This window comes from Malus sylvestris, chromosome 5, assembly GCF_916048215.2.
Source record: "Malus sylvestris chromosome 5, drMalSylv7.2, whole genome shotgun sequence".
NCBI lineage: Eukaryota > Viridiplantae > Streptophyta > Magnoliopsida > Rosales > Rosaceae > Malus > Malus sylvestris.
This window is the reverse complement of record NC_062264.1, coordinates 18,627,429-18,699,517: the sequence shown is the minus strand read 5'-3', so window position 1 is coordinate 18,699,517 and position 72,089 is coordinate 18,627,429. Positions and strand designations below refer to the sequence as shown.

The 72,089-nt window shown below is 38.0% G+C and overlaps 1 protein-coding gene, 3 long non-coding RNA genes and 1 other non-coding gene across 5 annotated transcripts; 2 read left to right on the top strand and 3 right to left on the bottom strand.

Moving 5' to 3' along the window:
* Window positions 1-12,611: 12,611 nt before the first annotated feature.
* On the bottom strand, window positions 12,612-12,716 carry LOC126624861 (small nucleolar RNA R71). Its single transcript, XR_007624246.1, has one exon. It is a non-coding gene; the product is annotated as a small nucleolar RNA R71 (small nucleolar RNA).
* A 35,580-nt stretch (window positions 12,717-48,296) lies between these two features.
* LOC126624386 (uncharacterized) lies at window positions 48,297-49,135 on the top strand. Its single transcript, XM_050293444.1, has 2 exons — window positions 48,297-48,329; window positions 48,618-49,135. Exons 1-2 carry the CDS (start codon window positions 48,312-48,314, stop codon window positions 49,044-49,046), a joined length of 447 nt encoding a protein of 148 aa, XP_050149401.1. The 5' UTR covers window positions 48,297-48,311; the 3' UTR covers window positions 49,047-49,135.
* Window positions 49,136-50,239: 1,104 nt separating this feature from the next.
* On the top strand, window positions 50,240-51,150 carry LOC126624390 (uncharacterized). The gene is made up of 2 exons (XR_007624087.1): window positions 50,240-50,491; window positions 50,631-51,150. It is a non-coding gene; the product is annotated as an uncharacterized LOC126624390 (long non-coding RNA).
* Window positions 51,151-54,886: 3,736 nt separating this feature from the next.
* LOC126624394 (uncharacterized) lies at window positions 54,887-68,544 on the bottom strand. The gene is made up of 4 exons (XR_007624094.1): window positions 68,484-68,544; window positions 67,844-67,981; window positions 57,173-57,245; window positions 54,887-55,192 (listed from the first exon to the last, which is right to left on the bottom strand). It is a non-coding gene; the product is annotated as an uncharacterized LOC126624394 (long non-coding RNA).
* A 356-nt stretch (window positions 68,545-68,900) lies between these two features.
* Window positions 68,901-70,279, bottom strand: LOC126624392 (uncharacterized). Its single transcript, XR_007624090.1, has 3 exons — window positions 69,926-70,279; window positions 69,122-69,837; window positions 68,901-68,999 (listed from the first exon to the last, which is right to left on the bottom strand). It is a non-coding gene; the product is annotated as an uncharacterized LOC126624392 (long non-coding RNA).
* Window positions 70,280-72,089: the final 1,810 nt, after the last annotated feature.

The window sequence follows — 72,089 nt, the reverse complement described above, 5'->3', positions numbered from 1 at the left end:
GAGGCGAGACGCAAGAGTGGTTTCACACCTTACCGCCACGATCCATCTGGATTTTTGATGATCATTCCTTGATTTTCACCAAAGAATACTCGTCTTACCGCTTGATCAAGAAGAAGTCCAATCATTTGTTCAATGTGAAGAAAAATTTGAAAGAGTCGCTCCGCGACTACGTGAATAGGTTCAAAGTAGAGAAAGCTAAGATAATCGGATGCAATGACTTGATAGCAAGTGCAACCTTCCAAAAAGGACTTCTCGTAGACTATCTGTTGTTTGGGAAATTGATCATGAAAAAAGATGTAACCTTGGTAGACTTTTTCGCTATGGGAGAGAAGCATGCACTTTGGGATGAGGCTTGGCGAGCAGACAAAGCACCAGAGTAGCCTTGAAAAGAATGGTAGTGGCTAAAAAAAAAAGGACAAAAATGGCCAAACGTAGGGACCGATCCTGACTAAAGGAGGCCCAACAACCAAGAACTACTCAAAGTTCACAATCCCGATCCACCAAATCCTTCGCGACATCAAGAACGAGTCATGGTTCAAGTTGTTGATGTAAGAATATGATCATGACTATAATTCCTAAGGCATGCTATTTGTTTCAGATCTGTATAGAAAAGTCCCAATGTAAAAAGGTATACTTAATCCTTATTTGTGAAGGATTGAATGAAAGTATGAAAACTGGTTTTAACATTTTGTATACAATAAGGTAAACATATTCAGTGTTGAATAAGGATTCTAATAGGAGAATTACATGGATTGATTGTGTATAAATAGTAGCCTTTGCTTTCACAAAACATACGCTCATTATTGAACTAAGGCCTATTGTTAGTTCGAGTATTATTGGTTTTGACAGAGAGGAGAATGTCTACTACTTGTTTGATCATAGCTTCATCTATTACTGTTGCAGGTTGGTTTATATTTCATACTTGTAGTATATTAATTGTTTTGGTTATTCGTGGTTTATTTAACTTGACTAAGATCTCTAGGAGGCTTTATTGGTTCTTACAGTTGAAACAATCGAAGGGAGATACTTCCAAGTTGGATCACACCAAGTACTGCGCATTATAACGAGGTCCCGGTCACACAACTAACGACTGCTACACTTGGAAGAATTACTTAGAGAAGCTTGTGAAGGAAGGCAAGGTCGACAGATACTTGGACAAGCCAACTGCGCAGCCTAGAAGGAAAGCGGACGTTGATGAAGAGCCACCCAACAAGGCGATTTAGATTAATGGCATCTTCGCCGAGTCTGAGCACTTAGGGGCCACCAATAATTCAAAGAAGAGGAAGATCCAGCATGCATTACTAGTTCCTAGGTCCAGGCAGTCGACACCCAACCTGGACCCATTGTGGGCTTCATCGAGCAAGATGTCGAAGGTGTCGATTTCCTGCTTGACAATGCACTAGTGGTATCTGTCCAACTGGCCCATTCCATAGTCAATAGAATGATGGTTGACAATGCAAGTGCAGTCAACCTACTTCAGCTCTCAGTAATTCAGAAAATGAGCCTTGAAAGGACAATTATACACCTAGCAGAAGTACTCACCGGATTTAATGGACACACATCGACTGCCATCGGCCACATTATACTTGACATGAAAACACTGCCAGTTGTCTCAAAGCCGACGTTCACAATAGTAAGCGACCTGTTTCCCTGCAATGGGATTCTAGGGAGACATTGGCTAATAAAGCTGGACACTGTCACTTTTGTCATGTATCAAAAAATCCAATTCCACATCTCGGGAGGAAGAGTCTGAGAAATCAAGTCTGACCGGGCCGCATCTCGATGATGTACTGCGCAAGTATTGAAGAAATCAAAGAAGAAGACATTTACCCTTGTAAAGGCTATCGAGGTCTAAAGAGATGATGAAGTTACCATATAGAAATTACAGCAAGCGGACTAAGAAAATGGTGTTCAAACTAACGCGCCAGCAGACAAGATTGGATGGAAACCTAAAAAGGACGCCGAGCACATCATTCTTGATCCCTAATAGCTGGAGAAGACTGCTAGAATCGGTTTACATCTGTGCCAAAAGGAAAAAGAAGAACTCATGGTTTTCCTTCAGGAAAATCACGACATATTAGCATGGTCACCTTCTGATATGCCCAACATTGACCCCGAGATAGCTTGCCACAAGTTGCATGTCAACCCCACTGCTAAACCAGTGATCCACAAAAAGAAGGCATTTCGCACCTAAGCGAGTAGCGATCATCGAAGCGGAGATTGACAAACTACTGAAGGTCAAATTTATAGAAAAGGTAGCACAATCAGCAGGGGTTGCCAATGTCGTGCTAGTGAAAAAGAAAGAGAAAGGCAAATGGAAGGTTTGCGTAGACTACACTGACCTCAACAAAGCATGCCCGAAGGATCCTTATCCACTTCCCCAAATTGATCTATTAGTAGATTCAACTTTTGGAAACCAGCTGCTCAGTTTCTTGGATGCATACTCTGGATACAACTAAATACCCATGTACTAGCCCAACAATGAGAAAACCGCGTTCATGATTGAGCAAGGCGCCTACTGCTATAAGGTCATGACCTTTGGCCTTAAGAATGCGGGAGCCATTTACCAAAGGTTAGTAAACATGATGTTCAAGAAGAAAATTGGAGTAACCATGGAGGTCTATGTCGAAGACATCATGGTGAAAGGCAAGCAGCGATCAGACCACATCGACAATTTGGCAGAAACTTTCAACATCCTTAGAAGATACAAGATGAAGTTCAATCTCGCCAAATGCACATTGGGAGTATCTTCAGGCAGATTCTTAGGGTACCTGGTAACCTAACGAGGAATCGAAGCACATCTCAATCCAATCCGAGCGATCCTAGAGATGAAATCTCCAACTACCTTGAAGAAGATCTACAGCTTGACCGGACAAGCAACTGCCCTAAATCACTTTCTTTCGCGGTCCACCGATCAATGTAAGCTCTTTTTCAAGGTCATCAAGAGGGCACAACGAGACAAATGGGATGATGAGTGTGAAAGAGCTTTCCAAGACCTGAAGAAGTATTTCACATCACCTCCCTTATTATCCAAGCCGGAAGCAGCAAAGGTCTTATACATCTACATAACAGTCTCCGAAGTAGCAATGAGCTTTGCCCTCATACAGTCATCGACATGACTCAATATCCTCTATGATCAATCCTACATGGTTTAGACACTTCTCAATGAATGATGAAATGGGCGTTGGACCTTGACCAGTACGATTTAGTTTTCCAACCCTGCACGGCGATAAAGGCCCAAGCTTTGGCAGACTTCATAGCAGAATTCACGCCTAGCCTAGGCAACATAATAGAGCAACCCAAGGATGCCCCGGAGGTAGCCGAGCATACCTTAACCATGCATGCTCCATTCGACAGAGACATCTGGCATTTGCATGTTGACGGCGCATCCAACTACAAAGGTTTGGGAGCAGACATAGTTCTTGTCACCCCAGACGGTTAGATGCTCGAGTAGGCGATCACTCTAGGCTTTAAAACATCCAACAATGAAGTAGAGTACGAGGCCCTATTAGCAAGCCTCTGAGTGGCAAAAGACTTATCGGTGATAAAGCTTGCAATTCATTTTGATTCCCAGCTAATCACTAGCCAGACTACTGGGGAGTACACAACAAAACATCCAAGGATAGCGCACTACATGAAGAAGGTACGAAAGCAACTTGAGGTGTTTCAGATTTACACCCTTACTCAAGTTCTGTGGGTAGACAATGCACATGCAGATGCGCTAGCTGGCTTAGGCTCTGTCCTCGACCACCAACTCAAACACTCTATTTCAGTGTGGTATCTAGACAAGCCAAGCATAGAGGCGGAGCCAGCAGCCGAGGTGTCAGATGTTAGCACAACTCCAAACTAGCAAGATTTTATTAGACTACTTGGTTAATTGCACACTCCCCAAAGAAAGATTGGAGTCTAGAAAGCTCAAAATAAGTATGGCACATTATTACATGTGGAATGGCATTATCGTTCGAAGATCCTACACTGGACCACATCTTCCCTGCCTAGCGCCTCTCGACAACCTAAAGGTTCTAAGTTTAATCCATGAAGGCATTTGTGGAAATCACTCTGGAGGCCGATCCTTAGCATAAAAGGCTCTCAACGCAGGCTACTATTGGCTTACTATGCATTAAGACACTAAGAAATTAGTATAAAAGTGCGACCACTACCAATGCTACAAGCCAATACCAATATTGCCTGCGAGCAAACTACACCAGCAGACGAGTCTTTGGCTGTTCATGCAGTGGGCAATCGACTTGGTAAGGCCAATGCCACCTGTTACTAGGGGTAGAGGCATGATGATCGTGGAAACTGATTACTTCACCAAATGGGTAGAAGTAGAGCCTATGACAACCAAGACTCAGATGGACATAGAGCGCTTCATATAGAGGAACATCATTTGTCGATTCAGCATCCGTCATTCCACATCATTTGTCGATTCAGCATCCCTCAATCCATTGTCACAAACAACGGCCTGCAATTTATAGGCAAAGATTTGGCAAAGTTCTTCTAAAAATATGGCATCAAGCAGCACATGTCCAAGCCAAGTTATTTTCAAGGCAATGGGCAAGCCGAGGCATCTAACAAGACGATTCTCGACTGCCTCAAGAAGCCTCTATTTGACAAGAAGGGAAAATGGCCAGATGAACTCCCTGGATGTTTATATGTGTATCGCACCACCAAACGACAAGAAACTAGTGAGACTCATTTCTCTTTGGCATTCAGTTCATAAGCAATCATTGCTCCCAATGTCATCGTGCTAAGTATCAATACTCTACAGCCAAACTTCGAGCAAAATGAAAAGGAGATGGCCACAAATCTAAATATGGCAGAGAAGAAACGCAAGAAAGTCATGACCTGCATCTTAGCCTACCAGCAACAGCTCATCTCTAGCTACAACAAAAGGGCTAAGATCCGGCAGTTCCAGCTTGAAGATTTAATCCTAAGAAAAGCCTTCATCACGACCCGAAGAGAAAGCTCCAAAAAGATGGATCCTATTTAAGAAGGTCCGTACAAGATCAGCAAAGTAGGCGGCAAGGGCAGTTACACCTTCGCCACCATGAACGACAAAGAAATCAAAAAGCAGTGGAACGCCTACAATCTAAGGAAGTACTATGCATGACCTCCCAATACATCAAAGCTCGAAGACTCAAGTAGCTTGACGGGCACCACTTTGCAAGTTGATGACTATCCAGTTGTTATACAGTTCCTACCTTACAACTAAGTTTTCATTTGTTTCACTCATTTTTCAATGATGAATTCAGAAGTAATTTACAACTTGGCTCTAGTGCATGCTTACAACAACTGATCACTCATGCACTTCAAAATAAGACGACGTTTTTCTTAGGGTCTCATCCCAGGAATTGCACCCCCCGAAGGACCAACCATGCCCTCCAGTGCGAGAGGGTAAACCAATTCCCCGACACCCACATGAGTTCGCTTTCCAATCCAGGAGGATAAACTCTACACTCCGAATATCCAGAAGTGGCTGAGTTGCACGATGGCTTGCATCGGAATTCCTAGAAGTAGCCACAATGGTCTTTCTCAAGGCTTAGCTAACTAAAGGATTTTGGGTTTCTTTGCTTAATCTGCGAGGAATTGGGCCTCAAAGACTGTACACCTATGGATGGCTGCCCTGGAACCCTAAAGCTTCTATCGAGTGTATTATCGTAGCTTATGATTTCCAGAAGACTGCCTACAGTTTGCCTTTGGAGCAGTAAGCCACGTTAAACTTATACAATTTCACTTTTTTATGAAAGGTTAAACATGTTAGCGTGTACATACTAAGCTTCATCCATTGCCGACATGCTACGCAATCGATGATCTTCACTTCTGCCAAAGCGCAGAATGATCTACACTAATTCCTAAAGTGTTGTGATACTTGCTACGCAACCCATAAAATTGGAGACATAAAGTATGTTATGATGTAGGCCACACACCTCAAAAGATTGAAAAAAGCCAAAGTTAACAGCCAAGTGGTCATGCAGACTTGTCTGATTCTGTAAGTAAGGCGTCTGGTTGCCGATCCTATGGCTAACAACTTTGTAAAGTTCTACATCAACACCCACGGCTGCATAGGCTACATGGGCTTGTCTGTTTATAAAAAGTGGCACGTTTGCCATTGGTCTAGAAGTCAAAGGTTGGGTATGAACAAAAGATGCGAAGGAAGCAAGTTTATTAAAATTTTTTGCAAAATTGATAAATAATTGGCAAAGGTTGAAGGAGTTCAAGCAAAGCAAAAGGCAACAAGGAAAACAAAGAAAATCTTAAAGACTACTTAGAAGACTATTCTTCAGCAGCTTGGACACTGCATGACTCATCGACCGCCACACCTTCAGCAACTGCGACATTCTTAATAGCGGCACCATCTGGCGCTTCACCTTTAGCTACTCCAGCTTGGGTACCAACTTTTCCGACTACTTTACCAATAGAAGCCTCAAAGGTATAAGCAAGCAAGTCTTCTGGAGAAATAGAGAAGGTCTCAAAGTATTTCCTAGCAAACTCAGAGCTAGACAGTCTACCAAAAAGATGATCTACATAACCCAACATGTAGAAATCAGCTTAATTGTAAGTAAGTGAAGCCTCGAACTGCTCGTTCTCCTCGAGCAGACTAACACGGATGTGCTGCAGCTCTTCCACTTCATTCTTCAGACTTTCGTTAATCTTTAAAGCACCTTGGAGTTCCAATACTTGAGGTTCAAACCTATCAACGACTTTCTTGAAGTGGATCACTTGATTATAAGTAGTAATCAGTTCTTCATCATTCGCGTAAGGAGCAGAGCGAAGCTCAGAAACGGCACGTTCAAGGTCTTGGATATAAGGTATGTAAATCCAATCTCATTCTTTGCATTTCATACTTAACTTCGATCGTATCAAGCCTAGTCTTTAAATCTGTGATCTCTTGGTGAGGGGTTTCAAGTTGCAGAGAAGTGGGGGCAGAGATATTAGACCCCTTCAAAGCGACAAACTCAGATTCCAACATCTTGATCTTCTCGGCCGAGGAATAAGCTTCGACTACCATAGTCTTTGCCACACCTTTTTTAGCCTTGGTATCCTCTTAGTCAAGAAGCATAGATTCGGCTACCAAAATCTCCATTTTTTGCATCATGGCAAGCAAAGTAGTCCTCCTATACTCGGTTGTATGCTTTGCAAAGGAACTTAGGTAGGCAACCCCTTTAACACCATCAACAAATTTGGCACATGCATCCATGTCTTTAAGCAGATTTGGTTTTCAAAAGCGCACAAATCTCGGTAGCTTCCTTGGAAATAAGCTTGGTGGATTTCTCACAACTGTTCACATGAGCAGTCTCATTCTTCTTAGCAGGCGAATCAGTTTTAGCAGTAGTGGGAGTGGATTTTGGCTCCATTTTAGCAGTAAAGTCCACCTTATTACTCTATAGACATGTAAATTTCGTTGCATACAAATGATGCATCACAAAGCTCCACGTGGGATATGATTCATCACAAATGGACAAGTCATCAATGACATGTGGCATGAATCAAGCAAAGCAAATATAAAATCTTCCTAAAAATTGGCACAAGGGACAAAATTCCCTTAAATTCGGCAAAAGGGTCTAGATTGGTCCTAACATCGGATAGGAAGTTAAGACATCTTCATAAAACAAGCAAGAATTGAAGATTGCTCACAAAATAGGCAACAAGGCCTCATAATTTTGGCCAAGGGAGTAAAGTGGCTGAAATTAAGATACAAAACATGCCTAAATTCTCCCATGGACAAATTACGACATAAATCAAAGCCAAATCCACCCAAAGGCAAGCTTTGAGAAGCCTATAAATATAAAGTCCTCCCACAAGTATAAAGGTCGAAAAATCTTTACACCGAAGAACCTTTGCCAAACCTTTCAAGATAATACGCTGCCAAAGCTCTCTTCGAAGAACATTAACCAAAGCTGAAGCTTTCTCTTGACCAAAGCTGAAACATTCCCTTAAAGAATCAACAAGCGCTCGTGCCGATTCCTTCAAGACTTTGTTGCAACCTTATAAACTTGTAGAAATGTTTGTTTCAAGATCAAGTTGCCAAGACCCTTGAAGCAACGAAATCCCACATCAAACACTAACTTTGCCGCACCCTTGAGGTCAAGACCATGTGTTGTTTCAAGCTCAAAACTTAAAGCAATCGTTCAACCGTTCGTCCGAGATCAAGTCATCGCGACCCTTGGATCAATAATCACTCATCTACATCAAATTTGAAGATTGAATCAGAGGAAAAGTTGTAAACAGAGATTGTAACCTACAAATTCAAATCATTACAAATCTACTTTGTACACGTGTTCTCGTTTCATTCGATACAGAATTTTCGTGTTTACAAATTTGGCACTCCCAGTGGGACATCTCTGCCTCTTACCTCTATCTTCAAACCCGCAAAAAACACAAATGGCATCAAGAAATGATCAAGCTATTCCTCTACTAACTCAAAAAACAAGGGCATTATTACCGCAAGTGGTGGCACTTTGGGTGTCACAACCCAAAATAAGGTAAGAACTCTCTCTGCTGTGCCTTCCACCTCTTTATCAACTTTGTCGAAGGAGCAAAAGCACTTGAGGAATGAACCTATGAAAACCCTGGCCTCACTAAAGGCTCAAATGGAAGAAAGTCCGAAGAAGTACTCTGAATCTTTGACTTCTGACACGGATTCAAGCAGCTCATGTCCCGCAGCCATGCAAGTCATGACTACTGGTGCGACTTCTATTAAGGAGTAGCTAGCTCAAATGAGTGAAGGAATTGCAAGGTTGACAAAGACTGTGGAGGAGAAAAACTTGCAAATTGTTACGTTCATCAACTTTCTGAAGGCGCAACATAACAACAAAGCTGACCCGAAGGTTGATCCACCAAAGGAGGAAACCAACAAAAAGGAAGAGCCTATGGTGGAGAAAGCGGAGTAGAAGCTAAACCAAGCAACATCGCTTATGAGATCTCTCTCTATCTAGCAGCCACAGAAGATGATCATTAGCACCATCAAGGTGTGGTACCAAGGATGCTGGCATGACTCCGTGCTGTACTCAAAGCCCTACTCCAAGAAGATTGACACCTTAAGAATGCCAATGGGTTATCAGCCGCCAAAGTTCATGCAATTCAATGGAAAGGGCAATCCTTAACAATATATTGCCCATTTCAGCGAAACTTGCAACAACGCTGGGACAGAAGAAGACTATCTTGTCAAGCAGTTCGTATGCTTGCTGAAAGGTAATGTCTTTGACTGGTAACCGACCTCGAGCCCTAATCCATCAATAACTGGGATCAGCTTGAAAGGGAATTCCTTAACCGTTTCTACAACACTCGCCACACCATAAGCATGCTGGAATTGACAAGTACAAAGCATTGGAAGGACGAACCTATTGTTGACTACATCAACAGATGGTGTTCATTAAGTCTGGATTGCAAAGATTGGCTTTCTGAAACCTCCGCCATTAAGATTTGTGTTCAAGGTATGAACTGGCGGCTACACTACATCGTCCAAGGCATAAAGCCAAGGACATTTGAGGAACTGGCGACTTGTTCCCACGACATGGAGTTGAGTATCGCCAACAATGGAAAAAAGAAGCCAATCACCGATTTCAAGAAGGACAAGGTGTTTGCTTCGAATGTAGACAAGATTGGGATAATTAAGTGATCCACTTCAGGAGAATTGTCGATAGGCTTGAACCCTAAGTGTTGGAACTTCAAGGTGTACTAAAGATCAACGAAAGTTTGAAGAAGGAAATGGATAAGCTGCAACGCGTCTATGTTGGTATGCTCTAGGAGAATGAGCAGCTAAAGGGTGAGAATAATGGGCTCGAGGTTTCGAGACCCTCTCTATTTCTCCCGAAGACTTGCTTGCTTTTACTTTTGAGGCTTCTATTGGTGAAGTAGTTGGAAAAATTGGTGCCCAAGCTGGGGTAGCCAGGGTTGAAGCGCTGGATGATGCCGCTGCTAAGAGCGTCACGGCTGCTAAAGGTGTGGCGACTGAGTAGTCGTGGGATGTCCAAGCTGCTGAAGTGTAGTCTTCTAGGTAGCCTTTAGGATTTTCTTTGTTTTTCATTGTAGCTTTTGTTTTGCTTGAACTCCTTCAACCTTTACTAGTTGTTTATAAACATGTTTCATTCACTTTTTTTCATCTTCAATTCTTTTGTTCATGCCCTAACCATTAGACTTTATAAACCAGTGGCAAACATGCTACTTTTCTATAAACGGACAGGCCCGTGTAGCCTATCCTGCCATAGGTATTGGTGTAGAACTTTTCAAAGTTATTAGCCATAGGGTTGGCAGCCAGATGCCTTACTTACATAAGTAGACAAGTCCGCGTAACTACTAGGCTGTTAACCTTGGCTTTTTCCAATTTCGTAGGTGCGTAGCAAGTATCACAACACTTTAGGACTTGGTGTAAGCTGTTCCACGCTTGGCATAGGTGAAGCTTATTGACTACGTAGCATGTTGATGAGTAGATTTTATATTATATATTTTACCCTAATCTTAGTATATTTTGGTTAATATTTTGGAAGAATTTTGATACTTTGAATTGTATTTTCAATATAGGACTTTCGACTTCCTCTAGAGCAAAACAGGACCAAATGGACGAATTTTGGAGTAATTTCAATTGGAGGACGTTCGTGAGTCACTTAGCTTGATCGTATCAAAATTTGGGATTTTTTCACCAAGCGGTGGTTTTCTGGCGATGAAATAAAGAAGCAATGCGCAGTGCTGGAAAGTGACGTTTTTGGGCTTAAATTGCGTTTTTGGAGCCCAAGATGACCTCGGATGGGTTCGTGGCCTTCTGGAAAAGTGTTCAGAATAGTCCAAACATTAAATCCAGCTATATTGGGCCAGTTTTGGAGCAGCTTATGGGCCAAAACGTGGCTGTTCAGATTTTAGACGAATTTTATTATTTTTATTTTAGGGTTTTTTATTAATTTTAGTTTGCTAGGGTTTGGGTGGTGGCTTAGCAGATATATTGCTTGGCCGTCTACAGTTTTAGATTACGCTTTATTTTATGCAATATTGGAGACAGAGAGAAGTGCTAGGGTTTTGAAGATTTTCTACTTGAAGGTGTTTTCAATCTTTTTCTTAAGAATATTTTCTATGATTTCAATTATGAATATGCGGAACTAATTTCTGTTGCTAGGGCGAAGCCTTGAGCCTTAGCATGAATATGTGATTTTTATTTAATTGCTTATGATCGATTGCATGCGTACTTTGAATTGTTAATCACCGGGATAAAAACTATCTAATTGTCGTAATGCCTGATCACCATTAGGATCTTTAGAAAAGTAATTTGATGCAATTTTGGTCGGAAGGTTCCCTGAAATTGACGCTGGCTTCTTGTGATTAATAATTGTAATTTCTCTTAGGATGAATATCACGTCTTAAGGATTGCATGGTTTTTCAAAGGATTTTCATAAAGCATAATGAGTCTTTCATGTTCATATTTGATCCGAACGTCCGGACGGGTTGCATGTTAGATATACGTTCTACGTTGGAGGTTCCAAGTAGAATATGAATTAGGAAAATCTAACCTTCAAAGTGGTATGTGTAGATCATAAGTAATAGGTAAAAATTCATAGGATTACTAGGTGATGGTGGAACCCTAGTGCCTTCTCAATTTGATTTTTTTTCATAACTGTTTTCTTCTCTCTAGTTTTAATATTGCAGATTGTCTTATCATTAATAGTTAAATTCGTTTTTAATTTAAGTAGGTTATAAAATCAATCATCTAAATTTCTACTTTACAATCATTAATTGGAATCTGATTTGTTTCGAATTATTTAATAATCCCTGTGGAGAATGACCTTGCGAGATCCGTTTATACTACAATAACCTTGTGATTCTTGCAAGTAAAATAGAAGGTTTTTATCGCATTCACATAAGCAGTAAAAATCCTATCAAGAAAATGGCGCCGTTGCCGGGGATTATTTAAAATAATCCCCACAAATCAGAATTTTAATTAGTAATTGCTGTTTATACATATATAAAATAAAAAAATAAAAAAATAAAAAAATAATAAAAAAAGTTAATTTTCGTTTTATTTTAATTTTACAGATTACAACAGCAGTGCAGATTGCAGAAATCTGTGCATGGTCAGCACCCGTTCAACAGTGCAGAAATTGATTCCACTTGATCCAGAATTTGAGCAGCATTTAAGGAGGAAACGGAGAGAGCAAAATTTGCAGCGGGTTCATCCTCTGCAGGAGACGTTTCAGGAATCAGTTTTTACTGGGGAACTGCACAACAAAGAAAAAATGGCGTTTATAATTCCAGAGGCAGGTCTGCCCCTGGGTGATTCACTGACTGCCCATACCACAAATATACCCAGTTGCATCACATATCCGGCAGTGGAGGAAGGGACTGCATTTGAAATAAAACAGCACATGTTGAATATTCTACCTACGTTTCATGGGTTGTCATCTGATGATCCTAACATGCACATTGCAGAATTTTTAATGGGGTGCAAAAACATTTTGGTGAGAGGATTTTCAGCTGAATCTATTAAGCTGCGGTTATTTCCATACACTCTAAAAGATCAGGCAAGGAGATGGCTCCTCACACTCCCATCAGGAAGCATTACAACTTGGGCCCAACTCAGTGAAAAATTTTTAAACAAGTATTATCCGGCTTCTAAGACCCTTGACATGAGAACTCAGATTTTATCTTTTGCCCAAAAACCAAATGAAGAGTTTCATGAGGCGTGGGAGCGATTTAAGGAGTTGATTAGAAAATGTCCACATTCGGGTATTAACACTACTGATCAAATGCACATATTTTTCAGAGGGTTGAATATGACTACAAAAACTCTTGTCAACGCTTCATGCGGAGGTACGTACAAAGACAAAAATGCACAAGAGGCTTGTTTGTTATTTGAAAAAATGGCAGAAGATACTCAGCAGTGGGCAGTGGAGCAGCCACAATCTAGGTCAGCTTTTGAGATGTCTACTGGTTCTCCATATGTTACAGCACAAATTGAAAAAATGGAGAAAAGGCTTGACGCAAAATTTGACATGTTATTACAAAGAATGCCAGGTTCTCAAGTTGCTGTACAGCAGCCCTTACAAGCTGCCTGCAGCATTTGCAACATGATAACTCACGATTTTATGAGCTGCCCACATAAAGATGTTTCACCAGATTTTACAGCAAAGCAGGTTAATGCATTTAACAATTTCCAGCGGCCCAGATATGACCCATATTCTAATTTCTACAACCCCGGATGGAGAGATCATCCTAATCTAAGGTGGGACAAGGAACAGCACACTAGGCCTCAATTTCAACAGCAGGTACAGCAACCTGCTGCACCTAAGGCGGCTTGGGAGGTTGCGATTGAAAAATTGGCAAATACTACCACTCAAGAAATTCAAAATCTGCAGGCATCAATGAAAAACATGGAAAAACAAATGGGGCAGATTGCTTTGCAGGTTTCCGGAAGGGCACCAGGGACATTTCCCAGTCAAACCGAACCAAATCCTAGGGGAGGTGCAGATTGCAAGGCAGTTAGAGTTCTACGTTCCGGAAAAAGTTTTGATAACAGGGATGAAAATTGCAACCAAAATTCGCGGGTGACTTCACAGCCAAAAACAGATTCGGGGAATGTTGAAAAATCTGCCAATTCAAAAGATTATGACCAGACAGTGAACAGTTCCGAAAATGGTGCAAATATTGTTGAGGATCGTGTTTATGAGCCACCTATGCCTTATCCCGAGCGATTGAAGCCTAAAGTTAAAGATCAACAATTGACAGATTTTATGAAGACTTTGTCTAAGGTTCAGATTAATCTGCCGTTAATTGAAGCCATCAAGAACTGTCCGTCTTATGCCAAGTTTTTAAAGGATGTTTGCACAAAGAAAAAGAAGCTTATTGATTTTGAGAAAGTAATTCTTACAGAACAGTGCAGCGCTGTTCTGCTTCACAAATTGCCCCCAAAGAAACAAGATCCAGGGAGTTTTACAATTTCATGCACAATTGGAAATTCTCATTTTAAACATGCTTTAATTGACTTAGGTGCTAGTATTAATTTAATGCCTTTTTCTGTTTTTCAGAGACTAGGACAAGGAGAAATCAAGCCAACTTCAGTTATTCTACAACTAGCGGACCGATCAGTTGCTTATCCAAGGGGTATTATAGAAGACCTAATTATTAAAGTGGATAATCTCTACCTTCCTGCAGATTTTGTGATTTTGGATATGGATGAAGATATGCAAACACCGATTATTTTGAGGCGTCCCTTCATGGCTACAGCCAGAACGTTAATTGATGTAGAGGCTGGGACACTTACACTTAGAGTGCAAGATCAATCTGTTGTGTTCAGTTTATTTGAAGCTACCAAAAGGCCAGGTGATGTGCATGACTGTATGCGTGTTGATGTGCTTGACAGCTTACTACATGCTGAAATTATGCCACGTTTGACATCTGATCCATTGTTAAATGTGTTGCACGGGTTTGAGAATAAATATACAGAAGATGAAGAGGTTTTTGAGTATGTTTCAGCTTTGGAAAGTGTTCCTTTTCAACCTCCACGTTGGAGGCACGTTTTTGAAAGTTTGGGGGAACCCAAAAAGCTATTGCAACCTTCTAAGGTACAGCCACCTAAACTGGAGTTAAGGGTGCTTCCAGAACACTTGAAATATGCTTACTTGGGTGCAGATTCTTCGCTGCCAGTTATTATAGCTGCTGATTTATCATCAACAGAGGAAGATAAATTGTTGCGCATTTTAAGGAGTCATCAGGATGCAATTGGCTGGACTATAGCTGACATTAAAGGGATCAGCCCTACAATTTGTATGCACAAAATTCTGATGGAGGATGGAGTAAAACCTGCCATTGACGCACAACGTCAGTTAAATCCGATTATGAAAGAAGTGGTTCGTAATGAAGTTATGAAACTTCTAGATGCTGGGATGATCTATCCCATTTCAGATAGTAAGTGGATTAGTCCAACTCAAGTGGTGCCTAAGCGTTCTGGTATTACAGTTGTGAAAAATGATAATAATGAACTTGTGCCTACTCGCTTGACTACTGGGTGGCGTATGTGTGTTGATTATAGAAAGATCAATGCGGGAACTAGAAAAGATCATTTTCCATTGCCTTTCATTGATCAAATGTTGGAAAGGTTGGCTGGTCGTGCTTTCTACTGTTTCTTGGATGGCTATTCAGGGTACAACCAGATTCCAGTTGCCCCTGAGGATCAAGAAAAGACAACCTTTACTTGTCCTTTTGGGACTTTCGCATATAGAAGAATGCCTTTTGGTTTGTGCAATGCGCCTGCTACGTTTCAGCGTTGCATGATGAGCATATTTACCGGGTTAGTTGAACATGTAGTTGAGGTATTTATGGATGATTTTTCTGTTTTTGGGGATTCTTTTGACCAATGTTTGCAGAATTTATCTTTAGTTCTGGACAGATGCATTAAGACCAACCTGGTTTTAAACTGGGAAAAGTGTCATTTCATGGTTAGGCATGGAATTGTCTTGGGCCACTTGATTTCTAATAGGGGTATTGAAGTTGATAAAGCTAAAATTGATGCAATTGAAAAGTTGCCACCCCCGACAACTGTTAAGAGTGTTCGATCTTTTCTTGGCCATGCCGGGTTTTATAGACGGTTCATCAAGGATTTCTCCAAGATTAGCCGACCCTTGTGTAATTTATTGGCTAAAGACGCCCCTTTCATTTTTGATGAGGCTTGTTTGGAGGCCTTCAAGAAGTTAAAGACACTCCTCACTACAGCACCCATTATTGCAGCTCCTAATTGGAGCTTACCTTTTGAACTGATGTGTGACGCATCAGATTATGCAGTGGGGGCAGTTCTTGGACAGCGGACAGATAAACTTCCCCAAGTTATTTATTATGCTAGTCGAACCCTCAATGATGCACAACTAAACTATGCTACCACAGAGAAAGAATTGTTGGCAATTGTTTTTGCATTGGAAAAATTTCGTTCGTATTTAGTTGGGGCTAAAGTGATTATTTATACAGATCATGCAGCTTTGAAATATTTGTTGTCTAAGAAAGATGCTAAGCCTCGATTGATACGTTGGATTCTTTTATTGCAAGAGTTTGACATAGAAATCAGAGATAAAAAGGGTCGGGAAAATGTGGTGGCTGACCATTTGTCTAGATTAACTATTCCCACATCGTCAGAAGAGGATTCCCTTCCACTGAGGGAGAGTTTTCCAGATGAACAGCTATTTGCAGTCCAATTCCGTACACCATGGTTTGCTGATATGGTTAATTATTTGGTTAAAGGGGTGGTGCATCCAGATTTAACGTTGCAGCAGAAAAAGAAGTTTCTTTCTGATGTGAAGCATTATTTCTGGGATGAGCCATATCTATTTAAGTATTGCCCAGACCAGATTATTCGCAGGTGTATTCCTGAAACCGAACAGGAAAGTGTTTTAAGGTTTGCTCATCATTTTGCTTGTGGGGGACATTTTGGGCAGAAAAGAACAACAGAAAAAATTTTGCAGAGTGGGTTATTTTGGCCTACACTTTTTAAAGATGCATACAATTGGTGCAAGGCTTGTGATAGATGTCAAAGAGTCGGCAACCAGTCCAAAAGGAATGAGATGCCCCAGAAAAGTATTTTGATTGTTGAATTATTTGATGTTTGGGGTATTGATTTCATGGGACCATTTCCATCGTCCCATGGAAACCAATATATTTTAGTTGCTGTGAAGTATGTTTCTAAGTGGGTCGAGGCCATTGCAGCACCAACTAATCAGGGATCAGTAGTCCTAAGGTTCCTCCAAGGGGTTATATTTCCGCGTTTTGGAATTCCACGCGTTATTCTTAGTGATGGGGGGAAGCACTTTATTAATAAGCCATTTGCTAATTTGTTGGCGAAATATGGGATTAATCATCGTGTGGCTACACCTTATCATCCACAGACATCTGGTCAAGTGGAAGTTTCAAACAGAGAATTAAAACGCATTTTGGAGAAAACAGTTGGTTCTACACGAAAAGATTGGAGTTTAAAATTAAATGATGCGTTGTGGGCCTACAGAACAGCTTATAAAACTCCTATTGGGATGTCCCCATTTCGACTCGTTTATGGAAAAGCATGTCATCTACCTATGGAGCTTGAGCATAAGGCGTACTGGGCAATTAAAGAGTTAAATTTTTCATATGACTCAGCTGGAGAGCAACGTAAATTGCAGCTCAATGAGCTGCAGGAAATTCGTCTGGGTGCTTATGAAAGTTCTCGCATCTACAAGGAAAGAACTAAGGCATTTCATGATAGTCAAATTTTACGGAAAGAATTCCAGCCAGGGCAAAAGGTGTTGCTATTCAGTTCAAGGCTAAAGTTGTTTCCAGGGAAATTGAAATCTCGCTGGACTGGGCCGTATTTGGTTACTAAAATCTTTCCTCATGGGGCAGTTGAAATATCTAATGGGGCTCAAGGCAACACATTCAAGGTGAATGGTCACAGGCTGAAACCGTACGTGGAGTCGCCATTTGATACGGCATACGAGTCTTTGACTCTGAAGGCACCAGTGATCTAGCCACCAGACTTCTGCAACGTCTAGCTACAGACTTAAAATAAAGCGCTTATTTGGGAGGCAACCCAATTTTTCTAACTCTTTCCTAATTGATTCTAAATGGCTTAGACTCTGTGGTGGGATTAGTTGGAACTTTTGAAAAGATGTTCTAGTTTTTAAAATTTGCTATGGATTGCAACTTTGAAGGTGAAAATTTTTGTCAGTTAATTTTAGCTAGTTGTCTAGTTTATTAAGTTTTTATTTTGTTTGAGTCTTGTTTTGCTTGAGGACAAGCAAAAAGCTAAGTTTGGGGGTATTTGATGAGTAGATTTTATATTATATATATCCTTATGAAAATGAATCCAGACCAAAATCGCGCTAAAGCTAGGGCGTCACCCGTAAGTGGCGCGCTGTGTGGCCCGAGCACAGTGATAAGTGAGCAAGGGTCGCTGTATCTCCATCGGCACCCGGATGCAGTGTTAAATGAGCAAGGGGGCCATAGAAACTTCTTTTCGAACGACTCCACTCAAAGTTGTTTGGGAGCATATGCTCCTATCAACTTTACCCGGGACACACAAAAGAAGTACTTTGATCCTATTAGACGGGGGAGGGTGAAGAAGCTAGGACAGAAGGGTAGAGTTCAAGAGAGCAAAATGCGTTTAGGAACGTGGAATATAGGAACCTTAACGGGAAAATCTATGGAAGTAGTGGAAGTTATGGTGAGGAGAAGGATAAATATTATGTGCCTACAAGAAACTAAGTGGGTTGGTAGTAAGGCAAAGGATCTAGAAAACTCAGGGTTTAAACTTTGGTATTCGGGCACAAATAGAACGAGAAACGGTGTTGGCATCATCGTGGATAAGACCTTGGTACAAGATGTTGTAGATGTCAAGAGGGTAGGAGATAGAATCATGGCAATCAAGATTGTAATAGGACAAGAACTTATCAATGTGATTAGTGCGTACGCACCTCAAGTAGGGTTGGATACGAGTTCGAAGGAGAAATTTTGGGAAGATCTTGGAGACTTGGTGCAAGGAATTGCTCAGACGGAGAAGTTATTTATAGGATGAGATTTAAATGGACACGTGGGCAGGGAGACAGGCAACTATGGAGGTTTTCATGGTGGCCATGGTTTTGGGGAGAGAAACGAGGATGGGGAAGCTATCTTGGATTTTGCAATGGCATATGATCTCTTCTTAGCCAACACCTTCTTTAAGAAGAGAGAAGAACATGTGATCACCTACAAGAGTGGGTCGTCAAAAACACAAATAGATTTTCTTCTAATGAGGAAAGGGGATCGTATAACTTGTAAGGATTGCAAAGTTATACCAGGAGAGAGCGTGGCTAATCAACATCGCTTGTTGGTGATGGATGTACATATCAAAAGAGTAAGACAAAAGAACAAGACTTGGAAGTGCCCAAGGACTAGATGGTGGAATCTAAAAGAAGAAAAACAAGCCATTTTCAAAGAGAAGGTAATCACCCAATGTGTGTGGGATAGAGAGGGGGAAGCTAGCCAAATGTGGGATTCCATGGCTAGTTGTATCCGAAAAGTAGCAAAAGAGGTATTAGGAGAGTCCAAGGGCTTTGCCCCACACCAAAAGGAATCTTGGTGGTGGAATGAGGAGGTACAAACAAAGGTGAAGGCTAAGAAGGAATGTTGTAAAGCCTTATACAAGGAGAGGACCGATGAAAATGGTGAAAGGTATAGAAAAGCGAAGCAAGAGGCGAAGAAAGCTGTCAGAGAAGCTAAGTTAGCGGCTTACGACGATATGTATAAACGACTAGATACCAAAGAAGGAGAGTTGGATATCTATAAACTATCTAGAGCAAGGGAAAAGAAGACAAGGGACCTAAACCAAGTGAGGTGCATCAAGGATGAGGATGGAAAGGTTCTTGCTACAGAGAACGCGGTTAAAGACAGATGGAGAGGTTATTTTCATAATCTCTTCAATGAAGGACATGAAACTACTCTTTAGGGGAGTTGAGTAACTCAGAAGAGTGTAGAAACTACTCTTTTTATCGTCGAATCCGGAAGGAAGAAGTGGTTGTAGCTTTGAAGAAGATGAAGCATAAAAAAGCAATAGGCCCAGACGATATACCAATCGAAGTGTGGAAACTTTTGGGAGAGACAGGTATAACATGGCTCACTGACCTTTTCAATAGGATTTTGAAAACGAAGAAGATGCCAAATGAGTGGCGAACGAGCACTTTGGTGCCTATCTACAAGAATAAGGGCGACGTACAAAATTGCATGAACTATAGGGGTATTAAGCTAATGAGTCATACAATGAAGCTCTGGGAGAGAGTCATTGAGCATAGATTGAGGCAAGAGACACGGGTTTCGGACAACCAATTCGGGTTCATGCCAGGGCGCTCAACCATGGAGGCAATCTATCTCTTACGAAGATTGATGGAAAGATATAGAGATGGGAAAAAGGATTTACACATGGTCTTTATAGATTTGGAAAAAGCGTATGATAGGGTCCCAAGAGACATTCTTTGGAGGATTTTAGAGAAGAAAGGAGTACGAGTAGCATATATCCAAGCTATAAAGGATATGTATGAAGGAGCAAAGACTGCCGTAAGAACTCATGAAGGACAAACCGAAAGCTTTCCCATAACTGTAGGATTACATCAAGGCTCATCCTTAAGTCCTTACCTTTTTGCGTTGGTAATGGATGAGTTAACAGGACATATTCAAGATGATATTCCTTGGTGTATGCTTTTCGCAGACGATATAGTGTTGATAGATGAAACTCAGGAAGGGGTAAATGCAAAGCTTAACCTTTGGAGAGAAGTGTTGGAATCTAAAGGTCTTCGCTTAAGCCGATCAAAGACAGAATATATGGAGTGCAAGTTCAGTGCAAATGGAGGCCAAAACGAGTTAGGGGTGAGGATCGGAGATCAAGAAATACCAAAGAGCGACCGTTTTCGTTACCTAGGATCTATCTTGCAAAAGAACGGAGAATTAGATGGAGATCTCAACCATAGAATACAAGCTGGATGGATGAAGTGGAAGAGTGCATCCGGCGTGTTATGTGACCGCCGTATGCCACTGAAGCTCAAGGGAAAATTTTATAGGACGGCAATAAGGCCGGCGATGCTGTATGGCACAGAATGTTGGGCGGTGAAACATCAACACGTACACAAAATGGGTGTAGCGGAGATGAGGATGCTTCGTTGGATGTGTGGGCACACGAGAAAGGATAAGATTAGGAATGAGGATATCCGGGGTAAAGTAGGAGTAGCCGAAATTGAAGGAAAGATGAGAGAAAATCGGTTACGGTGGTTTGGACATGTGCAAAGAAGGCCTACTGACGCTCCGATTAGAATATGCGACTATGGGACAGAGGTTCAGGGCCGAAGGGGTAGAGGAAGACCTAGGAAAACTTTGGAAGAGACTCTAAGAAAAGACTTAGAGTACTTGGATCTAACGAAGGACATGACACATGATCGAGCACAATGGCGTTCTAAGATTCATAGAGCCGATCCCACTCAGTGACTTGGATTTTCCAAGTCTCCAACCGAGAAGTTTTCCTCACTCGGAAAATTAAGGGAACACTACCCCAACCTACATGCTCCACTCAGAAAGCTTCAACATACAAGCTTCAACAAAAGAAAATTCAAAGAACTTAGCGAAGAAGGCTTTGGTGTATCTAACACAATACGTTGAAATGAAGGAAAGCTTATTTATTGATATCCCCGATAAGCTACAAATATGTACATATACATGAGTCAAAATAAACACACAAGAGGGAGCCTTCACAAAGGTTGCTTAGGAGAAGTCTCAGCAGTCGGTAGAGCCCTAGAAAGAGAAGGCACCGGAGGGGGATCATTTGGAGCCTCAGTACTGGACAGAACCCTAGAAGGAGGAGGCATCAGAGGTTGATCATTTGGAGCTTCATTACGCGGTACAGCCCCAGAAGACGAAGGCAATAAATGCCTTTGGAACAAACCCACAAATCTCTGATGATCAAGTAAAACCTGACCATCAGTTTCCTTCATCTGGTCAAGCTTCCTCTTCATGTTTGTAGCATAGTCATGTGCGAGCCGGTGCAACTGTTTATTCTCATGCTTGAGCCCTCTAATCTCCTGTTTGAGACTCATCACTTCAGCCGCCAATGATTCAACTTGGCGGGTTTGAGCAAATAGGCGTTGGGCCATATTAGACACAGAACCTGCACACTGAACACTGAGAGCCAGCGAATCCTTAACAGCTAACTCATCAGACCGTTTGGAAAGTAGTCTGTTATCTTTGGGAGTGAGAAGGTTCCTGGCCACCACCGCAGCGGTCATATCATTCTTCATCACGGAATCCCCAACGGTAAGAGGACCAGTAGGGGAGACGAAGGATGGGCGCCATATGTTGTCTGGAGAAGGCGGGGCTGCCTCTTCAACAAGGTTCAAGTCAAAACGACGGTCGGAGGGGCCAGACATTTTCAAAGGTGTTGAAGAGAGAAGAGGTCGGACAAATCAAGATCTTAGAAGTGCAAGAATGAAGCTTCTACTGGTGGAGATTCAAGTGTGCTTTGGAACTTAATGCCAGCCACTATAAAAATCTGCACTCGACGGAGCTTCAGAAATCGAAGAGGCGCCTGCTCAGAAATCGAAGAGGCATTTGCTTTCTCAAAAGCTGGGCTGCTTAGAGATCACGAGGGTTGATCTCAGAAATCGAAGAGGCGTTTGCTTTCTCAAAAGTTGGGCTGCTCAAAGACCTCGAAGGCTGATCTCAGAAATCGAAGAGGCGCTCGCTTTCTCAAAAGCTGGGCTCCCCAGAGACCACGAGGGCCGATCTCAGAAATCGAAGAGGCACCTACTTTTCCAGCCTTGTCAGCACCTGTCACACGCACACTCAGCTTTGCGAAAATTATGGGCATTCTGTCGAAGACTTCTGGGGAAGTAGAAAACACATGAATCTTACTATTCAATCACCCACTTCCCACACGCAACAATAGCTCATGGGTACCATAGATAACTTTGCCAAAGTTCTCTGCCAAAGCTGAGCACGTGAAGCTTGCAACTCCTACTACATCGCTCTGACCAAGAAGGGTAAAAGAATAGCAAAGAAACAGCACTAACAAAGTTTAGACCCATAAATTTTGAAAGTCTAGCTACCATATTATTACCCACAAGGGTAAAGGAACAGTACCACTGCTGGATAATTGGAAAGTCCTTGTGTGTCAACCTCTGTGCTTCGTGGCAAGGTAGACTAGCAAACATGCCCAACCTTTACTCACATTCGAGAAAACACTCCCAATAAGATTGCTTGCTCCAAAATCGAAGAGGCACCGTCCTCCGAATCTCGAGAGCCAGACTCTCAACATGACTACTTTCTTAAAAATCGAAGAGAGGGTAAAGGAACAATACCATTGCTGGATAATTGGAAAGTCCCTGTGTGTCAACCTCTGTGCTTCATGGCAAGGTAGACTAGCAAACATGCCCAACCTTTACTCACATTCGAGAAAACACTCCCAACAAGAATGCTTGCTCCAAAATCAAAGAGGCACCGCCCTCCGAATCTCGAGAGCCAGACTCCCAACATGATTACTTTCTCAAAAATCGAAGAGACACTGCTCCCCGAATCTTCGAGAGCCAGACCCCCAGCATGATTGCTTTCTCAAAAATCGATGAGGCATCGTTCTCCGAATCAATCGAAGAGGCGCTCCCTTTCTCAAAAGATGGGCTGCTCAGAGACCACGAGGGCCGATCTCAGAAATCGAAGAGGCACCTACTTTTCTAGCCTTGTCAGCACCTGTCACACGCACACTCAGCTTTGCAGAAATTATGGGCATTCTGTCGAAGACTTCTGGTGAAGTAGAAAGCACATGAATCTTACTGTTCAATCACCCACTTCCCACACGCAACAATAGCTCATGGGTACCACAGATAACTTTGCCAAAGTTCTCTGCCAAAGTTGAGCACGTGAAGCTTGCAGCTCCCAATACATCGCTCTGACCAAGAAAGGTAAAAGAATAGCAAAGAAACAGCACTAACAAAGTTTAGACACATAAATTTTGAAGTTCTAGCTACCATATTATTACCCACAAGGGTAAAGGAACAATACCACTGCTGGATAATTGGAAAGTCCCCGTTTGTCAACCTCTGTGCTTCGTGGCAAGGTAGACTAGCAAACATGCCCAACCTTTACTCACATTCGAGAAAACACTCCCAACAAGATTGCTTGCTCCAAAATCGAAGAGACACCGTCCTCCGAACCTCGAGAGCCAGACTCCCAACATGACTACTTTCTCAAAATCGAAGAGAGGGTAAAGGAACAGTACCATTGCTGGATAATTGGAAAGTCCCTGTGTGTCAACCTTTGTGCTTCGTGGCAAGGTAGACTAACAAACATGCCCAACCTTTACTCACATTCGAGACAACACTCCCAAAAAGATTGCTTGCTCCAAAATCGAAGAGGCACCGCCCTCCGAATCTCGAGAGCCAGACTCCCAACATGATTACTTTCTCAAAAATCGAAGAGACACTGCTCTCCGAATCTCGAGAGCCAGACCCCCAGCATGATTGCTTTCTTAAAAATCGAAGAGGCATCGTTCTTCGAATCTCGAGAGCCAGATACCACAGACCACTTTTTCAAAGTGCTCTGACAGAGTTAAAACATGTGAAACTGGCAGCTCCCACTACCGTGCTATGACCAAGCAGGGTAAAGGAATAACATTACTACTTGTTAGGGAGACTCCTATATATGTCGACCTCCATCCCCAACAGACAGGCAGAGCTGCAAAAATGCTCAACCCTTCATCATATCTGAGAGGGCACTCCCAACGAAGCCTTTCGAAATATTCAGCTTTCTTTCCCCCCGATAATACCTCTGCAAACAAGCTATACTAGAGCAAGAATATCTCATATCATCAGGGTTAAAAGCAAGAGTATCCCATATCATGCTTTTTCCCTGTCTTTTCCTTTGGCCTTGTTTTTACCTGCAAGACAAGGAGAAAGAGAGCAATCAGTCAGCACTTGGAATCAAGCTTCCAGCCAGGAACTGACTGCCTGGAACCCCTTACCTGATTACTTACCTGGCATTGCTCTCGAGTACTCATCTTCAACATCTTATGTTTCCAGGGAAGATTCCGCATCTGCTTGAGGAACAGATAGGGCAAGTGCGAAGGATACAAGGAAGCATGTGGAGACAAGCGTAACAGCACACGTGCCGATACATCCATTGCTCTGTCAAAAGCAAAAGTATCCCATATCAGCAGGGTGGAACGTACTCTAGATTTGATGGACTTGTTTTGACCCTCAAATTCTTCAGTCGGCCTTATACTCTGGAGGAAACCAGAAAACCCTCCAGCTCAGTTCAAGAATAAGCCTGTGGAAAGTTACTTCTTCAAAAGCAAAAGTATCTCATATCATCTCTTCTCATTTTTCTTCTCTTTACCCTTCATGCTGCTGCAAGATGGGGAGAAGGTGAACAATCAGTCGGAGCTCTGATTGCTTACCTTGTCTGTCACCTCTTTCAGCAGACCCCCTAGCTCGGCGACTTGGGGGACTCTTACTACATGGTTTGTATCGCGCTTGACCAAGCCTGAAACTACAAGTAAGCTTCAAGTGAAATTGATACATTACCTTGTGCATCTCCACCAGTTAAAGATACCACCCCTGGATGGAGGAAGAGTACTTCCAGAGAAGATGCCACATCTACCTATGAGACAGATAAGGCAAGTCAAGACGACACCACACTCCGATACTTAGAAGTTTCGTGATTACGAGATCATTCTCCCACAATATTTCCTAATGTCATTTGTACTAAATCATTCACTTGTACTCACTAAAGGAGAGCTTGAACCTATGTACTTGTGTAAACCCTTCACAATTAATGAGAACTCTTCTATTCCGTGGACGTAGCCAATCTGGGTGAACCACGTACATCTTGTGTTTGCTTTCCTATCTCTATCCATTTATATACTTATCCACACTAATGACCGGAGCAATCTAGCGAAGATCACAAAAAGCGACCGTTTTCGCTACCTAGGATCTATCTTGCAAGAGAACGGAGAATTAGATGGAGATCTCAACCATAGAATACGAGCTGGATGGATGAAGTGTAAGAATGCATCCGGCGTGTTGTGTGACCGTCGTAGGCCACTGAAGCTCAAGGGAAAATTTTATAGGACGGCAATAAGGCCAGCGATGTTGTATGACACAGAATGTTGGGCGGTGAAGCATCAACACGTACACAAAATGGGTGTAGCGGAGATGAGGATGCTTCGTGGGATGTGTGGGCACACGAGAAAGGATAAGATTGGGAATGAGGATATCCGAGGTAAAGTAGGAGTAGCCGAAATTGTAGGAAAGATGAGAGAAAATCGGCTCCGGTGATTTGGACATGTGCAAAGAAGGCCGAATGACGCTCCGGTTCGAAGATGTGACTACGGGACAGAGGTTCAGGGCCGAAGGGGTAGAGGAAGACCTAGGAAAACTTTGGAAGAGACTCTAAGAAAAGACCTAGAGTACTTGGATCTAACGGAGGACATGACACAAAACCGAGCGCAATGGCGTTCTAGGATTCATATAGCCGACCCCACTTAGTGGGAAAAGGCTTTGTTGTTGTTGTGGTTAAAAGAGTCATCATCAAGTATTCTTTTTTCATGCATTTCCAATGTGGCAAATTATATGGAAATACGAAAATCGACCAAGTGTTGTGGTGTTGATTTAGAACCCCGAATGGGTTGAATCCGTCAATGGCAAGTTCCAATCTAACATTCCGGGGATCAGCATCAAGCTCGGGGAACGTTCGATCGAACTCTTTCCATGCCTCCCCATCTGCATGATACCTCATCACATCGTCATCTACCCGTTTTCCTTATGTCATCTCATGTTTGTGGCAGTATGTGTCGACATATACAATCGCTGCAACCTATGTTTCAGGGACAGATAATGTATGACTTTTTGTGGTATCTTAGTCGTTCTATTCTGAGATGTAATTTTGAACATCGACTCATTGCATACAGGGCCTTTATCCAATGCTTTATTCTCTTTGTAGAATAAAACACAATTGTTTTTGCAAGCGTGAATTTTTTCATGACCCAATCCAAGACCATTCAACACCTTTTGCGCATGTCTATGGTCTTTCGACAAACAATTGTTCTTCGGAAGCATTCTATTGAAACCTCCAAAAAGTAATCGAAACACTGGTTCAACATACGATACTTTATTTTTCCGTGTATTAGTTCCCATAATGGCCGTGAGAATGGAAAAGCTCTTGCACCCCGGGTATAACTCTTGGTTGGCATTTTTTAATAGTTTTTCATTGTTCGAACTCTGCACTATCCATTGGTGTAGGCACGTCATCTTCCCCTTCCTAATTGGTGTTTGTCGATGCAAATGGAAAAAAATCATTTATAATATCCATGACTTGTTCATTAGGAGCCATAATAGGTTCAACATTGTCCACTCTTGTGGCATTTGAAGACGAAGCATTGTCTAATTGCTCCCCATGATGGTTCCAAGTATTATATGTCTCAATCATTCCATTCAGTACTAAATGAAATCAAACATTTTCAATTGTCTCCCTTATTGTGTTGTTACACCTCCTACAAGGACACCGGATTCTAGTTGCACCCGGGGTTGTGTGTATATGCAAAGTCAATAAAATCCTTGATTCCATCAAAGTATTCATCTGCGCATCTATTCAGGTTCTGTATCCACATCCTATCCATAATTCCTAGAACCACAATAACAAAACAACAATCACAACAACTTCATACAAAATGATAATGTCACCTTATGGCTCCGGTAAAGGCCTTATCCCATTCGGGAATGCATAGTCATGTCATATAATTTACAACTACATCATATTAGATTTCGACGTGGATGAATTTCGACAGCATCTCGATACAGTTCTTATGGTGTACGACGTAGATATAAAATACCTATGAACCACCGAAGAATGTACAGAGATGACACTGAAATCTCCACAACCGAAACCTAATCCTTCAACCATAAACTATTCGTCATAACTGTGCATTCCCAAACTGTCCAAATAATGGGACAATTCAAGAATTAATTGCACCATAGTCATGTTTTCGCATCCATGCCCGAAATTCAACTAATCCTCAAACAGGAAACTAAGTTTTACAAAAAAATAAAAAACAAGTACGAAGTTAATGTCAATTAACTTCGTACATCACAACACATATTTGTACGTCACGTACAAATTTAACAACATAATATAAATATGATTTCACAACACAATATAAACATAACAAACTAAGTTCAACATAATTTAATTAATTTTATATTTTTGATAAATAAAACGAAGAAAAAACCTTCTCAATCGTTCTCCACCAATCACTAATCCCATACAATATCCCTATAGACAACGAAATTAATGGTGTTAGTATGAATTTACATTAATACTTTTACCCAAATGACAAAAAATGCTTACCAGACACACCAAGATAGCTCGATCAACCTAAAGAAGAAGATCGAGGGAGTATTAGATGACGAATTGAGAGAAAATTGAAATGACGGATGCCGGATTGAGAAAAATCGAAGGGATAAGTGCCAAGGCACAATCTGCAATTTTTTTTTTTTTTTGCAATTTCCCTTTGAACATGGTTGAATCCATATTAAAAAGTTCACTTTTGGACGAATGATTTTGCACGACGAACAAGGTTTTCAACAAATTGCGCAACGAAAACATGTAACATCGCACAATGCATATTTTTAAATTTTTTTTATGTTTTTATGTTTTATTTGTATGTATTGTAAATTTTTATTTTATTATAAATCAAAAACTCAAACCTAATTAAACATTAAATTAATTAACAAAACTAATTTACTATCCCAAATATAAATTATAATTAATGTAAATATTAATACTCATCCACATAACATAAATTAATTAATTAAATTAAATATAAAGTCCACAATATCTTATTTTAAAAAAAAAACAGCCCTCATCAACTTCAATCCTCCCTCACTCGCAACATAACAAACTTCCACTGCTAGAAACTCTGCTTGAATAGCCCATCCACATAAATCCGTTGCTTCTCATCGATTTCATCAACATCCCAATGAACCTACATTAATGCCAATAACAATAAATTAGTAATTTAAAAAATATTACGTTTTAACAAAAATAATTGTTCATTATTTACCACAAACTTACCGATAACTCTCCCAGCATGGACTTCTTCAACTCCTCAGGGACCTTTTTTCAAGACTCAAACTTGGCAGAACAATCCTTTCGCACCAAATTCCCAATGTCATACCTAAATTCGGCGTACGCCTCAACCATATTTTTGCCCTCAAAGTACGACACTTGTTTCCGTCGATACCTCCAAAATCGGCCACTGTTTTTTAAACAAAAAAAAAAATTGAAAAGGAGGGCTCTAAAACTATGTTTATATAGCATCAGGACACCTTTGCGCGACGAACCCTTTCGTCACTCAAATCTCCATGTTCGTCACGAAAAATGCGTCATAAATGCGCAATAAATGGGAAGGTTTGAATGCAGTCTTACCATGCTTTGCGCGATAAACATACGATATTCGTCACGCAAAGATGTCTTAAGCAACAAACGTAGCATCGCTCAATATATTGCATGACGAATAAAATAATTGTAATTATAAAGATTACGTAAACATAGATATCTATGTTTACGTAAATTTTATAATTACAAACAAATATTTAGAATATATTTAATACCTTAAATATTTATTCTAAAAATAATTAATACATTAAATATTTATTCTATAAATAATTAATATCTGAAATATTATTCTATAAATAATTAATACCTTAAATATTTATTCTATAAATAATTAATGCCTTAATCCATACAATTATTTTCAGTATAAGTACGATATTCATTGAAGATTGAAAACACATATAAACCGAGGATATGGTGCTTACATTAGGTCTCAATAAAAAAACCTAACAGGAATTGAAACTTAATTAAGTTCAAGTACATAACTTATATAAAAAAAAACCTTAAATTTAATAATTGTCATACAAAACATAAATTTAAAACTACTATTTGGATGGTCCTGGTCCATTCCACAATACTTTAGAACGCCACCGATTGTAACCTCCCTCCAATGCATCATCCATCAACTTCATCAACTATTCGTTCATATCATCATCAAAAGTATGCGTACACTGTTACACATATATGCAAATAATTAATTCCAACATATAACTAAAAATTTCACAAACTTAATTATTGATCCATCAACAATATATTTAATAATAGCTCATCCATCATAGCCTTCTTCACATTCCGGGGCACATCCTCCTAAGAACGCCACTCAGCAGTGGGATAATTATTCCCCATGGCTACAGCAATTGCATGCGCAAACTCAAAATGGCCCCTCAAATCATGCAGGTTGGCGTCGTGCACACTCTCATCCTTGTTTTTATCTGCCATCCCATCACAAAAGCAAAATAGAATTGTGAAGAATAAGGATGTAGTAGCAAATATTTATAGGAAGGTTAGGATCTTTGCGTGACGAAGGCTTTGTCGCACAAACATCTGTATTAAATGCAGTATTGATTCATCTGATTCACCAGCAGTAAATGGTCAAAACTGACAGGAACTTGCATGACAAATCATTGGTCATGCAAATGCCCCTTTTTCGTAGTGCAAGAATTTCGTGCCAAACAAAATTATATTCTTCGCACTAAGTATTCTTGCGCGACGAATATTTTCGTCGCACAAATTTTATTTTATTTTTCCTATCTTTTCTATTTTGCGCAACGAAGTTTTTTTTTTCATCGCGCAAGTAGGTCTTGTGCGACGAAATATTGTTCATCGCGCAAGCTGTTTTTTCTACTAGTACATGAGTTAACCACCATTATTCTGGTGCCAATAGCTTGCACCACTAGCTCACCTATTTTCATTTTACTTTTGTTGGATATGCTTGTCAGTTTATCATAATAGATATTGGTACAAGATGTAATACTTGTGTGATGGATTAATGTATTGTTAATAATTGTTGGAAGAAGTTCTTCATTCAAATCTTATGGATAACAATTGTTGAGTAAAGAATAATATATATGTTGTTAAGTACAAGGAGAAGAAATTGGATTACATATAATGTATTTAATTGCACTGATGATGCGTCTATTAATCCGTGAATAGAACAAGGAGAACTGAACTAAGGAGGAATTGAAGAGGAGATCGATTAAGGGAATCAAAACCATATGTTAAAGTCGTTTACTAAATTATCTGGAATCAAGTTAGAATTGATGTTGAATTCAAATAAATCGTTTACTAATTCACCTAACGGAATTGAATCTAATTTGATCACTAAACTGCACTTGTTCTACATAAATTATTTTTTCATCTTGATATTAGTAAAATTTTAATTTATTTAACATATATTAATCCAATTTGTCTCTATAAAATACGTGAAGAAGGTTTTTCAAACAACAATAATTGACGCAAAAGTAAAAGTAAAAATAAATAAAGAAAACCTTACCAACAGACAAAGGTGTGGAATATAAGTCCAACATTAGCTAACTAAGAAAATAAAATACAATATATAAGTGCATGATTTCGCTCTCAATAACATTGAGACATTTTGTGATAAAACACAACACCTAGCAATATGTGGTGAAGTTGGGACAATATGAATGTGGTTAGGAGTGAGCCAATTGTCTGTCTATCTGAATATTTGACATGGTATTAGAGCAGGTTAGATTATAGGTCCTGTGGGTCTGTGTTATTGGTTTTAATGTAACACCATGATTTTGCACTTAATGTCAAAGGTGGGATTGATTGCAACTGGGGCCCACTACGTGGTGGTCCTATGTGAGGGGGCGTGTGAAATATAAGTCCCACATTGAGTTGTAATAATACGATGTATTTTGTGGTAAAACACAACATCTAGTAATAGATAGTTAAATTTGGACAATATCGGTAGAGTTAGAAGTGAGGCAATGACCCTCTGAGAATATTTGACAATGACGCCTTCACGAGCCACCACAGCCTTCCCTCTACCAGAACTCCACGCCCCCACTTTCTTCCTCGATATTTTTTTCTCCAATGAAGTTTTGTACGACTGTATACTGAGGTTGTAAGGCTATTTGAAATTAGCAAAAAAAATAAGAGAGTAACTATAGAACAAAAATTGGATTCCCAATATACTATACTCCAACGCCAAGAATTCAAATACCACCTTTCATTCAAGAATTCAACTCCGGCAATATCAAAAGTCTGATTCCTGCTATGGTGTGGGTTCCAGCCGAATTTTTATTCCTACATCATCAATAAACACTTGAATTGATTGGAAACTGTGCAATTCCATCTCCGTCCATTCTATTCCTCCTTACTACACGAGCCATAAATTTATCAGGAACAGATATATTCATATATCTAAGAGCACCTGATGCTTTTATTCTATATTTTTAATTTACTTTTATTATTGTATCAGCATTAAGGAACAACTACTTATATGGGGTTCAAAGATCTTCACTTCTTTCAGTTCTTGAATGAACAAATACGGAATAACAAGCAATATAAGAGAATGAAAGCTTCAAGCATTTTATTCGTAAGGATGCACATTTCATATACGTACATGGGAAGAAAGTTCAAACTGATATGTGGTTGTCCCAAAGGTGGTTGGGCTCGCTGTTATTTTATTGGCTGGTTTACGAGGAGGAGAAAAGAACCAACACACTTAAAGAATGAAATTTATGGAGTTTAACAGCGGAATCCAGTCGGTTGAAAAGAATGTCATATCCAAGGGCAATACACACTTGCATAAATAATAAACAAACTGTTATGGCTTATATTTAACTAAGAGGTGTGGCATAGAGAGAAAGAGATTAGAGAATAGGTGTGAGGAATTGTGTGTTAATTCTCTAGTCTTTGTGTCTTTCTTTATAGTAATAAGGAGGAGAGAAACTTGCTCTCCAAGTAATACAAAGTCTATTAGAAAAGATCTTCTAGATCCCAAATGATTCCTAATCTATCTCTAGTTAAGATTTACACAATCACAATATGTATTAGAACATATTTCATAACACAAACTCATTTTTCATAAATAAATTTCTTAGAAAAAATCTCCTTTGAGTGGAACTAGGGATATTTTTGGTCAATCGTTCAAACCTGTGACTGAGATATGTCGTTTTCTATATATGGATGGATAGGGACACGCACATGACATTATTGTCTTTCTGAAAATTCCAACCCATAAGGAAATAGTTGTTTGAGTCGGGAGATTTTTCTAAGTACTAGGTATTTAAGTGGTATCTTATATGTCATTATATAAGCAAAAAAAATAATATTTTTTGTGTCTTTCTACATATTTTCTTGCACGTAAAGTTACTAAATACCCATGCAAATATTGGACATTTGGAAAAGTTTCTCTCTTATGTCAATGTTTATGCTAAGTTCCCAAGCGGTGAGTCTTGAGGTTAAAAGACACAGTTAACGGTGAGTAGTGAAGGCAGTAGATAACTGGGTGCGCACTAATTAAATAAAAAAATAATTGGTAAACAATTGGTTGACTATTTTTCTCCGACTTTGAAGAGCTTGATCCGTTCTTCTGGTGTCAAGCTTCTCGCAAAACAAGGTACAAACAGTCTTCCAAGATTATCGCAACTTCTGCTCAACCCATAATCGGGTCATGAGAAATTCAAACCCATCATTCACATAACGTAACATCTTCAATAATCGACCAATTCGAACCTGCATCATTAGCCATTTTTAGCAAACAAAAGTATATGCAATTTTTGAGAGAAAGATTAGTTGAAAGTATTGAAGTGTGGTGTAAGGTAGAAGAGCATGGTTAGGTATTTATAGAAAGAAAAAAAATAATTTCTTTTTATGTATTTTTTTAATATATTTTTTTTAATTTTCATCTACCTAATTAATATGGACCATTAGAGTACATTGTATGATTAATCCAAAAGCCCAAATTTTGATACGTAATCCCAACGGTAATAATAAGATTTTTTTTCTTTTGATTTTTCCTTTTTCTTTAAATTTTTAAGTCTGAAAAATCTGAACTGTTGATCGGAATATCTAACGGCCCAAAACTTACCATATGTAATAGCCGTTATTTTTAAATTCAAAATTTTTTAATCGTTGGAAATTCAATGGCCCGAAAATATAGCCATTGAAAATCCAATGGCCCAGACATAACCATTTCGCCCCCCCTCCCCCCAACTCAGTTGAGTACGCCTGTAAAGCGGCCCCAGCTTTGCATTTGTGTCGGCTCACTCACCAGTATTTGTACGTGCCTAAAAACAAAATACTTCACATGGCTGACGTCAACTCCCCAATATTTTGGGGGTGGACCAAGCACACGAGCTATGTGAAGCATTTGTGTCGGCTCACTCACCAATATTTATCAGATCACCTTAGTCACAAGGCTAGGCTATGATAGCTTGTGTGCTTGGTCCACCCCCCTTAGCCCAACTTATTGGGCAGGGTTGAGTAGTTTTGGGGAGGATGGGAGATTGGATGGCTATTAATTTGCTTGGGGTGGAGTTGCTAGTTCTATAGCCGTTAGATTGATCAAATAAAATAAAATTAAGGTCAAGTTTGACAAAGGGTGTGCACAAGATAAAAAGTGGTGTGTTAAAATCTTTACCCATCTTGTTTAGTGGAGAAATTCATTTTTTCCTCATACAAGAAAATATTAGAGGATAAGGATTCAAAATTAAAACCTCAAGTACATGGAAGAGAGTTGTATGTTGTTTGATAACAATTTTTCATTTGTTTTTTGAGAAAACTTTTCTAGTTGTTGGTTTAGTTTTTTTTTTTTTTTAAACTGAGTACTGAAAAGAGTTACTAAACAATTAATTTTTTTTTATAAAGATTATTAAAAGTAAAAAAAAAAACTAATTAATTGAAAACAAAATGGTTATCGGTGGACCCCTAACGTTGTTATTATTTATTTGTAATGTAACTTAATTTACAGGATACCCCTAAATTTGTCATTATATATTTGTAATGTAACTTAATTTACAGGATACCCCTAAATTTGTCATTATATATTTGTAATGTAACTTAATTATACAGGAGACAAATCCCAATTTACAGGTAAATCATGCATGCAATTAGGGCTGGAAAAAAATCCCAAAAATCCCAAACCAAACCGAAAAATTCCAGAAACCAAACCGAAAAAATTCCAAACCAAAATTCCCGAAAATTTCGGTACCCAATACCGAACCGATCCCGAAATTTCGGTACGGGAATCGGTCTCAAGTTTTTGGGATTTCGGTATTCCCAAACCGAATCAAAAAATATATATATATATATTATTTAACGGCTTATTATATTAACACCCCATAAATTGTTGAATAAACCCCACAAATTTAATACACCTCACATTTGTTTTTTCAATTAAAAATTATCTTAATACACCCCACATACTTCCCCATAATACCCTCATTCCCCATATTCTTAATATACACCTTACATTTTCTATATGCACCCCATATTTTCTAGACACCAACATTTCTAAAATCTTATAAAGCTTTTAATTTGGACAAATAACGCTGACTAAAATTTTGACAAAAGATGCCGCCTGGGATTTAAAGCATATGTGGGTTGTTTTCAATTCCACCATTAAAACCCATGTTGTCTATTTTTAATATTTGGTGGTAATTTTAGATGTTTAATTCTTCATGTAATCTCTGTGATCCCTAAAAGATGAATACGAACATAGAAGCTTGAATAATGCATCAAAAGCAAGATTAAATAATTATCGATATCGTCAAAGTCACTAAAACAATAAATAATATGAAGCCTTACCTCATGTGAAGCTTTCGAAACATCGATTTCGTGTTTCATTCGTCAAAAATAATTTTTCTCAATCAACATATTTGTAGTTTCATTGGTTAGGATGTTGTTCAACAATGGAGGGTTGGAGGGGTTTTGATAGTTGAAGAAGATAAATAATACGTTAAAAATGATTTGGGATGTATATAGAATTTTTTTATTTTTTTTAACCTAATAAGGTCAAAATTGCCATTGCGTAGTAGAATAAATAAGTTATTTAATATTAAATTTTAATATGGGGTGCATTCAACATTTTGTGGGGTGCTAATATAAAAAACCTATTTAATTTTTAAATATATATTTAGAATTTTAATAGCCGTTGGATTCTGTTAAGATTTAATCTCAACTGTTGTTATGTTTTAAACCCGTGTCTGACTCTCTTTCTTGGTCCCTCTCTACAGTCTCGTCACTCTCACCCTCACCTCACCTCACCTCAGACCTAAATCCTGATCTCTCTCTCGATCTCTCTCGACAGTCACTCTCGGTCTCTCCTTGCCGATTTGTCTCTCCTCCCACATTCGTTGCCTGAATCCCAAATCTACCCGCACGGCCACACCAGTCCTCATTCCTCTGGGTCCTCACTCCTCACCTGAATCGCGCCTTCACCCATTGTCCTCTATACCAGTCCTCAGTCCGCACTCCTCCTCACTGCAAAAGGTGAGAAATTCCTGCAATAAACTCAACCAAAGTTCATACAAATTGTTTGATTCCAAATTTGATTAGAGATTTTGAATTTGGGTTTCTGAAATTAGGGTTTCTAAGTTAGGGATTTTGAATCGACGGAGAGGTTAGGAACCCGCTACTTTCTTATCTATATCGCTATTGTGTATATGTGATTCTGTATAGCCACCCCTTGTTTGGTCCCAATTAATCATGTCCCTTCTTCATGTCCACTGTTAAGTGGTAAGACGTATCAGCAGTGGATACTGCATAAATTGTTTGTTTAAGAAAGTTTGTCCAAACGAGCGGCTGAAGTTTAAAATCGGAGTTGAATAATATTTCACTCTTACTGATCACCCTATGACTTAATTGGAAAAACCAACAAGTTATTGAGAATATCATCTATTGGAAAGAGTTTGCACAGAAGGCCATTTTGATCCTCTTTGTCGAAGCTCAGTAACTTTGGCTCGTAATTATTTTGAAACTTTGGCTCGTAACTAATTTTTTTTTCTTTTGGGTTTGTTACTTTATTTATTTTAAAACCTTGGCTTGTAACTAATTTTTTGTGCTTTTGGATTTGTTACTTAATTTATTTTTATTGCATGCATTTGTAGTAGAAATTGAATGGGCAAATGCTATTGTGCACAAATTTGTGCATAGATTGGCAGATTTGTGCACACTGCACAGATTGGCAGATGGGCAGATTTGTGCACAGATTGCAGCTTGGTTACTTATACACTTATATAATAAGCACCCACACACACACGACATGGGAGTCCATAGAAAATGAAGGCTACAATAATTGCACATATTTTTGTATGAATGATTTAAATCGACAGAGTCTTGCAATTGTAGCATCTACATTTGAATCCAGATTGGCAGAGTCTTGCAATTGTAGCATCTACATTTAAATTGACATAGTCTTGCAATTGGCACATATTGCAACGGGCTTCTTCGCAGCTTGCAGCCCAAAAGTGTTAAAATGTTCAATTTTAGCCCAAAAACATAATATTTTAGTCCAAAAGCCCAAAATCATTTCAGGATTCCCAATTTGTCCCGAAATCCCGAAACTATTTCGGGATTCCCGAAAATTGGGATTCCCGAAAATTTGGTTTGGGATCAGTATTGAAATTGGGATTTCCGAAATTTTTTGTTTGGGAATCGGGACAAGGGTTTCGGTATGGGATCCCATACCGAACCACCCCTACATGCAATAGTACTAGCTACACTGTTCTTGTATTCGGGCAATAATCACATATTACAATAAGGCAAATATATATTTGCAAGTAACAAACACCTGAATGCGCATATTAATAGGTTACAGAAAGGTAAATACTTGTAACTTGATTACTAATTAATTATTTAAGTTATGTAGGATCTTGTTCACGCTTATTAGGGAACCATCGACAAAGGGGCCGATCACTGGTTTATGCCATGGACTTAGTGTCTTTAAACTTCAATGATGTCCTTCACCAGGCGGGCTAGGGCCAGAATTCTTGACATTAATTGCTAGAGGAGTTGTAAGGTTTACAACTCTGTGTCCTCCGGTACCAGGGCTCGGACCTGAAGTATTCATTGCCTTGAAGAATAAGCCCTCAATCTCTCTAGTGACACCATAGCGAGATGGCCTTGATGAACTGCTAAGCGGTCGAGCTTCTACCAGAGCCAACATGGAGGTTAAGAGGAGAGAAGCAATAAGAAGAAGAATAAAGAATAAGGCAATAGACTTGAGCCCCACAGCCATTTTTAGTCACCAGGGCTCAAGTTTTAACACCTAGTTTTGATGCTTATGAAAAGAGTGGGAAGGTTGGGGTCTAATTTATAGTGCTATTTGAAGAGGGGGTTTTTTGAGTAATTATACATGTGGCATGGAAAAACTGCTCACCAGTTAGGTCGAAAGGCTTCAAGAACAGTAGGAGACGATATAGTCGATACTGGCAAATTCATGAACTCTTTTTTCGTTTAGGCATTTCAATATTGGTACAACGAAAATGCCTATCTCGGTTCTTTCAGGCATTTCATCAAATATTGGACCACACTTCTCATATTATCAATTCATTTATGGTGAAAACCCTCAAATTCCTTCCATATGATTATTTCAATTACATGAATTATTATATTCTGAAACATGTCGTTATGGTCAGATAGTTTGATAAAAATGCACGTACCCTGCTCATCATGAGAATGCGATGTGACAAATGAAGTCATATATGTTGATGTGGCGTTTGCTTTGGATCACCCCAAACGCCAGGAACCTGGGAGAGGCGGCTCCTTTAGAAAATTTGTAAAAGAGACCACCATGAAGCAAAGTCAAATGATGTATTCATATTATATTACTGCCCGAGTATTGGAAGATCCATGTACGTAGTATTCTTTGATTCTACGTGATACGTAAGTATATCTAGCTAGTGCATATTATCATGCATTTTTACTTGTGGAAATTATGGGATCTTTTGCAGCCCTTTAGACGGCACAAAGATATGACAATAATGTAAAACATCAGACCATCACTTAATGAGTGATTTCATTGATTACGTATGTATATTTAAGCTTAACTGCATTTTATGAAGAGTAAATTGTAGCAATAGTCCCTCAACTTTAATCAAATTAGAGCAATAGTCCATCAACTAAAAATTCATTACCATTAGTCCCTCAACTCATCAAAATGTGTAGCTATGGTCATTTTTGTCAACTTCATCATAATTTTGTCAAAATAAGTTATGTTAGAAGGACCATTGCTACAATTGGGGTCCCTCAACTCATCAAAACATATAGCTATGGTCATTTTTGTCAACTTCGCCAAAATTTTGTCAAAATGAGTTATGTTTGCTACAATTGGGTTAAAGTTTGAAGAATCATTGCTCCAATTAGGTTAAAGTTGAGGGACAATTTCTTCAATTGAATTAAAGTTGAGGGACCAATGTAATGAATTTTTAGTTGAGAGACCATAGCTGCACGTTTTGATGAGTTGGGGGATCAATAATAATGAATTTTTAGTTGAGGGACAATTTGCTCCAATTAAGTTAAAGTTAAAGGACTATTGCTACGATTTACTCTTTTATAAAATTGTGGATGTGTTGTCATGTTATAAGTTGATAATATTCAAACTTGTTCAACCATACAATATTTCACATGTGGTGGTCATGATGGTTATCCTTAAATTTAACTACATTAACCTTAACGGCATAATACTAGTATATATGTATATAGGAGCCTTTTCTTAGCAAGGATTCCGTTTTACTGTAACAAAAATGGGACTATAGGCCTTGTAAGGATCACCGTATCCCTATCGCATTTTTGCTACAATAAAACATGATCTCAGCTAAAAAACTGCACATGTGTATATATGTATATATGAGTTGTCATTGCTTGCTTAATTTTCATTACCATTCATTGCTTGCTTAATTTTCATTACCAGTAGTATTGTTTCACATCCAATTAATGTTATGGTTAGTGTTACCCATAGCAGAGAGGGTACAGAGAAGAAGAAGAAGAAGAAGAAGATCAGAGAGGCATTGAGAGAATTTTAGAAAGGAAGAAGAAATTGAGATCTTGATTAATGATTCTTGATGTACATTGTTCAGCTCTATATATATATATTCCCTATGATGACTTAGAAGTTAAGTAAAGGTTACAAGAACTATGACAACCTCAATAACAGAATGCCTAATCTAATGACACTTGGTTAATTTTACAATTTTACAATCATTGGATCTCTACTTATAACACTCCCCTTCAAGTTTAGGAGCAGAGAAACTAAGCCTGAGATTGACACAATGAGTCTGGAACAAAGGAGCAGAGAGGCCTTTTGTCAAAATGTCAGCAAGTTGTTCACTGGAAGAAACAAACTAAACTTGTAGCAATTGATTGGCAACTCTTTCTCTCACATAATGGACAGCAATTTCAATATGTTTAGTTATTTGGTGCATAATTGGATTGGAAGTAAGTGGTATCGCCATAAATTGTAGAAAATAATTGGTTTGCGAAAAAATGGAACCTGAATATATGTTAGCAACTGTTTGATCCAATCAATTTCATCTGCAGTTGTAGAAAGAGTCCTATATTCTACTTCAGTGGATGACTTGGAGGCAGTTTTCTGCTTCTTGGAGGACCATGAAATAGAATTCGAACCCAGAAATACAACCATGCCAGTGTAGACCTTCTATCATTTGGGTTACCAGCCCAATCTGCATCACTAAATGCTCTCAAATCCAGTCCTCCTTTAACATAGTGAATATCACAGTCTTTTATTGCTTTCATATATCTAAGAGTCTTTTTGACTGATGAAATATGACTCCATTGGACAATGCATACACTAGCATACCTAATGAACTGCAAAAACAATGTTAGGTCATGTGAATGTAGATACTGGAGAGCTCTCACTAGGCTTCTGTACATTTCTAGATTGTTAAAAGGTTTACCATCATTCGTTAACAACCGATTGTAATGTAAACAAGGAGTGGCTCAAGGTTTTGATAATAGCATTTCAGATTTAGTGAGAAAATCAATGACATACTTATCCTGTGATCGAAATAAACCATCATGTTTATGAACAATCTGAATACACAGAAAATAATGTCATGGTCTCAAATCTTTTATGTCAAATTCCTTAGTGAGAGTAGTAATAATCTCATATATAGCTTCAATTGTGTTGCCTGTGACAATTATATCATCAACAGACAATAATGAAATCACAACAGAGTTGCCAACTTGTTTAACAAACAAAAAGAAAATCATCATAAGTTGTATGAAAATCTATGAAGATAGAAAGGTTGTGAATCTATCATTCCAAGCCCTTGGGTTTTGTTGTAAACCATACAAGGACTTATGGAGTTTACAAACGTAGTCAAAATGTTGAGTATCTACAAACCCTAGCAGTTATACTTCTTGTAAAACACCATGAAGAAAAGCTTTCTTCACATCTAGTTGCATTAGTGACCAACCATAATGTGCAGCCAAAGCAAGAACTAATCTCATAGTAGTTGGCTAAACTACTAGACTAAACGTCTCACCATAATCAATTCCCTCTTCTTGTTAAAGCCTTTAGATACTAAATGAGTGTTATAACTCCCAATTGTACCATCTATTTTGGAACCAAATTCACGCACCACCGTGTGTGGAGGAGATGTACAAACTCGACTACCTATAAAACAACAAATAACCATAAGGTAACCTTAGTACCAGTGGGGTGCCAACCAAAGACTTTCCGACAATCTAGTTTGTAAGCAATTGAAGACTCAAGTAGTGGGAAAGAAAATAAACTATGTGATAATTGCGTTACCAATTATGAACTATGCAAGCGTGTATTTCTACTAATAGAGAGAGAGTATTTTAGGATATAGAATTCGTATTAAATAGAAAGAATCCCATAAGATATCTAGGAGTAAATATGCATTCTCTTAGAAGTGTGATTATTTGTGCCACATGCCAAATCCTTAGACTGTAGGAATCTCCAAGAATATAGAAAACCTGGCTGATTCCATGTCAGATCATGTTTTCATATCTTGTGGAACGAGATTGGTCAATCTCAACGAAGTTGATGGACTTCGCCCACTAATCCAAAAGAGGATAATGGTGGCATCACTAATCCTATTGTGTAGCTCGATAAGTCCAGAGCTGTTGAGTCCATGATCGAACTTCGCAAGTATGAGTATTTTGATTCGTCTTCCTCCGACCTTGGAAAATCATGGTCCCACAATTGCTTCTAACTATGTATCTAAAATGATCGTTCTACTTGAGGATGGATAGTTACCCAAAGACCATACCTTTCAGAGTAAATCGGACTACCTACCACTTTAAATTCTTATGATACATGGAAATATGACTTCGTGATCGTTGCTAGATAATTGAGACGTTTCAGATTCAGATGTGCTACTTCGAAAGTTCTAGAATGAAGATAATAATAATGAGGGGTTTCATGTTGTGTGTGCACAATAAACAAGAGACAATTCTTTGTGTTACTGAGTAGCTTCGGCCTTTGGACACATGAACTGTGGTATCGAGGTAAGGCGTTCCAGATTCAACGGTGTGATCATTCGTAAATTCTTCTATAAATAACACAGCTTTTCTTCCCCTTCCTCTAACTCTTCTTTAGAGTGATTTTTACCAAAACATGGCTTTCCTCATTATTTTTCACGCTTCACCTCTTGAACCCATTTCTCACTTTGAGTCTCTGATGGTCAGGATATGTAGTGAAGAAATTTTCAATTCTTCCTTCGTTGTTATCTGGAATTGTCAAATGGAATAAGAATGAGTAACCTTCAAAATTGAATTCCCTTCCCCTATCGAGTTTCTTAGTCTTCACACTCTACTCCATAGCCTAAAGCAACGTCCTCCTCTACAGTTTTCGCATGCGGGTTCAATTTGAGCAATGTCGAGCTTCTTGAGTGGGTTTTTCTTCATTGAAGTCGACTCGGCACCTTCCTGAAGTGATCGAGCTGGAATGATAAACATCTTCATTAGAAAAGAAAAGGTCCACACTCCTTAGAAATTTTGCGTTAGGGATGAGGGCATGTCTCCCTAAAATTGTGCTCCTCTTGCCCTATCATGGGAGTTTGATTATTCCATGTAATAAACAAGCATTTTGGTAAGTGCTATTTACTCAAGTTTTTTATCATGTAGTACATAGAACTTTTAATCTTTTGCTTCCTTGTCATGGAATAGTTTAATCTGTTAATCTTCCCAAACTAAACCAACCTTGGAGTAATAAGTAACGGAATCAAACACGAATAAGCTTGTTGGCCCGACATAGAGCTCTAAGCCCCCCCCCCCCCCACAAATAACATTGTTTGCGAAAAATATTACCTCCCAAAATTATTGTTCATAGAGATTTACACTGTGATGACCGAAGTACCACCTTACTTTGACACTAGGTCTAGGGCCTATGTTTTTTTTTTTCCTTTGCTTCGACTAGTTATAATGCATTGATCAGGGTCTAAACGTTAGTCCAACATGTAAGAGTTTGCTACTACTTAAAAAGATTAATCTAATTGTCTGCGAGACACCCCTCCCTTAAGCATGACTTTGTGTCCATTTGTTCATTCACCTTGCCCCATTCTAGGTCTAAGGATTTTAATAGTCGCAACATGTCGCCGAGAATGCACTAGTACAAAAACACGTTTGCGCGACGTAATTTTGCGCGACGAAGGACGGCGTCGCGCAAAGCCATTTTGGGCGACGTAGGTGTACCTACGTCGCGCGAAATGGCTTTGCGCGACGCCGTCCTTCGTCGCGCAAAATTTTGGCGCCAAACCAAAAGAACTTACCGCTTTTTCCCAACTTTGCGCGACGCATGCCCACCTACGTCGCGCAAAGTTGTTTTGCGCGACGTAGGTGGGCATGCGTCGCGCAAAGTCAACAACTTTTTTTTTTTCATTTGATCAGGTTGGGAGGCAGAAACTGCATATCCAATTGCAGCAGCTACCTCCATCGCCCATCTCTCTCTTCGAAAGCGTCGTTTGCGGCGGAGCCGTGGAATATTAGAGAATCAGTGGCGGAGTCCTTGAGCGACTCGGAGTCGACGAAGGATTCGAATCGCTGGGAGAAGAGTCGGGGGTCATAGCCCAGGTAACCGTCGTCGTCGAACAGGCGAGTTGACCTGATAGTCGGGATCGAGTTGTGGCACCGTAGTGGTAGCGCCGATGAAGACCACCGTAGCTTCAACGAGAGGAGGAGTGCGCGGTGGAGTAGGCGCTGAGGAAGCGGTGGCAGGCGAGAGTCCCATGTTAAGAAAGGATGGATCCTGGACAAGTTGAGAAAGGAGGCGAGAGTCAATGGTAGAAATGAAAGGTAGAGATTTAATCTCCATATAATAAAAAATTAAAAAATTAAAAAATTAAAAATAAAGAAGACTTTGCGCGACGTATGAGTACCTACGTCGCGCAAAGTCTTCTTTTTGTTTTTTACTTTTTTGTCCCCTTTTGCTTTTCTTTTGGGGTTCTTGTATTGCCTTTTTCTTTTGTGGTATCCACTTGTGTAAATATTTGAAATTGACGATCAAATTAGTTCATTGTATTCATATAGGGTTAAAGAGTGTAGTTGTATAACATAAAATTTTATGGTATCCACTTGTGTCAATGTTTCAAATTGACGATCGGATTGGTTGATTGTATGCATATAAGGTTAAAGAGCGTCGCTATAAAAAATCATCAAGATCAGAGTTAAAATAACCGTTAAATAGTGATTTTTCGTTTATATCCGTTGAAATGTTTTGTCTCATTACTTGATCTCTGAATTTTATTTTATTTTCAATTTTTGGCGTATACGATCTCGAAGCATATACAAACAAGTTTGACGGTTGGATCGTTGAAACTAGTTTCGTACAATGCGTATCCCATCAAAACATTAGATTCACTAACACTTGAAGTTTATTTATACTTTCATCAAGTATAACATAAGATTTGTGGTATCCACTTGTGTCAATGTTTTAAATTGACGATCGGATTGGTTGATTGTATTCATATAGGGAAAAAGAGCGTAGTTGTAAAAAATCATCAAAATCGGAGTTAAAATAACCGTTAAATCGTGATTTTTCGTTTATATCCGTTGAAATGTTTTGTCCCATTACTTGATCTCTTAATGTTTTTTTTTTACGATTTTTGGCGTATACGATCTCGAAGCATATACAAACAAGTTTGACGGTTTGATCGTTGAAACTAGTTTCGTACAATGCGTATCCCATCAAAACATTAGATTCACTAACACTTGAAGTTTATTTATACTTTCATTAAGTATAACATAAGATTTTATGGTATCCACTTGTGTCAATGTTTCAAATTACGATCGGATTGGTTGATTGTATGCATATAAGGTTAAAGAGCGCAGCTATAAAAAATCATCAAGATCGGAGTTAAAATAACCGTTAAATCGTGATTTTTCGTTTATATCCGTTGAAATGTTTTGTCCCATTACTTGATCTCTGATTTTTTTTTTTTTTACGATTTTTGGCGTATACGATCTCGAAGCATATACAAACAAGTTTGACGGTTGGATCGTTGAAACTAGTTTCGTACAATGCGTATCCCATCAAAACATTAGATTCACTAACACTTGAAGTTTATTTTACTTTCATTAAGTATAACATAAGATTTTGTGGTATCCACTTGTGTCAATGTTTTAAATTGACGATCGAATTAGTTGATTGTATTGATATAGGGTTAAAGAGTGTGGCTGTAAAAATTCATCAAAATCGGAGTTAAATTAACCGTTAAATCGTGATTTTTCGTTTATATCCGTTGAAATGTTTTGTCCCGTTACTTAATCTCTATATGTTTGTTTTTTTGCAATTTTTGGTGTATGCGATCTCGAAGCATATACAAACAAATTTGACGGTTAGATCATTGAAACTAGTTTCGTACAATGCGTATCCCATCAAGTTCAATGATATATATATTTACAAAGTAGATTTTAATTTATTTATTTTGTACTTATAACACTTAAGAAATTGAATGATATATATATATATATATATATATATAATTATTGTGGGTTATTGTTAGCAAAATATATTTTTGTGTGGTTTATTTTAAAAAAAAAATAATTTTGAAAGGAGGAAAATCATATTTTCAGTAATTTTTATAATAATTTTGTTTTTTGAAAAAATACTTTGCGCGACCCCTTTATGTGTACGTCGCGCAAAACCATTTTGGGCGACGTCAAATTGTATAACTACGTCGCGCGAGTTGTGATAAATTTGGCGGTACAACAGTGAAAAATGGGCGCTCTTTTTTCAATTATCCCCGTAGATCCCAGATCTTGAACCCTCCCTCCCAAATCTTGAACCCTCCCTTTTTTTTTCCTCTTAGACCCCAAATCCCCCTCTCTTTCTTTCCCTATTTCTTTCCCCGTTGACCCCAAATCCTGTCTTTCCTCTTGGGTTGTCGAACCCAGACCTTGAACCCAAACAACAGGCCACCACGGGAATCTCGAAGCCGACGCGAATCAAGTCCCAAAATCAAGGTAAGGATTTTTTATTTTCGATGGGTTTTTGTTATTTAGGGTTTTTGCCACAAATTTATCTGTTACCAAATTTCTCTAATTCTGTAATACATTAGTTTGAGATGCAGCCGACGCGAATCCCGTCATTCCTATAATCCCATATTTATTTCAAAGTATTTAGATTTCTGTAGCGAATGTATAGTTATAATAACTTATTTACAACTTAAAATCTAGGAATCAGAGGCTGTGAATGCCGAGTTGCCATCTAAACTTGCAAATTGTTGCTGCCATGAGGCTTGTTATTTATTTCTTCCTCCTGTATTTAACTTTAAACCCCAACAACTGGACCACTGACCCTTAGTGGAACAGAGTTGTCCTTGCTGCATTTCTTCCTCCTGTATTTAACTTTAAACCCCAGGGTGAGTATGATTAGTATCCTTTACATAAACACATAATACCATTTCAGTTTTCTACAAATTTTTATCGAGATTGCTGGCATTGGCTTCATGGTGATTATGATCATTGCAAGTTCTTTAATCCGATGTGAATAAGATGGCTTGATTATGTCTATTAAAACTACTTATTGGAGAAAGGTGGTTTTGTGTTTTTCTGTTCTTTTGTTTAGTGGTATTCTCTCTAGCTTATTAACTTGATTACCACATCTATGTTAATTAATAGCTTATAGTCCTACATATTTAGGTATAGTTTACAAGATAAATTTTGTTTCTTTAACACCTTTGTATTCCATGTATTTAATTTGATGGCAGTAAGTATTGAGCCACGTTGGGCCACCTTTAATAGGGATAGATGTGGTTCCCGTACGTTGCAACGAGTGAAGCTGTGATATATTCTTGTCCTTGTATCCTGTTTGGAGTTCATCTCCTTGTTTCTATGTCTACACTTGTGTCGTGTTTTGTTCCGAAAAATTGTTGGAAGCAGAATACCGGGATTGTTTATTGTTCACCCCCTTTAGTGATTCCTGGTAAACCATCAGTTGTCAATCAGCTTACCAAACTTAAACATGAACAAACACCTTGGCTAGTGTCCTGGGCTACAAATCTTGTCGTACAAATTATTAAGTTTCTGCACTGAGTTTTGGAGTCGCTAACGGGGTTGTCATTGAGGAGATCCCGATAGTATTATCGTGCTGAACCTTTTTATTAGTTGTGCTGTTGCTAAGCAGTAAGTAAGTATCAAGAACACTATTTATTAGCTTTTGTCCTTCTGTATTCCAATCCATTTTGTCCTCTCAATATTAATCTGTTAAAACAGAAGAAAAAAAATGAAAAAAAATTATGTGTTCATAAGTGTACTCATGACTCAGTGAAAGAGTGTGAAGTGGGTGTGTAGAGTTATTCCTTGCAGCCATCATCTTATGTTTGAAGTCCAAATTATGTTGCGAAGAAACCTTTGTTGAGGTTCATATTTGGATTTAATATTTAGATGAGCTTAATTATGATGAAATGCCTGCCATTGAAGTCCAAATTATGTTGCGAAGAAACCTTTGTGTGCTGTTTCGTGACTCTGCTACTGGTGACCTTGCTCAGGTTCATATATATGTGTGTGTATTTTGAAGTTCATCCTTATTATAGATTGATTTGTTCCTCCTTTGAAAGATGGTTACAAGATATTGAAGTTTACTTCTTTGTTAATGTAATGGTAATTGACAGGAAAGATTGAATTGCAAGGACCAAAAGATAAGTGAAATCTTTTATGTCAGGGGTGATGGCACTGAAAGTTTTACTAGCACACGCTCGTACATTGAGCTACTTTTTACTTTTTTCTTGGTTGACAAGCTTGGTTGTGATCCCTTTTTATTTTCCAGCACGCTTTTTACTTTTCTAATGAGTTATTGATGAGCTTATTTGAAGAAAATGGTTTCGATGTTGAAGAACTTGATTTGTGCTGCAAACAAGTTGAGAATCGGTCAACGGAGTTGGTTATGAATCGGTAAACGATCCTATTTTCACTAGGGTTGTATGCTGAACCTTTTTATTAGTTGTGCTGTTGCTAAGCAGTAAGTAAGTATCAAGAACACTATTTATTAGCTTTTGTCCTTCTGTATTCCAATCCATTTTGTCCTCTCAAGAACATATAAATGCGACTGCGTTTTAAATTTTTAGTACCATTTTCTGGAATCACCATTATTGCTCTAATTACTTATATTACTTTGGTTGCTATTTTATTAGTTTCAAATGCAAGAAAGGATTAGTTTCTAATGTTATATTTTTATGGTTCATAAAGTGTATAGATGTCGCAGTTGATCACTCGTCGTCGGAGTGTGTCCAATGCAGCTCCTGCATTATCAGCATCTAGTGCTCCAAGCGTGAGTGCTCCATTGATTGGGGAGCCTACACTCCTTACGGAGGCTACTCCTACAACGTCCCAGGTGCCCGTATCATCAACGTCATCAGTGTCAGTTGAGCTCCTCAGTGCATGGCGGCCTCACCGGCGCCGCCGTGAGCCGGAGCCTTTTGATCACACTTCCTCGTCCTCCAGAGTCGAGGATGGGGCCTCCCAACCAGGTAGTTTTTTTCTAATTCTCACTATGTTGCATTTTTTTTTTCATTTCAAAACTATTACTTTTATGATTGTGAAAATGTGTTGCAGGTTGTGAATTACTGTTTTAAGGTACTTTTATGATTAGGGGAGGTTTTGCCAAATTTTCTGTACAAATTTAAGCTTAGGGTTTTTACCATTTAAGTTTTGTTATTAAACATTATATTTTGTTATTTTTCTTATTTTTATGAATCGTTCAAATATTATTTATATTTTGTTATTAAACATTATATGTTTTTTCTTTATTATTACAGGGTGATATGGTGGAAAAGAGCACTGCTATTCTCCAAGAAGCAACATCGCAGCTTCCCCCAGACACCCCGATCGAGGACGTCATTGTACCCAAGGATGCAGATGTTCAGATTGTGACTGAGGTCTTGGATCAGAAGTTCGGTCGTCGTCATGGTAAGGTTGTTCGGTGTACGGGGAAGGCGGGGGTTCGTGAAACGGGTGCCTCTTCTTCCAGATTGTCCATAGGAGAGGTCAATTCCTTGAAGGAGGAAGTGACAACCCTAAGAGGTCAGGTTGCGGCCCAGGGCGACCACATTAGGGCCCAGGACGAGAGGATGAATATGATTGTTCAGGCCTTAGCGATGTCCGGCCTCCAAATCCCGACGATGCCAGCACCTAATGTTGCTCCACCTTCGACTTCCCAGCCATTTTGCCCAGACGATACCGAGTAGCATGATGTATTAAACTTAGAAGACTTGTAGTTTTTTATTTTTTTGTTCGGACAAACATACATTTTCATATATTCTATAATTATTTACTTTTTCTTGGTTTATTAATTATTTTTTAGAATTTAATTATAATATTTATTAAAAATTAAAAAAATAAATATAAATGACAAAAAAAAAATAAATAAATAAAACTTTGCGCGACGGTTCTTGCGCGACGGTTCTTGCGCGACGAAGGTTCGTTTGGCTAATGTTTGGGCGACGTATTTTTGACTTTGCGCGACGACGGTCCTACGTCGCGCAAAGTATTTTTTGTACTAGTGATGGTTTTCTTTGTTAGTTTGAATTGCGTGTTCGTCCTTTGTGAATCTTAAACAAAACTTTGTTAGGGACATGGTTGCTTGTGTGTGGAACAAAAACACCTTGGAATCTTTTTGTTAGACTATTTGTGTTGGGCTTGAGTGTTTTCGATCGGTCTACACTTAACTGACTTAGCTAAGGCATATTTTCATATCAAACTCCACTAGAATCAAATTCCTCTTGAGTATTTCCTAGTCTAAATGTCTAATCCAAACCTACTAAGGCACATAATGGATGCAGAACGTACTTGACTTGGTACGCTGGTTAGAGTTTAAAGCCACCACTTGGATGATTTTCGGATCATCCTTTTGATTATTCCCTCAAATCGCTAGAGCCCTGGTTTGAATCTTATAACCCATAACTTTTCGGTTGCATAATCTTTCTAGAAGATGGGTGGTCGTTGGAACTTCTAGATCATAAGGCCATGTCCCCATGTATATAGTCCCCGTATCATAATTGCGCTTAATACAGCTTGTGTGAAATCTCATCCTCAGATTTCACTATTTAAATTTGTAATTCATATTTCGTAGTTCCGACGAGTTTATATTTACGACATAGAATATTTTTCAAAATTTGTGAAAATGCTGGAAATGCCCCGAATAGGCTAAACAAAATTTTACGTGGATGTATGTGGTACTTCCATGTTTTCCAAATGTCTTAACATATTTGGATAGTACATATTGGTACAAATGTGTTGGTGCAAGCAGAACGAAATTCAAAGCTAGAACGAAGATTTTATAAAGCTTGGAACACCAAGGGCATTTTGGTCATTTACATTTAATTGGATACGGTTTTCATTTTTCTTGCCTTAGGGTCTGAGCCACATGGGCCCACTATCATAAATTTGGAACTCTCATCTCTTCTTTCTATTTCTCTCGGTCTCTCACGTTTCTCTCTCATCTCTGTCGCCGTTTTCCTCACCGAGAAACACACCACACCATCACCAAATCTTGTCGAATTAATCACTAAACCAACGTCACAGATGCCTTCGTCTCTGTACAACCACAAAGTTGAGCTTTGAATCACGAGAAAACGATGTCAGATTGACGTTCTAGAAGCTTTAAGCAGACCACTCGCTGATTACCACCAAGGTGAGAGTTCTAACCATCCTAGATTCATTCCTTGTGTTGAGTAGATCAATTTTCATGTTTGGATTGTCGAATTTGATTGAGAATTGAAAAAGTTATAAAGATTTTTAAAAAATCCCAATTTCTGGCCAAATTTCTGCAGAATCCGGCGAGATTCACGACAACAGACAGCATATGGAGACGGCGCCAGCGATCAGAGAGAGGTAAAAGACAGGAATATTTCGTTAGTTTAAAATATTCCACAGAGCCCAAGGCCACGGGTGCGGCTGTACACGGCGACACGTGGTGGCAGCCTAGTGCCGAAAAATCAAAATTGTTGTCCCTGTCTAATTTCAATGGCCTAATTCTGTTTTTGGTATCGGTTTAGCGATATTCAATATTTTAACGTAGTTTCATAGTTAGCCGCCACTTAAGATTGCGATTGGTGGAGATCTGCCACTTAACGTAGTTTCAATGGCCTTATTTGTCACGAAGTTTTAACATATTGTTGTAGAAGAATAATGAGACCTTTAGAAAGTTATGGATTGGAAATCCAAGTACGGATCTTTTGGATCGAGTTACGTGGGGTTGGTCAACGCATCCCGAATCCATCTAGATTGTCCTAGAGGGCGTGTATGACTTAAAATTATGTATTTTATCGATAAACAAGATTGTCATTTGTTCTACGCGACAATCATTATGACAACGCGTCGATCGTTGTGCCAAGGTAGCTTAGTGCGGACTCTAGGTAAGTGACTTAATATTTGTGGTAGCAGTTATCACCCTAAAAATCCTCATGTTAGTATCCTTGGTGGATATGCATGGTTTTATAAGATGTGTTTTATATTAAATTGGTTTTATATTTAGCTATCGATCTACTTTTATGAAATGTGATTTGAGGTGATTTGAAATGCATATTTGAAATGTTTATGAAACATTGATGTATTTAATGGAGTGTAATTTCTGCATATGACATAATGGATGTCACTCAGCATTTGTAAGCCCATCTCCCCCCGGAGTGATTTCTGCATATGACAGGATGGATGTCATTGAGAATTTGTAAGCCCCATCTCCAGAGTTACATAGATCGTGTGAGGTCCTGAGTAAGAACGTCGATAAAATCTTTTGCGAATAACGATGTACCTTGAAGACTTTTGGACCAGTTTCCTTGCGAAATGGCAATCTTCAAGGAGTTTCCCACCTTGAATGCAGTCGATGATCTCATCCATCCGGCTCCAGTTTTCTAATGCTTGAGGTGGTAAGACCATCTCCAATCCTGACCTAAAACCTAAAAATATTTAGCTCAGAAAATTTAGGTTTTAGTCCAGAAACAGTTTTTCTACTCCAACGCTTTTGGCCTAAAATTTTATCCCCAGATTATCAAAAAATGAATTAAGGCTAATTTTTTTTTAAATTAACTTTTTAAAAAAAAAAATTATGTAGACTATCCTAAATTAATTTTATGAACATTTTAACCTAAAAATATTTAAATTCCGATAAATTTTGAAAAATCACTAAATCAATACATGAAAATCATGATAAACCACATGAACTTAAAAAAAAAGACAATTAATAAACCACATAAACTTAATACAATCGAAAGCTCATAGACTACATAAGCTTAATAATGATATCTACCATCTTGACTTGGTGGTGGACTTGGGTGATAGTCTTGAGATGAATCATCATCTTGAAATATACTCCTTGTGACATTCCTTCGTAAAATTTCTTTTTGCTTACCACGTAAATATCTCTTCCTCTCTGGAGTGTATTTGTCGAGGTCCTCCATTATCAAATTAGTTTCATACCTTTCTTGCTCCCTATCCCCTTCTTGCTTCATGGCCAAAAACATTTGGGGCGATTCTTCTTGCCGATGACACTGGTTTTCGTTCATTCTTGCCATTTCGCTAGCAAATTGTGCACGTATCGGATCTTGGGACTTCCCTTTTCTCTTTGCTTCCTTTTGCTTATCTCTACCCGAGGGCCTTGACAATGAAGAAGTTGGGCTCATTTGGTCGACACCTTCATTGTCGGAAAAATTCACACCTTCATTGACATCATTTGGGGGTGGAGCTTCATTATGAAATAATCTTCCACATTGTTGGTTCGCATCGGTTCCTAACCTCGGACAATCCTTGAGGATGTTCCAAGCATGATGCAACTTAAAAGCTTGATTTTTTGGTGTAGTTCTTGTCTTGTAAATTGCCACTGCTTTGTCACCCTATACAACAAATACATAAAAACAATTAGTTGCAAAATACTATTATGTACATAACAACTAAAATATCAACAAAGAAACTCACAATTTCTGAGGCTCCCCGTCCACTAGGCATGTCAACCATGGCTCTCTCCAAACTTCCCTTCCACAAAGTGCACGATTTGTTGATAATCTTCCACCGATCATAAACATCACCAACTTCCCTTTGACTGGCGTTGGAGTTTTCATATAACTTATCAACGATTTTACCCCACAAAACCTTTCTATTTTGATTGGTGCCGACGACACCATCTTCGCTAACAGAAATCCATGCCAAACATAAAGCAATATCTTCGTCAAAGGTCCAATTACGACCTCTAACATGCTCTTTTGCCATCTTGAAAATTTTGGAAATGAGAAGAAATGGTAGAAAGAAAAATTGGAAGAATTGTAGGAGAAAAGTGAGTTTTGTGTGAATGGCTTAGCCCACCTCGGCTGAATGGCTTGCGCATCTACGCGTGGAGGAAGTATGGCTGGGCGTTTGGGCTTCACAACACAGTTTTCAATCTCATCCGTGGGCCCCACTTCAATTCGTGGGCTAAATTTGTGACCTATATTTGCCTTTATTTTAAGTTTTAGGTTTTAGGTTTGGTTTAGGTTTTGGGTTGGAGTGGATTTGGGGGGGGGGGAAGGAAAATTTAGGTTATAAGCCACCATTGAAGATGGTCTAAGGTACTCGAAGGTAATTGTTTGTCAAAGTGAGTAGTCCATAATAGATGCAATATTTGTGAGTGCATCAACATGATTGTTCTCATTCAAGGAATCTAGTTCAAGAATAGCTTTCGACACCTATTATACAGCTTTCTGCTCCCCGAGTCTTCTCCATTTTTAGCTCCCTTTAAGTCTTTTTCCTTAGTATATTGATTGTGCATTCCGACACCGCCAAGTATAGATATAAGTCCACTCCATCTTCTGGCTTGGACAGGAGTGGCAAATTCGACATGTACTCGTTTAGCTTTCTAAAAGCCTCTTCACACTCTTCAGTCTAGAGTAAACCTTTACGTTTCTTGATTGCTGTGAAAATGGCTTGCATTTTTTTGTGGACCATGAAAGGAATAGACTAAGAGTGGCTACTATTTCACTTAGACTTTGGATTTCTTTCAAGGTCCAAGGCGACTTCATCTCTATAATAATTCTGGTCCAGTTCAAATTGGCTTCAATTTCGTGTTTGGGGACCAGGTCACCTAAGAACTTTCTTGACGCAACTCTGAAAATGCACTTTTCTAAGTTGTGCTTCATATTGTATTTTCAGAGTAGGTCGAAAATTCTTGGAGGAGAGTAAGGTCATTCTTTTCTTCGCTCTTGACTACCATGTCATTGACGTACACTTCCACTGTTTTCCCAATCTTTTCTTTGAATATTTGGTTAACCAGCCTCTGATAGGTTGATCCTACATTTTTAAGTCCAAAATGCATAACTTTATACTAATACGTACATCGGTCGATGTCAAAGGATTTTCATGTCTGGTTTGAACATCTTGATTTGTTTGTAACCGGAGTATGCATCCATGAAGCTTAAAATTCGTGACCTGTTGTGGAATCAACTAGCAAATCTATCCAAGTTGGAGGGTAAGGATCCTTGGGGTACGCCTTGTTTAAATTTATAAAGTTCACGTAGTTTCTTTATTTACCGTTCTTCGGCACAAGGATTACGTTGGCTAAATAGTCTAGATGTGGACTTTGATGATAAAGCTGGCATCCTTGAGCTTGTCAATTCTACTTTGATGATCTTACTTCGTTTCGTCCCGTGGTTGCATTTTCCCTAGATAATCGACTTTACTGTTGGGTCTAGGTAAAGACGAGAAAATATGCCTGCGCGTTGCTGTAAGGACTTGAATGTATTAGTCGCAACATGCATGAATAGTTTCCACACAAAGCAACTAAAAAGACGTAACACCTAAGAATCAATGAACAATTGGGACATCTTACTCATATGTGAGAGTCTCAATCCCTATTTCAAATCCCTATTGGACAAAAATCATATTTCTTCTTCAAATTGAATGGACATCATTGATCAAGCAATTAAACATTCCTATTGGCAAATAATTGACCAAGAATTGAAGGGATTGGAAAAAGAGGACGCAATTAAACTATATAATTTAACAAAAGTAAAGGTCAACACAACTCTTTAAATTAAACTATATATCTAATTTACCATAAAACTTCGTAAAATTGATAGTTTACTTGATATAAGCACTTAATTTTCCTATTTAAAACAGTTTACCCATTCTTGATAAGTAAAATATAGCTTAAGCTTAATTTATTAATAGCTTAATGCAGTTCAAAAGTATTTCCTGTTGTGGCGAGAAGGAGAAACTATAGCCAACCCGCCTTAACTTTTAACTTTTTCCATATGGATATGTACAGTTTACCTGCACCCTCATACCATGTGTCTTGAGCTATTATCTATCCTCCACTTGCAGCATTTTCGCTCTTCTGCACGGGAACCTCGACAGCAAATGATTTCATCTGTTACCGGTATTAGAAAAACACATTATACTTAAAATCATCAGTAAAGATATTTTCAAACAATTCACAATCCATTACACAAAGTGGATCCAACTCCAAGGCAAGACTAAGCAAACACACAAACTGTATAAAAACCCAATAAAAGTAGAAGTGTAACAATATTGTTATGCATGTAGATTTATTCTCACAAATAACGAATATAAGAATTTGATGATCTTGTTACTCAAGCTCCAAGGAAAAATGAAATAAAATTCAATGGTTAAAATTAATCCTTATGTAAATGTATTCCCCACATCTATATCATTCAAGACAACGAAATTCAATGGTTTCAACCAAAAAAAAAAATCCTGATTGATTTGAGTTCAGGACATTCAAGTACAACGTAATTGAAATTTGTGCAAGAGATTCCATGAAAACATAACATACAAACAAAACTTAATTGAAAGCAGAAAGAAAAACTTGGACATGAGAACTAATAAACACATTGTACCATAAAATGGCTCTACATGAGAGAGGGAGCGAGGGAAGAAAAAGTGTGTGGAGAGAGAGAACACACAGAGTCATAAATCTTGAAACATCCCAACGTTACAAAAGCAGTAGTACAAAATGCCTCATATAAAGATAGAAAAGCCCAACAATAAGTATGAAAGACATTAGTTGCTCCATCTATAGGACATTTTGCAACAACAGTTAGGCTCTTGAAACTAAGAGATCATAAATACATTTATGTAAGGGTCATCAGAACAAAAAAAAAAAAAAAAGGAATAGAAAGTCGATTACGGACTACTCCGGTGTTTACCCAATATTGGGGAATAAAAAATTTGGGAGACAATGCAAATTTTGGAATCCAAAATTTGGAGGAATTGGATTCCTTACAATTTGGTGGAGGTTGAATTCCGAGTTATTGAAATGCATTTTGCCTCCCCATTATACCCTCGAAAAATATAAACAATCATTGGAGACCGAGTAGCACACACTCGTAAATAAAAGATTAGCAACCTTTACTTCAAGATAAACATAAAGCATACAGAAGAATAAAACTGCAACAAAAAACTTTCCACACAAACTTTTGCACTGAAGATGAGAATTAAAAGAATCACACCAGACATAGCCTTTCAAAAATAAATCCTGGACCTACAAATTCAGAAAAACCCTGTGAGCAGTTCACATATACCTATACCTGTCAAGGTGCACAACACCATTAAATGCTAGAGTTGACATCTACCTGTTCATCCACAGAACAGATACAGTGAAGGAGACACAGAAAACAAACCAAGCTTCAAGTCTTGTTGTCTAATCTAAATTAGAGAACGCTCACCCAGAAGACAAAGTAATACACATTTCTTAGGAAATTGTTTTGCAGTAAAGGCTATATAAGTGATCATTTGAGCAACCTGTTGCTAAACCTATGTTTATCAAGACGTAACAAAGTAAAACAAACAAAAAACAGGCATTGTTAAATCTTCTTAACTACAAATTCATAAAGTAACACCACCAAAACAAACAAAAAAACGCGTTGTAAATCTTACTGCATTTAAATCTTCCTCACTTTAAAATAAAAATTAAGGAATATCCCCACTGTAAAAAGTAACACCACATGAACAAAAAAAAGAAAAAAGACTCCGTAAAGACAACACTCTTGTTAAGATACCCCAACTAAATCAGTTAGCAGCAAGAGACCAACATGGCAATGGGAGTCTACAAAAAGGAAACAGAACAGAAGATATAAAATAGTAGACAAATGGTCATAGTTATATTAATTGAAATTGTTCAGAAAAAAACAATGTTGAATACATACTTCCTTAGAATAAAAAAATTGATTAATTCATTATAATGGTTTTTTGAAACCCAAGTAGAAAAGATACAACTTAATAATGATGGAAGCCACAGACCTATGTCATTTCTTATTCGGGATCAAATAGAGCATATTTCTTATTTGGGAACCAGAAATTTAAGATTGCAAGCTTGAGACTTCCATACCTCAAACCGAAGCCGGCGTGTTGTCTAGTAGTTCAAACCTTGATCCTTGATAAATTGAACTTCCTTCTTTGATCTAACAATTGAAAAATAGATAAATTAGGCAGCATCTCATATCAATATAACACTCCTATACATACACACAGATACCAAAACAGCCTACATTCAAATTTGCATCATATCCTTATTTCTAACTCTTTGGGGAATTTTCACAAACACCTAATAGGCAAAGATTGTTGGAAATGTGCCCTAAAACCAATCATATGATGATACTTTACGGACATTTCAAATGTTAAACTAATCTAGTTTAACATATAAAGGGCAAAGATTATTGTTTGAGCCGTCTCATATAAATGTTATATGCTTAAACGATAAAGTCCAAGGAATATGTGATTGGGAGAATGCAATCTAATGAAGTTAGATTAATGAGACCATTCTTTCGTAGACACATCCTAAATGTTCCTGATCATAGGATTACCAATTGGGCATTGACAGTCCGTTAAGATCAGTACGTACTGTGTCTTCTCTCAGGGAGAGTGACTAGTCTCGAGTCATTGGTGTGTGACATCAAGACAAGTACGTAGGTGCTCAATAAGAGAATGAGTTCACTGAACGTGATCAACGAAGAGTTCTTATATTCCATGTCACATGAGAACTCATGGTTGGGATAATGCAAAGTAGTCCTTTGATCTGAGACATCACAGTTGTCTTGTGGTTAAGTCCTTAATCTTTGATTATGTCTAATTCACCCCCTAGGGGTGTCACGGCATCGTTGGGGTTAAGCCACTTAGCTATGGAGACAAGTAAATGCGCAACAAGGGATCTCTAACCTTCAAACAGTTGAGGGAGAATACTCTATGATATGATTTGGAATCTCTGGCCAGAGTATGAATGAGATTGGGGAATGCGTTCCAAATCACATTCAAGGAAATCATATAAGCAAATGAATCACATTGGATAGTAGACATGAATAAATAAACTATCATACCAAACAATGTGGTCAAGAGTATTAGATTAGAGAAGGACCGTATTGCATTTGTAATCCCGAACTGAATAGGTTCTCTAACCTCTTCTGATTAGCTTGGGTAACCATGACATGCTGCTAGGCGTCAACCATGGTTTGTGGAAGCCCTATACGTGTATAACCACTAAAGGGAGAATTGAAAATTGTTTCAATTCACAATCGATGTAAAATTGTTTTAATCGCCCACTGCCTCGCTAAAAGGAACCTAATGGATCGCACACCGTAAAAGGTAGAGATTGGAGATTAAACGGAAATGAGTAAGAATGATTAAATGGTTTAATCATTTAATTTATGGCAAGGATTAATTAATATGTTAATTAATCAAACGAATAAGTTCGTTAAAGACCTCGGGATAGTTTTGGACCTTAAGGCCCAATGGGCTTCGAACGTCAAGCCCATTGACTTAAGTTGTATGACAAATTAATGAATAAAGATTCACAAAGGCCCAAAAGCCCAAAATTCCCAAGGTAGGCCGGCCATGAAGATGAATTAGGGTTGTTTGGTTATTTAGGTCACTTAAAGAAGTGACTATATAAATGACTTTATAACAAAATATTCAATAATGTGATTAAGGGTTTATTTTGGGTGAAAATGGGTGAGAATTGTCTCTCCATTTTCTCTCTAAAGAAGCTAACACCTTGGAGGGTACATCTAGCAATCCTACTACTCCAAGGTCACTCATTTCTTCTACAATCAAACCTTGGTGAAGAGACTTAGAGGTTCTCAATTTTGGGAACTTAGAGAACCTATTCTTCCATCCAAATCCATGGATCTAAGAAGCAAGGAATGAAGGCCCTATCTCTTTGGGTGATTAGCCTTTGCTTATGCAAAGAGGAATCTACAAAGGTATTAATTTCAACTCACTTTGTTTTGAGTTGATTATTGGTTCACCAATCTACTAGGCTTTGAATTTCATGGTAATGTTTTGTTTTTGAGTGCATGCAAGCATGATTCCGCCTTTTAATTGTTAATTGCATGCTATATGATGTTGCTCAAATGAACATGTTTTTCAAAATAAATCCTTCAAGTGGTATCAGAGCCTAGGTCTAGTAGTTGGTGAATCCTTTTGGGTTTTGTAGTTCATAAGTTTATGATTTAAAAGTTGTAATTGTTACAAGCTTTATTCTTGCTTCTTTGAATGTAAATTTTGTTTGAAAATTTGCCATCTCAAATGTTGTAGATGTAGTTCATATGAGGATGAATATTGGAGCTAAAATTTGGTGCCATGATTTTGGGAATTTTCGGCCAAATCCAAAGGGTGATTTTTTGGGTTCATGTTTGTCTTGTTAAAATGGTTTTAAGATAACTTTTGGAACCCCTAAGTACCCTAGGATGTTAGCCTCATTTTGAATGATGAAAATTTGAGTTTTATGGCTTGAAAACATTCATGGAGCTCTTATGGGTTTTCATGGATGTTCTTCATTGTTCTTGATGTTCTTGCCAAGAACAAAAAGGTTTTGTGTTTTGATTCAAAGTTTTGAATATTTCATAAAGTTTATGTTATATGTTTTTCAAATGATTTATCATGTATTTAAAGTGTTAAATATTTGAATAAATGATGATGGAAACATCAATCATCAAAACATATATTAATTTTATGAAAGTATTTAAAGTGTTAAATATTTGAATAAATGATGATGGAAACATCAATCATCAAAACATATATTAATTTTATGAAAGTATTTAAAGTGTTAAATATTTGAATAAATGATGATGGAAACATCAATCATCAAAACATATATTAATTTTATGAAAGGTGAAAGCACTACTTGATTGTTTTTGACAAAACTAATAAATCAAAACACCCACCACTCATTTTTATCCCTAAAAACCGGCCACCCTAATAAAATAGGGTATTTTTGGGGCTTTTATGCAATTACATAAAGTTTTGATACTTTTGTGTATTTGTACTTTGACCCGAAAGTTTACGTTTTGACGTTAAGGCCTAAAAACGCTAAAGGACAAATTGTTTTGCTCCTTTAATGAAGTTTTTGAATTTATTTAAATTTTGGGTTCTAGTTGTATTTACATGAAGTAGTGACTTTTGTGTTTTTACAAAGTGACCCCAAAAGTTTATGTTTTCGCAATATGGCCCAAAAAGTTGTGGTTATTGCATGATGGCCCAAATAGGATGAGAACAAAATTGTTTTGTCTCTTTAAATGAGAATTGGATTTTCATTTTGTTTAGCTCCACTTAAATCAATTTTATGGATACAAAAACCAAATGAAAATGTTGCATTCAATTAATTAGTTAAAGCGTTAATTAATTAAAGGATGATTATGAACCTAAGCCTAATATAATTGAGCTATGTGAAAGGCGTTTCAAATTTGTTTGAACCATGGGAATGTGTAGATTAGATTTTGGTTGTAATTTGATTTGATCAAATGTTGTAAAAGGGCATAAGTCCTTCTTTACTTTAAGGTAATTTGTTTTATGCAAATGTTGTAATGAGCATAAGCTCATCCTTTACTTTGAAGTATTTCTTTCTTGCTTTATATGATATGCATGAAAATGAAGTAATTGGGTCCAACGCCCCTAAGACAACACGCCTTAATGTGATTAAACGCGTAACTAAAATCAATCTCCATCCCTAGACCGAGATTCAACACAAGGCTCGTGTTGAATCTAAACAAAGGTTCATAGTCATCCTAAGGCCCTAAGGCAACTATATAGTCCATCAAATGAATGCAAACCTCATGTTAGTAGTAACATATACTCTTGCTTTAAAAACCGTTTTAAAAGCATAGTGGGAGTATTATGTACAACTAAAACAATCATATGGACCAATAGTTGTAATAGGACCAAAATAGTTTTAATAGAGATTAAAATGTATGTTTATATGTGATGAGACCTAAAACCCTCAACCAAACCATTATTAAGTTGATAAGCGTGAGAGTGCTTAGAACACTCTTTCGTGGCCTTCCACCGTGGTGGGCTTCAATCGTTTATGACTCGTACAATGTATTCGTCCAGTTCTGGGGTTGCAAAGTATGTGCTTACATTCAGGAGAAACCTATAAACATATGATGAAGTGAAAGGTAGGCAACGAGTGTGGCCAATATGGAGTTCTTCTGAGGCCATTCTTGAACCCCTACTTGAACTAGCATGGTGGGAATGACTTAACTAAGTGCAATGGTGCCAATATGGAGTTCTTCTGAGGCATCATTCTCTAGAGGCCAAACAAGATGGGTACTTGCATTAGTTGCAAATGAGTAAGCGTACTCTCTCATTATTATTGTTGCTAGCCAATATGGAGTTCTTCTGAGGTGGGCTTGGTAATAGTGAGCCTCCCATAACCTACTAAGAGTTTCATCCAAAACTCTCGAATTCCAATGAGGGATATGGAATTTGCCAAAAATAGTGGGTGGTGCTATTTTGATTTAAAGACCCGAATCAAATGGCTTAAAATCAATCAATTTATATTCGTTATGTATTTGATTACCAATATATTTGCAAACGCTATCCAACACTTGACAAATAAAAGCCGAACGTTTAGTTTACGGACTTGGTACTACAAAACCATAGATTGTCTTTAATGGCTTGTAAATGTACCTAAGTAGTCTCATCCTCACAATCTTCCTATTGATAATGTATCATTAGAAGAATATGTTAGAAAAGGTCTATCATAGAGAGGACAACACTTTTAATGTCATAATTCTTCAATTACAAATTGTTGTATGAAGAAATAAGAGTTGCTTTGAACAACCCTTAGTCAATACAAACACTTAGTGCTTATTTCTTTGTTAATTGAACAAAGAACTTGAGAAGTAAGCACAAGGGCATGGACACTTTATGTGCCATGATTCTTCACTTACAATTTGTTGTGTGAAGAAATAAGAGTTGCCTTGTACAACTCTTTAAAGTTTGTAATTATGTTTAGAACATAATGGTTGGTTGACAAAAATAGTCCATTAACATGGACTTATGATGATTTTGAATCATTGAGTGTTGAAGTGTTAAACCACTTAACGAGACGGAAACTAGGCAAGGACTTTACCTTTGTTTCCCTATCCTAATGGTTCACTAAGTTTATGGTAAACTATGTAGTGAACAATAACCACTTACTCTCCAAATTGTTTGATGTGTATAACACAATTGAAAAAGGTTTCAAGAGAGATAGTGGGAGTTTAGGGACCATGACTAATGTAGTCAAAGGTGAAAGTCAAATAAAGAAGATAAATAACTCCAAGGGAACAAACTTTCTTTATGAAAGGATGGACATTGGAAGGGGTATTTGCAAGAAATGTCTTGCAAGTGTCAAGAACACACCTTTCGAAGGTGTTGTAAATTGTTCTTGAATAGTTCAAAACAGTTGGTTCTTCTACTTGAATGTATGATTCCGTATTAGTAACTATGTTTTACAAATCGTTGTAAAAGTGTGACTAATAAGAAGTAGAAGATATATGAGAGAAGAAAAGGTGCTTCACATACGGAACGTGAATAAGATATAGATCTCTGCGAAAGCAGATAGTACTTACTTCCTCATATGAACTACCAAAGAAATTGGATTATAGTAATCTAATTGATTGTCTCTATAGTAGAGATGATATGGTAGTGTTAACTGTTTAGAATATAATGATGCTTAAAACCCAAAAGGTTGCAAGGTAGTGACTAATCCCAACTAAATTGTGATACCTCTAAAACATAAGTTACGAGTTGGTGAAACAAGGATGCTTTGGATCGTTAGATCCGGATCCAATACCTTCTTGTTAAAATTGTATAGAGGCGAAATGTTCGAATCTTTATTCTTTTGGAAAGAAGAAAGAATCACAAAGTTGTTGAGGTTAATTCACTTAGATGTTAGTGGCACTTGTCCACAACATAATACTACTCATGTTATATGACATTCACCGAAGATCACTCTCGGTTGGACTATAGTTTATTTTGAATAAACACAAGTCCGAATACTTTGCAAAAGGTTTCAAAGAATTCAAGAAATGTAAATAGATGAGTAAGATATCTAAAGTATTTACCTCCTTAGATTTGATCCAAGGAAAGGTAACACTTTAGATGAGTTTCCTTGAAAGATATCAAGGAAAATAGCATCATAAGATAATGTATTTCTCCATTAGGAGAAGAACGAACTTGAATAAGATTTAGTTCGTTAAATGTTATCTATTACCCATATATAGGATATATACTTCTAAAACAATATGATTGTCGATGAGAAGATCTTCCAATATTTTCATGACTCCATAAGATGTAGTTGGAAAGAAAGACAAATCTTAAGCATGTTAAGATTTGAGGTTGTGTGCTAATAAGCAATATTTGTTTGATAACAATCTTGTGGGATATCCTTAAATTAACTTTTGGATATCGTTTCTATAATCCAACTAACAAATGTTGTTTTGTTGGGAAGTTCATTGTAATCCTACAATGTGATTTGCCTAAGATGCAAATGAACGAGAGATAGAACTCAAAGAATGGGTTCTTTGAGAGACAAGAAAGTAATCAACAAATATAACAACCTAGTTCCTATGCCAAAAGCTCCAAGGTAGTCGAGAAGGATTTATAAACCGTCTCAGTTGAATGGTTTGAACTTTATGACTATGTCATAGAGTTGCACCTCTTAATTCGAAAGAAATAAGAATGAAAATCCTTATGACTACATTGAGTGTATATATGATACATACTCAAGGAAATGGTAAAGTACCATTTGACCCGAAATAATGAAACCTTCATAAGCTAATTGGTAGCTTAAGGTGACTACAATCAAAGAGAATGGTTGACTTTGAAGAAACAATCTTTGAGATAGTCTTAGTTTCAATTAATTCGAAGATTGCTAGCTACAACTAAATGGTGATTCAATGTTTGAACATAATATGGGTTTCCGAAACCATTATTAAGATAGTCTTGATAATATATGTCCAAAACTATAAATCACAAGACATGTAAGTTGTAGAGATCCATCCATCATGGATCTTAGCAAGTTAGTGGGAGCTATTTGCATTTTATGAGAAAAAGGATCAAATCGTTTGATTTCTCATAAAGATGTAAATGAATCTTTTGTTTACTAGTTTTACAAAAGATTAGTGGGAGTTAATCATGTTCCTAAAATTTAAATATATATGATATATTAATTTTGGAAATGAAAAGAATACTTCTTCGTTAAAGTTATGACTTTAATACATTATATGAAGATAGAATGTATATGGGAGATATAGTCTATGTACATGGGATGGAAATCTATAATGATATATTTCATGATATAATTGGATTATATCAATCCCTAATAATAGACAATGGATGCTAGGAAGTTTCTCATATGATGATAAACTTCAATAAGAAGGACGATTCTAGTGAGACTAGCAAGTTGCCCTTCTCAAAGGGAACGTACCCTTTGACTCCCAAAGAAATAATGCGTAAATTGAATCCTTTATGCATACGCAGAAAGGTGATTTATGTATTTCATATTGTATGAAAAACATTGATATGAGTTGTACCTAGAACGGTACAAGATGATATCAGTGCAAGCCCAGGATCAGAACCATGGCAACTGTCAAGTGAGTCCTTAAGTATTTGAGAAATACTAAAGGATAAATTCCTCAAAGATCGAGGAAGAATCAAAGTGACGTAATGGAAGCGTAAATGTATTAGATTATGAATCTAATCCATCATTGGATGTTTCTTCATTATGAATGAAGAGATAAACAGATATCTCTTTATTATGACTAAAGAGATATTTGGATGGAAACATTAAAGTATGACTTTAGTGTGTTCCATTATGAATGCAAGATATATTGCCATATAGAAGTTTACAACAATGTTGTTTGGATGGGAAAGTTCATTTATGAACTCTCTATTCGGTTCCAACCAGAAAGTGTATGACACTAATGGGGCGATAGCTCAAGCCTGGGAATCAAGGTCTCATCAAGATCCGAACTCAAATGAGAGACTGAACCACATGATTGAGAATCATGTATAATGGTGACGTCGTTATTCTCAAGGTTGCTTCTATGGATAACACATATAGATGTCCACTGTCTAGGCCTACTATTCAGCCATTTATGAAATGACTACAGAAGAGGTATCATCACTGATGACCAATGCTGATTGGCTCTAGTGCAAGTGGGAGATTGTTGGAAATGTGCCTTAAAACCAATCATATGATGATACTTTACGGACATTTCAAATGTTAAACTAATCTAGTTTAACATATAAAGGGCAAAGATTATTGTTTGAGCCGTCTCATATAAATGTTATATGCTTAAACGATAAAGTCCAAGGAATATGTGATTGGGAGAATGCAATCTAATGAAGTTAGATTAATGAGACCATTCTTTCGTAGACACATCCTAAATGTTCCTGATCATAGGATTACCAATTGGGCATTGACAGTCCGTTAAGATCAGTACGTACTGTGTCTTCTCTCAGGGAGAGTGACTAGTCTCGAGTCATTGGTGTGTGACATCAAGACAAGTACGTAGGTGCTCAATAAGAGAATGAGTTCACTGAACGTGATCAACGAAGAGTTCTTATATTCCATGTCACATGAGAACTCATGGTTGGGATAATGCAAAGTAGTCCTTTGATCTGAGGCATCACAGTTGTCTTGTGGTTAAGTCCTTAATCTTTGATTATGTCTAATTCACCCCCTAGGGGTGTCACGGCATCGTTGGGGTTAAGCCACTTAGCTATGGAGACAAGTAAATGCGCAACAAGGGATCTCTAACCTTCAAACAGTTGAGGGAGAATACTCTATGATATGATTTGGAATCTCTGGCCAGAGTATGAATGAGATTGGGGAATGCGTTCCAAATCACATTCAAGGAAATCATATAAGCAAATGAATCACATTGGATAGTAGACATGAATAAATAAACTATCATACCAAACAATGTGGTCAAGAGTATTAGATTAGAGAAGGACCGTATTGCATTTGTAATCCCGAACTGAATAGGTTCTCTAACCTCTTCTGATTAGCTTGGGTAACCATGACATGCTGCTAGGCGTCAACCATGGTTTGTGGAAGCCCTATACGTGTATAACCACTAAAGGGAGAATTGAAAATTGTTTCAATTCACAATCGATGTAAAATTGTTTTAATCGCCCACTGCCTCGCTAAAAGGAACCTAATGGATCGCACACCGTAAAAGGTAGAGATTGGAGATTAAACGGAAATGAGTAAGAATGATTAAATGGTTTAATCATTTAATTTATGGCAAGGATTAATTAATATGTTAATTAATCAAACGAATAAGTTCGTTAAAGACCTCGGGATAGTTTTGGACCTTAAGGCCCAATGGGCTTCGAACGTCAAGCCCATTGACTTAAGTTGTATGACAACTTAATGAATAAAGATTCACAAAGGCCCAAAAGCCCAAAATTCCCAAGGTAGGCCGGCCATGAAGATGAATTAGGGTTGTTTGGTTATTTAGGTCACTTAAAGAAGTGACTATATAAATGACTTTATAACAAAATATTCAATAATGTGATTAAGGGTTTATTTTGGGTGAAAATGGGTGAGAATTGTCTCTCCATTTTCTCTCTAAAGAAGCTAACACCTTGGAGGGTACATCTAGCAATCCTACTACTCCAAGGTCACTCATTTCTTCTACAATCAAACCTTGGTGAAGAGACTTAGAGGTTCTCAATTTTGGGAACTTAGAGAACCTATTCTTCCATCCAAATCCATGGATCTAAGAAGCAAGGAATGAAGGCCCTATCTCTTTGGGTGATTAGCCTTTGCTTATGCAAAGAGGAATCTACAAAGGTATTAATTTCAACTCACTTTGTTTTGAGTTGATTATTGGTTCACCAATCTACTAGGCTTTGAATTTCATGGTAATGTTTTGTTTTTGAGTGCATGCAAGCATGATTCCGCCTTTTAATTGTTAATTGCATGCTATATGATGTTGCTCAAATGAACATGTTTTTCAAAATAAATCCTTCAAAGATTTGCTTCAATATAAAAGAAATCTGATTTAGTCAGTGATCTCAATTGCATGTATATTTGAACGACCATGCTTGTTAATCAGTCATGTTATAGGATGTATTTAACACTTACCAAGCGGTTCCAAAACAACATCCTACATACATATTATGTTGCCAAACTATGAATCAAGACCGAACTTTCCTACTTTGGTAATGTAATGTCCTAGTCTAGTTACTATTTGGTTCCTGTATTTTGACGTGAAAACAATTTTGGTCCCCTAGAAGTTGCCAATGGCACTCGAATTGTAACTGGAAAACAATTCAGACACAGCTATAAAAAATTAAAACTCGAGGCACCAAAGTATGAGAACAAGAAACCAAAATAGTTAAATTTACCCTTTTATATCATACATACCATTAAAAATTTGTTTAGAGATAAAAATTGTAGTCATAGTAGAGAATCCAACCTGGCCAAAGAAAGTGGATTTCCTCACTTTCTAGTGCTATTATATTTATCGTGCTTGAGACTATTCAAACATGAGAAAAGTGGAAATTTCATGCAATATGAAAACAAATCCCTGATAGTTAATACTGCTTACTGTAGAAGCTAACAATCTTATTTCGTACGAAAAACATGAAGATCACTAAAAGACACCAGAATATAACTTTCATCAATGACATACTTTATGAGAATTTTGGATCCAAAAGTGGCTCCAATAAAATAAATTTAGACTCGTATATGCAATATTTTAACATGTGAAAGAAACATGCATACCTAATGAAATAATGAGGAGAATGGCCATTGACCATTTGTTGTCGTTGATACAACTCTTTTCATCCATGCCTTCATGTTTGTATCCTTTGGAACGTTGACATGAATAATTGCCAGGTGAATTTATGCATGTTTCAATATCTGGAAAGTAAGGAACCATAGACGAACATCAGTTAAAATCCCAATTTTTAAATTGGTTGAATTGGGAAAGAACCATTTGTACATTCACATGGTGTTGAGAGAAATAACATTGAAATTTTTTTTTGAACTAAAACAAAATAACATTGAAAATAAAGCACTACACATACACAAAATCTGTTCAGTATAAAAAGCAGCAAGAAACTAATGTAATTTTCAGCTTCTAACTCATCCATTTGATCAATATATTGATGGAACAAATGTAACTTTCAGTTTCTAACTCATTCATTTGATCAATATCATCCAAGTCAGAAAAGGTAGAACATAAAAACGATTAGGATATATAAATAGGGGCTTCATCTGAATCAATATCAGCCACCATTCCCCAAAAATTTGATGTCAGGACTCTACCAAGCATCTATGAAGCCCCTTCAAAGTAAGACACTTGTTAAGGAACAATATGGTGAAGAATACGAAAGGTAAGTAGTGACAATCATCAACTCACCTACATATCCAGCACAGTAGCCAATGTCTTCCTCTCTTTTAGCAATATGTAAATCCCTAATTTGCAAACAATAATTTGGAATCTTGAGATACCAAATCGACTTCAACAGGGTTTGAAGGTTGCATTTTTCATAAAATTTAGAAACTAAAAGCAACAACAATATTAATAAGTGAGCATTCACCAAAAAATAAAGGAATGGAAAGAGCGATGACATTGTCAGTGCTACAAAACGATCATCAAACAATAGATCAGGGTTAAAACATTTATAAAAAAGTTAGAAGACGGTACAGATATAAACATTACTTAACAAAATTGATAAATGATTTCGAGTGTGACAAAGCAATCAAATTAAAGGATTAGCTCTTCCGCCTTCAAACACCATATTAAATGTGAAACGAAAAGGACTTGTACCTTTTATCAAAGATCTACAGCCTTGGTTCCTCCATCATTGCTTGTCTTCTCCAGTTTGGGTTTTACTTTCTTAGCAGTCTCTTCCTTCCTTGGTAGTTTTTTGTCCTGCAAAGAGAAAAAAAATTAGAATTAAATTATAAACGCAAGGTTCCTTGATTCTTCCGCTTCAGAAATTTGTTGTCGCATAGCCAAAAATTAGAGAAAATAAGCTTTGGTTTAGAACCTACTCACTCTCTGTAGACATGGGTTCTTCCTCAATTTTCGTCATCCTCCTCTTTCTGCGATTTCTCTCTCTCTCTGTCTCTCTCCTTGTCTATGTGCAATCGTTCTCTCCCTCTCTCTCTTTCTCTCTCTGCGTTCTTCCCTCTGTGCAAGCCCATACTCACCAACTCCCTCAATCAACTCTCTCCAATCTCTGTCTGTGAAGCATCAATAATTTGAAAACCCAGTTCGATTTTTCATTGCTCGGATGGAGAAAATTAAGGAATGAAAGAACAAATTATGGTTAGCACTAAAGTTGAGAGAGATGGAGAGTTGGGAGAAAGGAAGAGTCTGAAAGAGAGTGAAGGAGAAAGGATTAGAGAGAGGTTGAGTGTGACAGAGATGAGGGGAAAACACGGGATGGGATTACCAATCCCTGAAATCACTCTCCCTACCCCCCAAATCCCTGAAATCACTTATCTGAACATGCAACAGAGCATGGTCCCATCGACCCCATTCCAGTTCAGAAACAAAGGAAATGAAAGTTCCCCTCTAACCAATGCTTGTTCAATCATCGACACCAACAATTGATTTGAGGAGGAAAAATCAACCCTAACCTCCCTTTTGGCAGCCTCACTCCTCCCTCTCCTTTCCCCTCCCTGCCATCCCACACCTCCCTCCCTGAAATCCGTCCACAAATCATCCCATATATATCTCTCTCAGCCTAATCCGTGAGTTTTGGCTGAAGCACAGCCACACCAAATTTAGATCAAACCCTAATGTCCAGAATAATAAAAATTGACAAAAAATATATACAATTGGCACGTTACCATTGATTCGAGTTCTAGTAAGGAGTGAGGCGGCCAGGTAAGGCGAGGTGTGCGACGGCGAGGGGAAGGCAAGGTGTGCAACGGTGAGGCGCCGAATTGACTTTGTCGTTGAAGAGCTCTGGAGCAAAATGGGTTTGTCGTCGAAGAGATCTCTGGAATAAAATCGGGTTTGCTTCCATCCCCCACCCTTTCTACGATGGTCAACACGTGCACTCTGAAGGGTGGCAATTTCGTAAATAAATTGAAATTTTCAATCTGAAACTGAAGAGGTGGTGGCAATCTTGTAAATAAGTTGAAATGTGGTTCAAAACACTGTTCATTTGTACAGTGCAATTGAAAAACCTTCTTTAGACTAAACTAATGGTGGCATATTATGGAAGGGGCGACTTCCGGCTTGTCTTCAGCGGACTAGGCGAACACATCTTTATTGGCTGAGAAAGGTAGTGAACAGACCCTATTCCCTAATCTGACAACTTTGAGCCGATTCTGGCCCTGCGTTCCGGTTTGTCAGAATTAAGGCTTATGTAGGCAACGTCCTCGTTCGCTTTGGATTATGTAGTGTTGTTATCCTGGGGGTCAAGGTCTATGTAGAACTCTTTGTAACTCGTTTCTTGGCCCCAGACTCTGGTTGCTATGTGGGCTCATCCATCAGAGCTGTGGAGCTACGTTCTCCTTCTCGGATGATGATACACCTTGGTTTCTATTCCCAAACTCTTTCGTTTCTCTCATTCTCTTTATATTTTATTCCCAACACATTATCAACATGATGACATTTTTAATAAAAAGATAAGAGGACGACATGGAAACCTCAAGAGCATAATTATACATGTTTTGGGAATCATAATCTTCTCTCGTTTGAAGTCCATAATTACATTAGTCTTTTATGTTTTACTTTTATTTTTTATTTTTAAAGATCTTGTATATTTTATTACCAAACAGATTTTTACATCAAATTTATTTGTCTTTTTTTAGTTGGTTTCTTGTCTTTTTGAGCTATTTAATTGTGTTTTGTAGGATTTTTCAAGCAAAAAAGATAAAAAGGGCATAAGTGGGATTTAAAACAGCAAATTCGTCAAAACTGTCTGTGCAGACCAGCTGAATTTTGCATTGAGTTGCGAACAACTCAAAATGATCACAAAATGCCTTATATGCTTGGAAAGCTACGAATGTCTATTTTCTGAAGCATTTTTGTGTTGTTAATATCATTTTTCTAGAGAAAGTTAAGTCTGTTTTAACACTGAAGAGTTCCCAAGAGACTGAGCAGTTTTTACTGACAAAAAACCAATATAAACAATAAATCCTATAAGCCAAGAAAACCACAAGTCTCAATACTAATTGGCTTTAATTAGGATTGAATTGTCCCCACCCCACTTTCTCCCTGCCATCCCCTTCTTTTCTCTGTCACCATCGTTGTTTCAAGCTCATCCTAATTGCCATCCAATCCCTATAGTTGCTTTCATTCTCATCCCAATCGCATGCCCAAGTTTTCTTTCTCGAACTCAAATCAGTTTCTAGAAATCAATTCTCTTTGGCTAGAAGGAGACGATCTGAGCACCAATAAGCCTTTGCTCCGAGCACCCATACAAGCAAACCAAGTCACCATCTCTGACCACAATGCCAAGAAGCACAGCCACCTACTTCATTCTGTCTTCTGTTTCCAGACGGCTGTTCACGACATGGGCTGCATAAGTTTCGAGCTGGCTGAATCTTCAAGCAGAGAAAAAAATGAAATATAGAAAGAAACAAGTGCGGAAGGGCGATGTGAAGCAGAGAAGATGGTCTTAACAGTCCTCTGCTTTCGGAGGGGTCTTGTTAAGACCGTCTAGTGAGCCGTTTATTCGAGGCGAATCCCTCGTAATCCTATTAAAGTTAGTCTATTCAAGGAACAAACACAGAACTGCACTAATCCTTAGTCTAGTCCATTATAGACTAGTGATGAGCAAACGCACACCTATAGATATTTTTACACCAAGTGACTAGTTGCCTATAATTCCAGACAACCTTGTGGCACTAAATAAATGAGATCTTGTAGCACTGATAAAACTTAAACGGTTAAACCCTTTCATATTTTTGTGGAATTAACTTGTCTCCTTGATGGTTGAGGAGGAGTTCTTCTTCAATTTACCTTATGACCGATTCACGGAATTTCGTACTTATGATTATA